The sequence below is a fragment of the Pipistrellus hanaki genome (genome assembly GCF_964339955.1).
Source record: "Pipistrellus hanaki genome assembly, chromosome: 7".
Classification (NCBI taxonomy): domain Eukaryota; kingdom Metazoa; phylum Chordata; class Mammalia; order Chiroptera; family Vespertilionidae; genus Pipistrellus; species Pipistrellus hanaki.
This window is the reverse complement of record NC_140509.1, coordinates 40933878-41005966: the sequence shown is the minus strand read 5'-3', so window position 1 is coordinate 41005966 and position 72089 is coordinate 40933878. Positions and strand designations below refer to the sequence as shown.

The 72089-nt window shown below is 38.6% G+C and overlaps 1 protein-coding gene across 1 annotated transcript; it reads right to left on the bottom strand.

Annotated features, from left to right (window-relative positions):
• Nucleotides 1-36450: 36450 nt before the first annotated feature.
• On the bottom strand, nucleotides 36451-59547 carry SPACA1 (sperm acrosome associated 1; the record flags this gene model as incomplete). Its single annotated transcript, XM_084890503.1, has 7 exons — nucleotides 36451-36794; nucleotides 37311-37431; nucleotides 42522-42657; nucleotides 43304-43410; nucleotides 44471-44572; nucleotides 50725-50781; nucleotides 59265-59547. The coding sequence occupies 7 exons, from the start codon at nucleotides 59545-59547 to the stop codon at nucleotides 36644-36646; spliced, it is 957 nt and encodes a 318-aa protein (XP_084746629.1). The 3' UTR covers nucleotides 36451-36643.
• Nucleotides 59548-72089: the final 12542 nt, after the last annotated feature.

Sequence of the window (72089 nt, the reverse complement as noted above, 5' to 3'; positions counted from 1 at the left end):
ACATGGAGGAAAAAATTGTGCCTTGTAAACAAAGATCTCAGAATGAACCCAAGATGGTGGCCTAGGTAAACACCTAAACTGCTGCCTTGCACAACAATTTCAAAAGTACAACTAAAAGACAAAACGTCTATCACCCAGAACCATGGGAAAGCTGGCTGAGTGGAAGTTCTACAACTAGAAGGAATAGAAAAGAGCACAGTGCACAAAAGCTGAAAAGCTGAGGTACAGAGGTGCACGCGATCCGAGCTGGCGGCGGGCATTGCTTTCTTCAACCCAAAGGGAGACAAACTTCCAATTTCTCTGAAATCCAGTTTCTGGGAAGACGCTGGACTGTCTGGGAAGTGAGGGTGGCTTGCTTGCAGAGCAGCATGCAAGAATAATTGTTTGCTGCGCTGGGGCATGGGGAGCTGTAGGAGGTGAGGGGACGGCTGGCTGGCAGCTATTGCTGCTTGCCATGCCCTAGCCTGGTGATGTCCTGAGACCCCACCCCGCACAATCTACAAACTCACCCAAGCTCCAAGCAGCGGCTTTCGCATATGAATGCCCTTCCCTATCGCAGCTTAACCTAGGAAACTTGCAACCCAATTCAGACAGCTCCAAAACCTCCAAATCCCAAGAAAAGAGGAGAAAACTGTGGTTCTCCCTGTAGCTCCAGCAGGGTGGCCTGAGACAGTAGCTGACCTGAACCCCATTGGAGATCCAGAAGCCAGTGTACCTAGTGGTCAGTGTGAGACACCAGATTTCAACTACTCACATCCACGTGACACATCCACAAGTGACATTAAAGAGGCAGACTCAGTGAGCCACCAAAGCCCCACTCAAATAAGACCTGCACCATAAGCGTGTATCCAGCACAGCAGTTCTTCCTTTATAAACACAGCAGGAACCCACAGCCAATTGGCCTGGATGTCAATTCCTCCCAGTGTACCAACAGCAATCAAGGCTTAACTACACCAAGACTTTGCACTCAGTCCACAAAGGGGTGCACCAAGAGCGTCCACCTCAGGTGATTGGGGAGGCTGAGCAACTGGTCCCTATAAGTCACCTACCACACAAAGCCACTCCATCAACACAAGGAAGCAGCCAAAATTCGGAGACACAGAAACATGTCACGAATGAAAGAAATGGAGGAAAGCAAAATACTGGATGACATAGAGTTCAAAACCACATTTATAAGGTTACTCAACAAACTTCTAAAAACAGATGAGAAACTTGATGAGACATTCAAGGACCTTACTGAGAATGAAAAAAAAAAATGGAAAAGGACCAGTCAGAAATTAAGCATATACTGTCCAAAATAAAGAATATACAGAAACTCAACTGTATATCAATGTATCCCAAGAATCAAACCAAAGATCTGAAATATGAGGAAACAAAAAACACCCAACCAGAAAACCAAAAGGAAAAAAGGATCCAAAATTATGAAGATAGTGTAAGGAGTCTCTGGGACAACATTAAGGGTACCAACATCCAAATTTTGGAGGTGCCAGAAGAAGAGAGAGAGCAAAATACTGAAAACCTACTAGAAGAAATAATGACAGAAAACTTTCCCCACCTGGTGAAAGAATTAGACTTACAAGTCCAGGAAGCGCATAGAACCCAAACAAGAGGAATCCAAAGAGGACCACACCAAGACACATCATAATTAAAATTCCAAGAGCAAAAGACAGAGAGAGAATATTAAAAGCAGCAAGAGAAAAACAGTTAGTTACCTACAAGGGAATACTCATACAACTGTAAGCTGATTTCTCAACAGAAACTATGCAGGCCAGAAGAGAGTGGCAAGAAATATTCAAAGTGATGAATAACGAGAACCTATAACTAAGATTACTTTACCCAGCAAAGCTATCATTCAGAATTGAAGGTCAGATAAAGAGCGTCACAGAAAAGAAAAAGCTAAAGGAGTTCATCACTACCAAACCAGGATTACATGAAATGCTGAAGGGTATTCTTTAAGAAAAGGAAGAAGAAGAAAAAGGTAAAGATAAAAATTATGAACTATAAAAAGACATCAAATACATACCTACCAATAAGTGAATCTAAAAATCAAGTGAATAAAAAATCTGAATAACAGAATGGATTGGTGAATATAATAGGATCAAGGACATAGAAAGGGAGAGGACTGATAATTCTCAGGGAGAAGGAGGTCTGAGGGGTGTGGGAAGAGATTGGACAAAAATCTACACCTATGTATGAAGACAGTGGTGGGAGGTAAAGGCATGGGGTGGGGTGGGGAATCCAGTGGAGGGAGCTATGGGGGGTGGGGGGAGAGAGAGAAACACCTGTAATAATCTGAACAATAAAGATTTATTATTTTTTTAAAAAGGTCTCAATTCTCTGAGTCAATAGAAAATAAACAACAAGGGTGAAGAGGCAGGCAAACTTGTTTGAGTTTGCCCAGTTTTTTGTTGAACTTGCACAAATTTCACTCCTTTGGGGAGAGAGTTACCACCACACACACACACACACACACACACACACACACATCCATACATATACATATATATGTCCCATAGAGACCAGCTCCCACTAAAACCTAATGTAATTCTAAAAGGGGGGTGCTTTGGCAGCTTGGTGTAGAAGATGAGCAATTAGATTTCTGGCTCCCTGGGTGTTCTTTATTTAAAGGCATTGCTGTCAACCTCCAACTGCCATCCTCTCTCCCTCTTGTCCTTCAGCTCCACCAAGTAAAGACCTTAGGAAATTAAGGAAGATGTCATCCCCTGTACAGAGAGTGCCAAGCTAATCCTGTTCTGCTGTGAAGGAGAGGATCCAGTCCCTGAGATCTGAATAGGCTAAGGGCCTTCTCTAGGAGACATTATCTGTGTAGCCACATCAAGATATACCAGAATTTTCACTAGAGGGGAGTTGATTGGTATTGCATCTGTAAAGTGGTTTTTTCCTTTATGGTACAAATATGGTTGGAACAGGCTCGATAGCCTCTGGAAGAATCTATTCTAGAGATCCAGACAAAGCAAATGGCTATATGATACAGGATGTTCTGAGAATAGGAAGCCATCTGGTGGAAAAGACAAGGCAGGAAGGGAGCTATGGAGCAGAAGATCTAGATTTAAATCCTGGCTCTTTAACTTGGTAGTTGGGTGGCCTTACGCCAATAACTTGCCTGCTTCACACTTCAGTTTTCTCATTGGTAACAAAGGGTTAATATTGTCTAACCTCCCCAATAAGTTGTTTTGAGGATTGGAAGGAGGAACACCTGGCACATAGTGAATGCCCAGTAACTATTGGGGAGGCTTGTTGGAGTGGGGGGACAGCCAATACAAAGATGATGGAACTGCAAAGGGAAAGCTTCTTCAGTGGAATTCTGCTGGTTGAAACAGGAAAGCTGGAGGAGAAAAAAAATAAATATGTTTTCTACAAAAGTGAGGGTGGGAAAACAAAAATTTGACATAAGAGATAATAGAAAAAAGCCAATGACATGCCCAGAGGAATGGAAAAATATACCCGAAGATTGTCATAGCAGCAAGTACTAAAATGTGATTGGAGGTTCTGAGAACTCTAGCTAGATTGCTTTTAAATAATTTGTAAGCTATTAAATTATTTGCAAATGGCTGAAACAACAAAAACGTTCTGGTGCTTTCGTTTATGCACAGTTGCCAAACTCTCCACAACTTCCTGCAGGACAGGATACAGGCAGGGAGGTTCTGAGAGAAAGATCACTGTTTTCCAGATGTGTAGCCCCCAAGGCACAAAAAGACAACATAACAGCACAGTGAGCATGGAGATGCAGGGAGTAGAATCACATTGATTTGAGCTAAAAAATCTATCTTGGTTATGAACCTCAAAGAACTTGGAAGACAATGAGTCATCACATCCTGTTTAATATGCACAGAAAACTGGGAACAAAATCAATTCAGCAGTGGAAACTGGCTGATGACCTGGAAAATCATGAAGTGGGGCACGCTTCAGAAAACAGCTGAGGTTATTCTCCAAAAACCAGGCACAGGCGTGGAGAAGCAATTAAAATTTTCTATGCCCTCTGGAGTGTCCTGTGAACTTTTTGGCTAACCTATGCCTGTCATTTGCTGAAACCACTGCTAATTGTTTCATTTATAATTGACCAAAGACATCATCGCTCCAACAGTGGACGTTGCTTACAATTCTCATAGGCACACAGACACATGCTACATTGCACACACATAAACATACAACCCATGCACATCATATGTATGCCAGAAATATGCTTTGGAAAGATGGGGCAGGGATTTGGAACTCACAGAGAGATTAAAGAACTCTCCTCCTTTTTTCTTATAGCATAGCCCTTTTTCCCCATTTAAGAGGATTTTTCTATCCCTACCCTAATCTAGTTTAAGGAAATGGTTTGGTGAGGTGTGGATGTGTGCAGAGGCCATTCCTCCTTGAATTATTTACTAGCCACAGGCCTGGTGACTGGCCTACTCACACCAATATAGAAATGATTCTGAAGAGAGAAAAATTCAACCAATCTCTGCCACCACTGCCTCCACTCCTAAGTGACAGTGCTGATCATTTTGTGAGACATATATTCACCCAGACTGGATCTAACATAGCCTGGATTGAGCAAACAACCGTGACTTTTATCATTGGCCAATTGTGGCAGGTGCTGGAATCTTGAAAGGAGCCATGGCCAACCACACTGGCCTCCTTGCTGGTCTTGGAACTATATCAAGCACATTTGGCCCAACTGTTTCCTCTCCCTCAGATATCCATTTGGTGAACCCCCTTGCCTCCTTCAAGCCTTTGCTCAAATTTCACTGTCTCAGTAGACCCACCCTCACCATTTCATTTGTAGTAACCTGCCCGATCTGCCTTATCTACTTTGCCTATGCCTTTTTCTATAGTTCACATTATCTTCATGACTTGTTTTTTGTTTGTGCCCTTGAATAGAATATAAATAAACTCCATTAGACCAGGGATCTTAGTTTTATTTACAGATGTATCCAAGTGCCTAAATTTCTTTGGCACATAGCAGATGCTCAATAAATAACTGAGGGTGCCTAACTTTATGCCTAACTTTTTTTTTGAAGAGCATTACATTTATTTAAATCTCTTAATAACCTCTTCTGTTATTATTCTGAGTTTACAGATGAGGAAACTGAAGCACAGGGAGGTTAATAACTAGCCCAAGGCTATCTTAGTACTAAGCAATGGGGCCAGAATTAAAATCCATGTAATGTGATTCCACAGCCCACACTGAATGGCTGCTCAAGAAACCCTAATATGAGCCCAGGAAAAAGTTCACTGTAAATGGAGGGGGTTACATTTTCCTTCTTGCTCTGTAACTGAGTTTCTGTTACTGCAATGAGATTCTGATAATGCATTCAGAATCATATAGTTATAATGAAGATTGGATATGCTAATAACTATAAATAGCAATTCCATTCACTAAGCATTTTAGTGAGTCTCCAGATTCAACAGGTATTAAATATGCTAATGAGGTTACTGAAGAAATGTTGACCCCAAAGGACTAGATCTGGAGCAGCAAACCAATTATCTCAACCAAGAGTTACCTGCAATTGCCCTGTTTGCTTTTTGATATGTTGATGACTTAAAATGTGAATCATCTATTTATTAATTTCTGCTTGTTAAACTTGAAAGACCAGTGCCATATTTTTTATTTTTATCAATTAAAATGAGAGTCACATATGTAGCAGGATGTCATTGTATGCATGTAATTAACCAGAGGCTGAGAGGCAAAAGGCCACTAAGATATTAGCATTATAATGTGCATCAATAAATAAGAGAATATTGTGGATTTTAAGCCTCATACTATAAAATAATAAATACCCTCCTATATATGATAACAATTTAGATAATTTTTAAGGAGCTAAAAATTCAAATTAACTATTACTTATTTTTTTCAAAAAGCATAGTACAAGATAATTCATTTTCAATTTATCATATAGCTTATACTCTGGGTTGTATATTATTGTCCCTAATAACAGTACAGCACTAATACTATGATATAGGAATCCAATGAATTAAACAGAAAGTATATTATGTCTGGGTTCTTAAGCCCAATATTATGTTTGCAAGATTCATCCATGTTGTCAGGTTTAGTTTAGTAACAGTCCATTCATTCACTTTGATGTGTGGTATTCCATTTGGTGAACATACTACCATCTATTTATCCATTTTATGGTTGATGATAGCTGTTTTCAGCTTGGAGTATTATGAATATATATTTATAGATATTATTGTATAAGTTAATATTTGGCATATATTTGTATGCATTTTCATTGTACTGGGTGTGGCCAAAGTAAACTGACAGTTGTGCATATGCAAAATCCAGACTTTATTCATGTATTATTAATGAACTAGAGGCCCAGTGCACAAAATTTGTGCATAGGAGGGGGGCGTCCCTCAGCCCAGCCTGCACCCTCTCCAGTCTGGGACCCTTTGGGGGGTGCTGTGAAAAGCCTTGGCCAGTGTGGCCTCAGGTTCAAAGGCTTGGAGAAGGAGCTGCTGCACAAATGAACACACAAGACAAGAAATATAAATTGGAAATCGTGGCGGAAGCCAGGGAAAGCTTAATTGTGGTAATCAAGTTCCACCAAGTCTCCGTTTCTGTCTGCTTTTATTTACTAGAATACATAATTGCCTTTTAGGACTGCAAACAGACATATCAGAGGTGATTGTTTAGTACACAGTAAGATTATCAGTTTGGGGGAGTTTGCTTTAGGCCATGGAGTCAGCAGTAGGTAATAAAATGCAGATATTATTCATCCTGTGAATGTGCAAAGAGCCCAAATTCCGCCTTGTGACAGGACTTCTTGCATTTATATTAATTAGTGTTGATTCTCAGCAGGATGTCCAACTGCTTCTCGCATTCCGGGACTGCTGGCTCCTAACAACTCACCTGCCTGCCTGCCTGCCTGATCACCTCTAACTGCTACCCTGCTGGCCTGATTGCCCCTAACCATCTCTGCCTCGCCCCACACCGGAGACCCAGGATACCGTCCTCTGGCCGGGCAGTAGGCACCAAGGACCTGGGCTGGCTTTGCTCAGGCTGGCTGCAGCCACAGGGGACTGTGGGTGGGCAACTTCACCCAGGCTGCAGCCTAAGGTGCCTGGGATCACGGGGCAGGTAGCTTGTCCCTTTCCTGGGCTGTATCCTGGCTGCTCCCCATTCCTCTCTCCCCAGTGTTGAGTGTCTGAGCTACAGTGTGATGGTGTGAGGGCAAGATGACCATTTGCATATTAGCCTTTTTTATATAGGATTATTGTATTCTTTTTCATATAGACAACCAAAAACTTACTTTTGCCCCTCCCTGTATATACTCAGAAGAGGAATGCTGGGTCACAGTTATACATATAATTAGCTTTAGTTGAGGATGCCATGCCCCAGAATCAGTAATTTAAGCAGTAATCCCAGAAATCACTGGGAGTAGAAGTGGAGGCATAGGAAATAAAATAAAACAAGTTATCACTGTGAGCAACTGGAACTTTAATGAAACATGTCTGTCTGAGTTAGCCCAACTGAGGGTGAAAAAACAAGAGTATTTATCTCCTACATCTCTTTCTGCCCACTGGCTGAGAGGTGCAATGGAGGGCATTGATTCTCTGCCATCCCTAGCTTGCCCTGCCTGCATGCTGAGTACGGTCACAGCCAATATAAAGCTCTCAGGCAGAGAGTCAGAGGTGAAACAATGGGTAGCCTGGGTAGCCTTCAGCATGTAGAGTTAATGCTAAAAAGATATGTGCCAACAGCATCTACTGTGGTAGCTGAGCTTAAAAAGAAAGTGAAATCTCTATGTGGCAAAGACAAATTGAGAAATCAAAGCCAAAAGCAGCAATCGGAAGTACAATAAATACCACTGTCTAAATGAGTTTCAGATCATGTATGGGCTCTAAAGTCTGTAGGGAGCAGCTATAGGGTTAAGCTTCGGACTGACCTGTTGGCAAAGTCACAAACAAGTCCAAGCTTGATCTTATGATGCTCCCTAGATCTTATCTGGGTAGCTAATGGGCTGTGGGAGGTGCAGCAAGTGCTGCCAAAACAAGTGAAATTCATAAGAACATTGCAACTATGGTGACCACTACCTTGTTTACCTCTGGCTATAAAATGAAGCCTCAGCTTGCTACCTGGTTCTCGTTGGCCTCTGCCAGGCACAGGAGATCTACTGAACTCCAGCCCCAGCCCCAGCCCTAGTCCCAGCCCGAGTCTGAGCCCCAGCAGGCACAGGAGTGTAGGAGCTGTGTGAAGCTGGAAACGAATAGAGGTCTTAGCCTGAAACACTACCTGGTTCAACAAGTTGGGCTCTAAAAAGCTGTATGTGCTTGCACAGAGAAACAAGAAGAAGCCTGCTGTTTGCCCAGGGCTTCAGCTGAGGAGGGGTACAAATTGCCCATGAGGAATGACAATCCCATTCCTGTACCTCAGGATATGGAGTCTGGATTAATAGTATCTCTATGGTGCAGCAATATTAAGCCAAAAGATTTGCATCAGAAACTGGTCCAGAATCAGTGAAATTCCTTGAATGCCTGGCAGAAGTGAGTTTGAAACTACCCTGGACGTATGGAGCTGATTCCCGCTGCAGACAACAGAGGCCCATGCCCACTGGGAAACTCTGGGAGGTAATGCAGGACAAACCTCGTTTTCCCAACTGAGGGCTGAAGGGCAGGGATATTTATCTATTAACTTTCATCAGTCACTTATGGAGGCTGTCTCCAGGGGATTTTAACTCGCCAGCTCTTTAGCCTGCCCCACATGCAGGCCAAACAAGCACTACCTAGCGGAAGTCCTCAGACAGAGTCTATGTTCGGCTAGGTTGCCTGGAAGTGGTGAATGCTGAGAACTCACAGGCAGGGCACCAATAGCGCATCCTGTGCTACCAAATAGTTTTATCCTCACCAGCTGGGTAAAGTGTTTCATGCCCTCCTCCCTTCATTTGAGACATTCTAGGTAGTGGTTGTTGATATACACAGAGCCTTTATTTTGTATTTCCCTGATGATGACTAATGACATAGAGAACCTTTTCATTAGACCATTGACTATCCACTACAGTGAAGTAGCAATCCAGTCAATTGCTTATTTTTCTATTGCATTGCTCTTGTTGATTTCAATAATTTTTTATTTTTAATTTTCTGGATGTAAGTCCCTTTTAGATGTATGTATCACAGATATCTTTAATGGAGGCGTTTGATGGACAGGAGTTCTTCATTTTAATTTAGTGAAACTAATAAATTATTTTCTTTATGGTAGATGCATTTTGTGTCCTCTTTTAAAGGATATTTGTGTACACAAAAGTCATGATAATGTTTCCTGTTTATATTTAGATCTGTAATCAACCTGGAAAAAATTTTTTATTTATACATGGTATGAGGCAGGGGTCAAAATTTATCTTTTTCTATTTAGGCATCCAATGGGCCCAACAGCATTTATTGAAAAGACCATTCTGTCTTCCTTTGTACTCAACTATGGATTCAGAAATTCTGGTTGACAGTTATTTTCCTTTGTCACTTTATTGATACCTTTGCATTGCTTTCTGGATGTCATTTTTTCCTATTGGAAAGTTAGTACTGTACTAAGTTTTATATTTTGCACTTTTTAAGCCAATGTGTTGTTTTTTCCTAGCCGTTTTTAGTATTATCTCTATCTTTGGTTTTTTAGCAATTTTACTGTAATGTGCTTAAGAGTAGTTTTCTTTGTATTTACCTTATATCAACACTGCAAACTGACACTGCAAACCTAGTGGCTGTTATTTACATCTGCTGAGGAAACAATTACCTCAATCCAATCAGGGACAAAGCTAATTGAGACTATTTTTTTCCCTTGATAAGGCTTGGTCTATTTCTAGTTTGGTCATATGCCTGGGTTATACTCCTTCAGAGTTGATTGAAAGCCTGAGTGTTTTCCAGGGTTTCTCTTCCCTGTCTAGTCTTGAATTCCATTTTTTTCTTCTTAGTCCTATAAACTGCTGAAAGCCCTCATGTTATCTATCCTCAAGCAGCTACTTTCTATTTATCTTTTCATTCTCTCTACTGATGCCACTTATGAGTCAGCAAATTCCCCAAGGAGAAAACAATGCAGAATGTTGAATTCACCTTGTTTCCTTTTTCTCCAGAATCTTGAACCTTAAGTCCTGGCTACCTTGGTACCTTACTGGTGACTTTCAAATAGTTTGTTGTTGTTGTTGTTGTGTGTTTTTTTGTTTTGGGAGGTGGGCACAGAGGCTATTTTATCCAGCTTTTCTACTTGTTTTTAGTGGAAAAATTAATCTCCTGGAAGCCAGTCCCTTATGGCTAGAAGCAAAAGTTTCAGTGGCATTTTATATAGCAAACTTTGTTAATAGATATTTTTAACCAGCACTCTCATGCAGTTTTAATATAATCGTTGATGTTCATAATATCAACCTCATGACATTCTGATCCCAATACGTCTCCTGAATCATCAGAGATTAAATTAAAATCAGAATAATTTTAGTGCTTAATATATTTAATAATGTTTAATTCATTTTACAGGTAATATATAAATAATATATTTATAAGAATTTGCCTTCAAAATATTCCTGTCAAAGCCTTCCCTCATTTGCTTTATGTGGCACAACTTTGAAGCAACAGTTCCGTTATGTGAGCATTTGAGGATGTGTAAAGCTGCTTCTTAAGAAATGTATTGGCCCTTTCCCTGCACTCCAGAACTTCTATGCAGAAGAGGGACATTTCCCATCTAGCTAAACTTAATTTTTTAAATATATATATATATATATATATATATATATATATATATATATATATATATATATATTATTGATTTTTTACTGAGAGGAAGAGAGAGATAGAGAGATTAGAAACATCGATGAGAGAGAATCATCGATCAGCTGCCTCTTGCACACACCCTACTGGGGATATGCCCGCAACCAAGGTACATGTTCTTGATTGGAATCGAGCCTAGGACCTTTCAGTCAGTAGGCTGACGCTCTATCCACTGAGCCAAACCGGTTTCAGCTAAACTTAATTTTTATGCAAAAATATCAGCTTAGCTATCAAGATGCTTAGAATATAAAGTGTATGACTCACCTAAGTTTGAATTGTTTGCTTTAGAACTCTTGTCCAAAAGCTATCTAACCTGACTGATATTCAGGAGAAATTATCTAGTGACATCATGCCAATCATTTATTTCCAGCTGCATGATAAAATTACATTTGGTAGGGGGGAAAAATTATATATATATATATATATATATATATATATATATATATATGTATATGTATATGTGTGTGTGTGTGTGTGTGTGTGTGTGTGTGTGTGTTATATATGTTAAACTTGGGCCCTTCTCTTAGGCTAATTGAATTAGAACATCTTGGAACTTTTCAGAAATACTTGTGATTCTAAAGATTCATACTTTTAGATGACTAGGACACTACATATCTACATTTTATTATTTTAGCTCTTAGGAGAAATATCTTCACATAACTATGATTTAATGATATGCTGTCACCTTTTATATAAAGGTGAATTTAGTAATATAAGAGTGATCGATGGTTTTATATCATCTGTGAAACCATTTTTGGCAATATTGTTCATCATGCGGTTGGTTCAATATTCCTTATACTAAGGACAGTTTGCATTCACCAAGAGTGGGCTCCTGTGGCTTCAACTACCACTTGCATATCAATGACTCTCAGATTCATGCCTTGGGCCCAGGTCTTTCTCCTGAGCCTATGACACAGCTTGACCTGATTGTGTCACAGGCACCTTAAGACCAAGATATGCAAATCAAACTAATTGTTAGTACTCCCACTCTCCCGGATCTGAAGCTCCTTTTGATTTAGTGACTGGCATCTCCAGTTACCAAAGACAGAATCATCCTCAACACCTTCCATACTCCCACCCCACAACCAATAAGGTCTCTAAGTTTTGCTTCTTTGCTGTCTCTCACATCCACCTCTTTCTCCACCTACTTCTGTCTCCGGAGGCCAGGTTCATCACTTCTCACCTGGGTTTGTTCAAAAGAATTCTGACTGGATTTTTATGGCTTCATTCTCTTTAACCTATCTATTTCCACACTATTCCCAAAACAGCTTCATAAAGCAGAAATCTGATTATTCACTTCCTGTGACCTTTCAATGGCTCTTTGAGTGTCTTTAAGGTAAGATCTAAACTCTTTTTTGGATTACATAAAAAGCGCTTTATAAACTGTTTCCTATCTACCTTCTCATCCTCATCTCATACCTTACTTCTGCCATGTTCTGGAGTAAGCCACAGTCTCATATCCAGACCTTTTCACTTGGGCTTTTCTGATTGGAATACTCTTCCTTAAAGTCTTTTCCTGGAACATTCAATTCACCATTCAAAATTCAACTTAGGGATCACACGTTCCTGAAAACTTTCCTGACACCTCCAGCATGGCCTGTGACTTCCTTTTTCATGTCCCAGAAACACCAGTACTTGCCTTCTCACACTGTGTTGATATTGTTTGTTTGCATAGCTACCTTTTCCTTAATCTATACATTCCTTCTAAGCAGGGACCTTGGTCTTATGATTTTTATTCTCATTTCTCCACAAAATAATAGGCATGGTGCAGGCTCACAGAAAATGTATTTGAATGAATGAAATTTTTAATGCACTTTGTGTGCTTTTGTCAATTAGAGAGAGATATCCCTCAAAAAATCTGATTCCTTTCTTTCTTCATTGCTAGGAAGCCTTGATTTTAGTTTTGCTTTCATTGAAATACTTGATTTCAGACCAAGGTTTTTAACAACACATTTTATTTTCACCCCCCACCATGTTCATCAAGTAACTCTTGTTCTTTAACGCCAGTATAACTCACCTGAAACCTGCTGTTTTACGTATAACCCTGAGATAGTTGGAAGCAGCATAAAATGAGTTTTGGTTTACTATTTATTAGTTGTATAATGTTAGATAATTTATTAAGTATCTCTAAGTCCCAGTTTCCTCATTTGCAAACAGGAGATAATAGTACCCTGCTGTACTGGCAGATGAGTGTTGTGGTGTTATGATTAAATAAGATAATGCATAATACCTAACTCAATGTCATAATAAAAGTTCAGCAAATTAAATAATTAGTATTATTGTCATTAACATGACTAGCAGATTATTAGCAGGAGAGAAGCTATCAATATATAGGCAGAAGGTGGCAAAATCTCTGCCACATTTGGCATTTGCTCACCAAATATTTGTTGTTATTAATTCTTAAAGATTCCAGAGAGCTGAATACCACATAGTGTTTTCTTTTCCTTGTCTCATGTTTTGCAGTTATTCTGCCTTATTATTAGATTAGAGGCCCAGTGTACAAAAATCATTCCCTGGGGGGGAAAAGGGGAGGAGGACAATGACAGACACCCCACTGGTTGATCAGGGCCAGGGAAGGATACAGGAGGTTGCCCAGCTGGGGAGGGATGATAGAAGGGCTCCAGGGTATGACTCAGTCCCGATTGGCCAGACCCCAGCAGCAAGCTAACCTACTGTCTACCCCCTGGTGGTCAGTGCATGTCAAAACGACTGGTTGACCTGTCAACTGCCTGCCCCCTGGTGGTCAGTGCATATCATAACGAGTGGTTGAGTGACCTTTGCATATCACTAGCATATTACCCTTTGATTCTTTGAATGGATGACCAGACAATTAGCATATTAGGCTTTAATTATATAGGATGACTCCCAGTTTTGTGCTGGCTTTCAGTATAATGATCATGATCATCATTAATTACTATCAAAAATCATCCTTTTGTTTATCATACCACCATCATCACCATCATTGACACCAGTCAGATACAGACTCCAATGCTTCCCTTTCTAACAGATTCTGTAGCCCTCTATGTTAAGTCCTACAGGGAGACTTGGGGATTGATGGCATGAATCTAGGTGTTCCAGGCAGGTCAGTGCAGTCGATCAAAGGTGACCTCACATGGGACCAGAAGTGGCACAGTGAAAGCCAGGAGGTTCAGTGAGGCTGGGCTTGGAACAATGGCTACACGGATATTAGAACTGAGCATAGGGTAAACGCTATAGGAAGAATGAATCAAGAAAAGAAAGAGACTGGGATCTGATTGGTCCTTTCTTCTTGGCTTCTTTAGTCCCTTTAAAATGCTCCAACTTGCTGGGTTGGTTGGCTTGAAAAGACACGTCGGTGCTTTCCCAAGAAGCAGAATTTCTTTAAGTCCATTATCGTTTATTCCACAGATAAAGGGTTTAATATGCAAAACTATGTGACCACTGGTGTGAATGAAATGGTCAAGATGTAAGTAACTTGATACCTATCCCTGTTGGAATAGAAAGAAAGTCTATATAGTAACAATACACTGAAAACCTACATTCTTAGAGGAAGAAATATGTTTAGGAGAGGTTCCAGGGAAAAAGAAAAGGGAATAGAGAGGCAGAAACTGAATATTAAACTTTTATTTATTTAATGCCTGGAGTCACAACATAGATTCTTAAGTCAACTCTAAGACTGTGCTTGGCAGGCCACAAAAACATAAGGGCCAGGATCACACTGTGTGGGAGCAGCCAGGAGAGGGTTTATTCAATTGGAGCAGAGGAAGGCCCTAGAAATGGTAATAGGGGAGCAGGAGGTAAAAGATAGTAGAAATTAAGTAGAGGCACAGAGAGAAATTGAGTCAAAATTCTTCATGGCCTCAAAAAAGTGAAGGGAAAATAACAACCTATTTATTTTTATTTTATTTTATTTTTTTGCCTTACAGCCCTCAGCTGCCATCTCTTGCTTGAAAGAGTTGCCAAACAAACCAGTAATTCCTAAAATATTGTTAATAAGGGAAAAATTATAATGTAAAAAGGAAAAGGTGGTTAGAGCTTAAGCTTTCTTTACTTTTTATATTTCTACTAACTTGACAGTTATCACTTACATCTAATAGACTTAGACCAAGTTTTATTTTACCTGACTTCAAACACAGTGCTTGTATACAATTCCACAAAACCTTGTAGCATACTCCCTATTTTTTATGTGAGGCTAATTACAAAAAAGAATAATAATAACCAGGAAAATGATCTAAGCTTGTTTTTGCCTTAACATTAACCTAACCTTACTGCAGTACATTTTAACATATTAATCATGAACCAGGATCTGATTATTTAATATTTGCCAGAAGCAGCCCAAAGCACTTATGATCCTATTTTTCAAAACCTTGTTTTATTCTATTGAGGTTTTCTATAAGATTTTGAATGAATTTAAAAATACATAGATAAATTTTTATTGATGATGCATAATTGTGATGTTCATGTATTCTTAACTATATATTTTATTTTGCAGGAGGAAAATATACCTCTTATTGGTCTATATGTTACAAGAATTAGACTAAATGATTACTAATGTTGCTTGGTGCTTTCAAAACAAAATGATTTTATATGAGATTTAAAAGAAATTCTTAGACAAATGTAATTTCTCTCTCATGAAAATATAATTTTTAATCAACATTTGATGACTTCTTTTTTGTAGCTATTTTACTATGTTCACAATTCTAGAGGACATAATGATAATAAGAATAATATAAAAATATTCAAAGGTGTAATAAATGTATGGTGCCCTTTGAAAAAGATGTTTACAAATGACAAATAGGTCATAAACAAGAATTATTGAGCTACAGAGGAGATATGTAAAGGAAAATACATAAGCCATCTTAATGACAAAATATCCAATGACACTATATTAGGCATTTGAACATAATTCAGTTTTATTATGTGCCTTGAAGGGATCTCAATGGTATGAATATTACAGGAAGTATAAGATACTGGTATGTTCTCCTTCCTCATACTACTATATATATATATATAAAAGGCTAACATATAAGAAATAATTTGAAGAAAATGTAACATTGAATTCCTTGCGCTGTTGGATCTAGTGTGCTACATAAGATTTAATGGTTTCCGGAGAGAGGTTAAAATGAAGTGAACATAAAATCATACATCTCTATTTAAAAAGTTAGGAAACCCTTAGAACTCTCAGAGTGGGATCTAAAGTCCCATGTACCATAGGCCTACTTACTACCTGCCAGGTTGGCTGTTGCTTGAGTCAATTCCACTCTATGCCCCTGTCAATGCTGAAAGGACAAACAAAATGAAAGAACAACAATGACGTTCAAAATTAAGAAATTTACTTAGAAATTGCCAACCTGGAAAGAATGTTGTCTAACAAAGAAGTTCTATCCATTAAGTTAAGTTCAGTTCTGTGTAACAGCGGCTCAAAATAACAGTGGTTTTAACAAAATAGAAGTCTGTTTCACTCTAACTTAAAAATTCAAAAGCTTGAGGGCATATTTATCGGCTCCATAAGATTTTTCAGGGATCCCAAGTAGCTCCAGTTTTGGAGTCCATCTTCATCCTGGGAAACCATATGATCCAAGCAGTCACATCTCTAGCCCCATTTCAAGGGGTTTGAGAATCCCACGTCTTGGTGAGCGTGATAAAGAATTTACAGCCATTTTTAACTAACCAGAAGTAAAACGAAGGCAAAATACTGGAATGAGTTGAGTCTTGGCAGATATCGCTCATGACAACCAAAAAGACTTTTCAATGTTGTATTTGGAGCCAGAAGATGAAGTATGACATTGTTTCATTGATTTGGATGAATGGCATGAAAAATCCTGAATGACAGAACGTAAAATGTTTCAACTCCCATTTTACTTCTGTCTTCTCTGTCAAGAAGAAATGCCAGTCATATGGAAAAGGTCAAAATTAACATTGATATGAGGGAATTGCAGCCTAAGATATGCAAACAGATATAAAGAAGCAAATTTAACTGCTCTGAATGGTATTTTCCCCTGCCTTGAAGGACTCAACTTTCAAGGTTTATAAACAAACATTTATGGAACATATACTCCCGAGTCTGGCACATTCATAGGCACTGGGGACTTACTAAAAAGAGAGAGTGAGCACACATTCTCTGATCTCAGGGATTTTACAGATTAATAGGTACTGAAATAACATGCCAATTTGCTGAGCTGTTTGGGGTATTTGAGGTCTGAGGGCTCGAAAAATAACAGAAAGCAATCTTAGTTAAATTTCTTGGAGATCAAATTGGTTTAGACAGAAATAGAAATGATAGTGTCCATTAAGAGGGAATGCCATTTAATGGAAATAAACTTCAAAAATACAAGTACAGGATACAAGAGAAATTATTAAATAACTACATGTGTGGAAAAGGATAAAGGGTTTTTGTTTATTTTAAGTGCAGTGTGATTCATGCTATGACAAGATTGGGGGTGAAAAAAGCAATGGAATCCGGAATTCCACGTTCACGTAACTAGAGTCTGGAATAGGGAAGAAGACGTCCTGCTCTGTCTGGATATGACCCGAATGGACTCTGTGTCCAATGCCAAGGCTTCACTTTAAGTTGATTGCTCATAAACTGGAGGGATACCTAGAGGAGTGCCTAGAGAAAGAGGTTGGAGAATCTGGAAAAATAGACACAGAAGAAGAGGAAAATTTTTTAGTCTGGAAGCAAGAAAGCTTTTGATAAGCCATGATAGTTAAAGGGTTTTTATGTCTCTGTTGCATAACAGGTTAAACTTTCTAATATTGATATTTATTCCTATTCGATAAACAAATGTATATATTTATTTAGAGATTTCATAGGTTTTATTAGTCTCATAGTTTAGAGTATTCTGCAGGTTTTACCAGCAAATACTGAATTGATAAAATGGGAGATTAAAAAAAAGAAAAAAGAAATGTAAGTTGTAAAGATGAAAAATACAATATCTGAAATTTAAAAAATAGTTGATAAAATACTATAGATTATATACTTCTAAAGACAAGATCAGTGAAGTTAAAAGCATAACAATAGAAATTACCCAACATAAAACACACAGAGGAAAAAATAAATTTAAAGAAGACCTATAAGGCAGTATCAAGTAATCAAATATATATATGTAATTAGAATCAAAAGTGAAGGGGAGAGATACAGATGAGACGAGAGAGAGAGAGAGAGAGAGAGAGAGAGAGAGAGAGAGAGAGAGAGAGAGAGAGGGAGGGAGGGGAGGATAAGGGTAAAAAATTATTTTTAGCAATAATGACTGAAAAATTTCCAAATATTGAAAACAGTAAACCCTATGGTCAAAAAGACAATAAACCTGAGGCAGAAGAAATATACAGAAAACCACTCTTAAGTCACATCATAATCAAATTGCTAAACATTAGTGCTAAAGAGTCTTAAATTCACACAGAGAAGGACACATTACGTACAGAAGAACAAAGTTAAGAAAGATAACAGATGTCAGGAGCTAATTAAACTAGGCTATAATGGAGTAACATCTTTGAAGTATTGAAGAAAAAACTGGCAAATGAGAATTTTATAACAAAATATCTTTCAAAAGTGAAGGCAAAATATAGACTTTTTTAAGACAAAATCTGAGATAATTTATTAGAACCAAATATGAATTGTAATAAATGATAAACGAAGTTCTTTGGGCAGAAGGAAAGTGATAAAAGATTGGCCTACACAGGAGAATGGTAAATATATAGGTAAATATAAGAGAACTTTTCTATGTACTATCTCTTTAATAGGTAACTGGTTGTTTAAAGTAAAAAGAATAACATTGTTATTTTCAACTTTATAACACATATAGAAGTGAACTATATGACCACAGAAACATAAAGGATGAGAGGAGGATGTGAAAGTATACAACTGTTGTAAGGTACTTGCACTACATGTGAACTGCTGTAACATTATTTGAATAGCTTATGATAAGGTAAAGATGTATATTGTAAACCCTAAAGTAACAATTGAAAAATTAAATTTTTACAAGAAATCATCTGAAAGACAGAATGAGTCTCACAGGATAGGAAAGACATACAATGAGAACACTAATCAAAAGAAAGTAGAAATTGCTATATTGATATAATATAAATTTAGATTTCAAAAAAGGGAATATAACAGTTAAAGACATTTTCTGATGGTGGAGGTGTCAATTTATCAAGAGAACATAATAGTCCTAACTATGCATGCGCTGAAAAACGGGGCTTCAAAATACATGAGCCAATACTTACAGAACAGAAAAAAAAATAGAAAAATCTACAAATGAAACTGAACATTTCAACACTCTTCCCTTAGTAATTGATAGAACAGATAGAAAATCACTTGAAAATAGAGATTTGACCAATACTATCAACCAATATCACCTATTAATTGAATTTTAAATGTTAAGCAAACTTGGCATTTTTTGAACCAACCCTTTTCTCATGACATAGTATCCTTTTTATATACTTCTGGATTTGATTTGTCATTGTTTTCATAAGGATTTTTACTCATTGTAACACAGAAGGATCCATATTCTTTTCAAGTGTATATGGAACATAACAAGTGTATATGTTACCAACATAGAACATTTCGAGGGATAAAGCAAGTCTCAATAAACTTAAAAGTATTGCAGTTATAGTGGATCAATAGGTATGTGTTGTTTTTTTTATCATAATGTCATTAAACTATAAATCAATACTAGAAAATACCTTAAAAACACCCCAAATATATGGAAACACTTCTACATAAACCTTATGTCAAAAAAAGGGAAATTAAGAAAATTAAAAATGTGTGGAATGTGGCTTAGAAAAATATTTATAGCTTTAAATGTTTATATTAGAAAAGTAGAAAGACCAAAATGAATGAAATAAATTTTCACATAAACTAGAATAAAAAGAGCAAATTAACCCAGAGTAAACAGAAGAAAGGATACAATAAAAATATCAGTGAAACTGAAAGCTGAAAAGTAATATAGAAAAAAATCAGTGAAACCAAAAGATGAGAAGAGAAAAATTGCTAACCTTCAAGAAACCATTCACTGAAGATTATGCAAACATTAAAAGAACAATAAGGAAATGTTATAAAAATGTCTTGTTTTTATAAATTCAAAATATTAGATATAATGAACAAATTCCTTAAAAAACACAAACTAGGAAAATCAAGATGGCGGCATAGGGTAGACACCCGAATGCACCTACCACAACAAATTTGAATTTAGAACTGAAAAACAGGAAACATCACTCTGAAGCGCCGGACTGCTGGCTGAGAGGAGGCTCTACCACCTGGGAAGGAGAAAGAAGGCGCGCTGAACCTCAGGAACTGTGAAGGTACGGAGAACTGTGTGCGCGAAAAGGTGGCCGCAGAGTTGGCTGCTGGCTTGCTTGCGGAGCATAGAGAGGGCAGGAGGAGTTCACTACCTGCTTACTCCCTGCGCGCAGAGAGGGCGGACAGCTAATGCTCAGCTGGCTTTCTAGTTCGGGAGGAAAACAGAACCACCCTATTGCGCTGATAGATGCCCCCAGACAGGGAAAGGCCAGATGTCAGGCAGTAGGCAGAGATCTCTCAGAGGTGTGTGAAGCCAGCAGCCATTACTGCGGGACTCAGAAACCAGGGAGGGGCTGAATAAAGCTTGTCTGCACCACCCGAGACTATGCCCTATCCAAGCGGAGCACAGAAGCCCTTCCAGTGGCTAGCTTCCTCATTCACTGCCAATAGGACTCTCCTAGGAAGGGGCAGACAGAAATCTAAAGCTTGTCTGCAACCATTTGTGCGAGATTCAACAAAGCTTGTCTGTGCCACCCCGAGACTCTGCCCCATTCAAGCGGAATACAGAAACCCTCTTAGCTGAGACACTTCTGATCCTCATAGCCAATTGGCTTGGAGAACAACGCTTCCCAGTTATACCAACAACAAGCAAAGTTTAACAACAAGACTGCACACACAGCCCACAAAGGGCTACACCAAGACTATCCACCTCAGATAACTGGGAGGCTGACTCACTGAACCATATAGGACACTTTGCACACAAAGCCACCCTACCAACTCAGGGAAGCTGTGAAAATGCCGAGACAAGGAAATAGATCACAAATGAAAGAAATGGAGGACAAAAAGCGACTGGAAAGAGTTCAAAACCACACTTATAAGGTTTTTCAAGAATTTCCTAGAAAAGGTCGATAAGACCTAGGAGATGAAAAGGGATCAACAAGAACTAATAAGGGATCAACAAGAAATAAAGAATACATTGTCTGAAATAAAAAATATTATACAGAGTCCTAAAAACAGAATGGAAGATTGCAAGAATCCAGTCAAAGATTTGAAACATAAAGAGCCAGAAGACACTCCTCTGCAGAAGCAAGAAGACAAGAGAATCCAGAAAGTTGAGGATAATGTAAGAAACCTCTGGACACCTTCAAGCGAACCAACATCAGAATTATGGGGGTCCCAGAAGATGAGAGAAAGCAAGATATCGAAAACATACTGAAAAAAATACTGACAAAAAACTTCCCCCACCTGGTGAAAGAATTAGACTTACAAGTCCAGGAAGTGCACAGAACTCCAAACAAAAGGAATCCAAAGAAGACCACACCAAGACACATCATCATTAAAATTCCAAGAGCAAAAGACAAAGAGAATATTAAAAGCAGCAAGAGAAAAGCAGGTAGTTACCTATAAAGAATCACCCATACAATTGTCAGCTGATTTCTCAACAGAAACCATGAAGGCCAGATGGGAATGGCAAGAAATATTCAAGGTGATGAATAGCAAGAATCTACAGCCAAAAATAATCTACCCAGCAAAGCTATCACTCAGAATCAAAGGCCAGATAAAGAGCTTCACTAATAAAAAAAAAAAGCTAAAGGAGTTCATCACCGCCATACAAGAATTATATGAATTGCTGAAGGGGGTTCTTTCGGAAGAGAAAGTAAATAAAAATAAAAACTATGAACAACAAATACATAACTATCAACAAGTGAATCTAAAAACCAAGGGAATTAAAAAAAAATCTGATGAACAATATTAACTGGTGAATATAATAGAATCAGAGGTATGGAAGGGGAGTGAACTGAGGATTCTCGGGGAAAAGGGGAGAGGGGGGTGCGGGAAGAGACTGAACATAAACTCTGCACCTATGGATGAGGACAATGGGGGGTGGGGAAAGGGCAGAGGGTGGGGTGGGAACCTGGTGGAGGGGAGCAATGGGGGGGGGAGAATGAGGAACATTTGTAATAATACGAAAAATAAAGATTTATTTAAAAAAAAAAAAACTAAGTTCATTGAAGAAGATCTGTTGAACGTGAATAGCTCCATAGCTATTTAAATGCAACTTGAATTTCAAGTTAAAAACCTTCCTACAAAGTCAACTTCTGGCTATTGTAGTTTCACAGGTCAATTCTATGGAAAGTAGAGCAGTGGTTCTAGGATCCAAGGGAGATTGTAAGGGGCTCATTGCAAAGGAGCACTAGAGAAATTTTGGAGATTATAAAAATAGCCTGTATCATGATTTTGGTGATGGATACATAACTGCATTCATTTGTCAAATATTACCAAACTGCTTAAAATGGTAATGTTTATTATATACAAATAGCACACACAAAATACCACAACAAGAGGATGGAAGATTATTTATCATATATGCTGTAACAGGAATTCATGCACAGGAAGGACTATTGAGCTAGACCACTGATTCTCTATCCTGGCTACGTTTTAGAATCATCTAGGCAGTTCTCTACAAATACCAAAGCCCAGACTGCACCTCCAGAGGTTCTGACAGCTCCTCTGCTGCTATTAGACCAAACTAGAATTCAAGTGTCTTCCAACATTAAACACTAAAATTTCACTGCCTTTGTTTCTTATTTTTATTTTTTCAGTTTAAATGGAGATAATTTGGCACCATTATTGTTCCCAACCTCACTCAGCCACCTGGTTGCCTGGCCAAGTGTATTTTTAAAACCATTAGGCAATATGCTGAATAGTTTAGCAATTATAACTTTAAAATGTAGGTTATAGGGAAACAGAAGTACTTTAGACTACAGCTGAGATACAGTATCCCAAGAACATACACACTTTTCCCAGATGGCCTAATCCCAAGGCAACATATGTAGAGATATACTTATCATAAACCATCAAAAAGTCCTGAAAATTAATCAGTTTTCACAAGGAGATGTGTGTGTGTGTGTGTGTGTGTGTGCGCGCGTGTGTGTGTGTGTGTGTGTGTGTGTGTGTGTGTGTGTGAGAGAGAGAGAGAGAGAGAGAGAGAGAGAAGGAGTTTTTATTATTCAACATATTCCCTTTAAATATTATTTTGGAGATCAGAATTATTTCACAAGGTGTCTTATTAGATTTGCCACGTGACTTTGAAGAACTAAGTCTTTCTCCCATATAAATGGGACATTAAGGGAAATGTTTTCTCTAAAATTATGTCAAAGGGGCTCCAAATTTGAAAGTCAGAAATATGTAGACAGATAAAGACACATCAGTGGGTCTGTTTTCCTTAATTTACCTTTTCAAATTTAAATACCTTCTTTAATCTCTTGTTTCTCTAATCACTCCTCGATATTTTTTTTTTCATTTTCTTCATTAATCACACAGTTTCAATTATATAACTGTATAATTGATTTTTTGGAATAACAGCCAGAGGAATCAATATTTTTCTAATTGATTCATTGTTTATGTCTTATCTACTCAAATAGATTTTATGTTTCCTTTATCTCCATATCATGTAGCACAATGCCAAGCATGGAATTGGTAATATATTTTCTGGATCCTAAAAAAAACTTTTTTTCCCACATTTTAAAACAAGAATAGATTTTATAATCCATACATTTATTTAATATTTTTAACATTTCCTGAGAAAATGTCCTAGAATTGAAGAAAGTACTTTTTGCTTATTATTTGTATTTTCTGCAGAATATGTAGATTCCATAATTATATCAAGTCATTGATTTTATATGCACGTTCTTCACTAATAAGACATTTGTAGGAGTGATGTATAGAACTAGTAGTAGTGAATGTGGACATCCCCAATATAGTAGGCAAGTTTTCTTCTCCCTTTTCACCCATCCAACTCCTTCTTCCCATTCCAACTCAACGTCAAATATGCACATGACCATACTACTCCTGATTTCTGCATGGGATTGCACAACCCCAGAGGCACTGGCAGTTCAATGACCAGCCCCAGTTGATTATAAAAGGGAGAACTGAGAAGTTATTTTTTTTAACAACAGAAATATACATATTTCAAACCTGCCCTAAGTAATAAGTGAAAACAGATAGATAGCCTATGTTTCCTAAATTCTTGATAGTCTTCTATCTGCCATTGTGTGCCATGACTGTATCTTATCAGTTGCATGGTGTGGGCTGAGTATTGCTTTAGAACCAGAAGGATCTTAGTCAAAACTGAATATACAGTAACTGACTCTCATGTTTATGAAACTAGAGTGTTTGAAAAAATGATCATTATGCTCATTTGTTGCAACAAGTTGAGAACAGCAGATTTTGAGTCTATCAAAATGTACTGTGTATTTAATGATAGTTGTATTTAACTATATAATTAATTATACACTTTAACGTTGGAAAACTTTATACAAGAAAATCATACTAGTGGTAGGAAATGTTTTCAATATTAGAAAACAAATCAAGCTTGCCTAATCATCTGTCATATTGTTAGACACACACCGCAAACATATAGTTAAGGGTTAGATGTTTGTTTATTTCCTTCCTCTCAGGTCTTTTACATTCCAGTTATCTTTAATATCCAAAGTAAATCCCATTGAAATCAATATGTTTTAAATTAGAATAACACCCCATCATTAAAATCTATTATAATACATTCTAGATAGTCTCAGGGAAAAACAAATAGACCAGCAAAGGATAACTCTGAAACTCATTAAAGGTTCACTGAAATGCACCATGGTTCAAAGAACTATAAATTTAGTTTTACTTTCTCCCATATTTTTATTTTGCTTTTCAGACCAATTCACAGTAATCAATTTTTTTTTTTTTAGCTTTACGTTGTACATGCCTCATTACCACTATTTGCATTCATATTGGCCGAAAATGTCAAGATGCAATCCAGAAAAAAACACCAGGATGGACAGCAAAATGTTGGTAATAAATAATAAACTTGAAGGTTATCTTCAATCTCTCTATTATGTAATTAAGACCTGCTGTTTCTAGCCTCTCACCTTAAGTTGCTTGCTTTGGCTGAATTTAATAGAGAAGAAGACAAAAGATTGTCTTCTGGGTATTCAATTAAGTTGATGGTATATTTTAAAGATAATACTGTTTTATTTTATCCAAAAATAAAGGTAAAAGCTAAATTAAATAAACAGATGTAAATTTTAACTTGGAACTATTTCTAATTTCAGATATTGAAGAATACTAAAAAAATCAAACAAACCATGGTGAGGTTAATGACAAAAGTTGACCTGTGAACTATGCATCACTATCAAGATAACAAATGCTTTATAGAGGTTTTGGAAATAGTTCGTTTAAATATTCATGGGTATTGAGGAAAAGAAAGGGTAAGAAAAGGCCAGAAGGGATTCCCAGGTACCTCTGTGGCAGAGGAAAATCTCTTGCTTGTTCTCTAATGAGAGACCCAGCAGCTGTCAGGGAGGGGGTCGCTTACAGAGACACTGAGAGAAGACAGCCGGTGGCTGAGATAGACTGCCACACAAGCAGAGGGCAGGTAGGCAAGTCAGAAATGGAATCCTTCAGGGAACAATCGTCGCCATCTCCATCAGAAGCTGGGGTTGAGACAATCATCTTCTCTGGCAGTATCTCCAGTGGGAGCACCACTCCTGTATTAGAAATGAGCAGACGGCAAGTGCTGGAGTCCTCTTTAGAGACAAGAACTTGAAACAGAAATTGAGGGGTGAGAAAAACTGGCAGTTCCTGACAGTGGTGATGGCAGGGGAATGAGTCCTACAGAGAAAGTGATATTTCTGGCAGGAAGTCCCCTGCTTTAAGGCTGCATCTTTTGACATTGTCTTGGCAGGGACAGAATAGCCCTGGCTGGGTAGCTCAGTTGGTTAGAGTGTTGTCCCATTAAGCCAAAGTTTTGGGTTTGATCCCTAGTCAGGGCACATACAAGAATCAACCAATCCTATCTAATAAAGAGGGAATATGCTAATAGACCCTCACACCATTGCAAAGATGGCAGCACCCTCAGCCACAAGATGGAGGCACCCATTCCGCTGGGTGGCAGGTACATTGCTCCACATGCCTGCCTCGAGTCCCCCAGTTCCCTCAGACCCCCAGCCGCCCACAGCCAGCCAGAGGCACAGGCAAGCCTCAGATGGCGGCTGCCTAACTGCCCAGAGCTGGCCCGAGGTGCCCAGGGCCACCCGAGGCTCATGTAACTAGGGCCGGCTGAGGCTTGAATTATAGTAGTAATAATAACAGCTGCCTTTTGTTGGTTCTGATACGGGTGCTCTAAAGACATACTTTCAGGGATCTTTTCTATAATTTGCTCTATACTTGGATCTCTTTTACCACTCCAAAACCCAGGGAGGTAGGTATAATTATCCTATCTAATAAATATGGAATATGCAAGTTGACCATCACTCCATAACAAGGATGGCAACGCCCATAGCCAAAATAGGGAATATGCAAATTGACACGACAAAGATGGTGGCATCCAGGCCAGGGTGTTTGCATCATCACCATGGCGACGACGCAGGCGTTCCGCCCCACTCCAGCCACTCTGGGCCTCTGGGCAGCATGTGCACGCAGGTGCAGAGTAGCTGGAGCAGGGCAGGATGCCTGCTATGAGAGGGAAGGCAGGGGGTGGAGGGAGCTACAGGAGGGTGGCAGGGCTGGAGCAAAGGCTCCGGTCCTGGGTGCCAGAGGGAAACCAGTGCAGGCAGCCAGGGGATGAAAGGCCTATTCTTGCATGAATCAGGCCTCTACATGAGATCATTCCGGGGATGGAGCCTACAACAGGGGCATGTGTCCTGATTGGGAATCAAACAGTGATCCCCGGAATGGGAAGTGGGGGAGGGAGAAAAGGGGGCATGCAGGAGGCAGCCAATAAATGATTCTCTCTCCTCATTGATGCTTCTATCTCTTTTCCTCTTCCTTCCTCTCTGAAATTAATAAAATTATATATTTAAAAAATCTCTTATTTGACACACATAATATTGGGTAAGTTCTTCAACCTCTTCTAAGCTTTAGTTTCCTCATCTTTAAAAGGAAGCAGACAGTGATCTCACACAGATGTTACAAGGACTCAATGAGATCATGAACCTGGACACAAACTCCTGAGATCTGTTAATTATACTTGAGGGCATTCACATGAGATTAGGAAGATTAGCCACATGATGTTGAAGCACTTTCAAGTAAAAGCTTTAATATATGCACTAAATATATGCCATACAACCAGCTCATTCTCTCCCCCTGCTATCCTCCCATCCACTGCATCTGGGAAGACTCTAATACCTTACTTATCTGGTCATAATAGCTCTAGAGTTTCTGAAAAAGCAGGAATTGGGGGCAGCATTCTAGTAGTAGGGGGAGGGGTTAAGGATTGCTACATTTGCATAGCACTGGGGAATCTTCCATTATTTGTATCAAAGAATTGGTGAAGCTGGTGAAATTTATGAGAGTCTAACCCTAACCCTAACCCTAACTCTAACCCTAACCCCAGTCTTCCCCTCAGTGCTGCTACTGGATGAAGTCAGTCATTGAACAGACCATCCATGGCAGTCCTTGTTGTTCATGGCAGCCAGAAGAGAGCATTATGCTTGCACTTACTGTCTAGGAAAAACCTTCCATCTTAGCTCAGGGAAATTGAGAAACACATACAGCATATTGAGTCCCATCATTTCCCATTTTAAGCCTCATTATATGTGTGCATTCACCTCTAGAGAGAGCAGCACATCCACTCTTCAGCCTGTTCAGATATTTTTAACACTCTTTCCACCACAAAGTGATAATATACTGTTCAGAACAGATTCTTCTCTCTCAGTTTGTGCCACATTTTAATCACATTCAGATCCAAAAGGCAGCATCATCACCATAATTTGCAAGAATGATCATTTTTTATGTACCAGGTACTATGCTAGGTACGTAAGACACAAAGATTGTGTCATTGAGTTGGAATTCTCAAAGAGTTTCTATTTTAGGTAAAGAGGTAAGAAAAATGTAAAAGAAGAAATAAAGTAGTATAAATTCACTGCAAGTAGAGAAGTATAGAATCTAAGATGCTGCAGAAGATCCACATGGGGTCTGGTGGTTGTAGCTCAGGGTGCTAATTCTTACTCCTTCCCCCAACACTCTTTGCACCTCCCATCTTCCAGAATTTCCCCTTCTTCTTTTAAGTAACAGGATTCTGAATTTTAGCTGGGATGGGACTCCCAGACAGAAACTATATTTCCCAGCCTCCTTTGCAGTTGAGTGAGGTCATACTGCCCAAAGAGGTGAGTGATAGATGACATGTGTAACCTCCAACTCATATCCTTCAAAGGAAACTGCTTTATCCTTTACCTTGCTTGAATATTCACATGTGCTTTTTGCCATTCCTGAAGCTCTCACCATGTGAGTGAATAGAGCAACAAGATAGAAGAGCTTTGAATTATCTCATAGACAAGAGCGGCCTAGCTATCCCAGATGGCCTGCCTACCTCTACGAATGTTTCCCACAGTGTGGTACGCGTACCCCCAGGAGTACGGGAAGAGTTTGGTGAGGATACGCGTTGCACCGGAGTTTAGTGGGGATATGCACTGCACCGTGCTTAGCTGCACCTAATTCTACGTTCTCATGAGTACAAGGAGTACTCAGCGTTATGAAAATTATAGAAGGGGTACACTTATGTCAAAAGTTTGGGGACTATTACATATAAAAAAAACAAATCTCTTATTTGAGAAATTAAATATTTTGTCTCTTTATTATCATGGCTTAACCTATAGAGTGGTAAAAGGGAAGTTTTATGATGAAATGGCTTGAAGGGTGGCTAATATTTACATTAACAGGAAGTATAAATGAGGGATGGAAGGAGGAAAAAATGAGATATCCACTGGAAGAAAAATAAGAGCCAAGATATGGATGTAGTACATAATATGCCTGAGGGGGAGCTGATAAGTTGATTCTGTTGAAACTAAAAATATACATCCGCCAGCTGGCGTGGCTCAGTGCTTGAGCATTGATCTAAGAACCATTGATCTATGATCAATTCCCGGTCAGGGCACATGCCTGGGTTGTAGGCTTGCTCCACAGTGGGGGTGTGCCGAAGGCAGCTGATCAATGATTCTCTCTCATAGTTGACGTTTCTATCCTCTCTGAAATCAATAAAAATATATTTAAAAATACACACACACACACACACACACGTTCAAGAGGGATAACAAAGTTCAAGTTGAGTTTGGGCCAAATTTGGAAGCACTTTTAATAGAAAATCTGTCTGAAGGGCATTTAATGGCCAGAGGCAGCTCACAGAGATGCCCTTAGGAGGGCAAAAGAAAGGGGAGTCTGAGCTGGGACTGAAGGGAAGAACAGATTCTGGGAGACATTTGCTGGCCTTGGTGACTATTAAAGTGAGGATTTGAGCCTGGGTGACTGGAAGATATTGATACCACAGAGGAGGTGCTTTTTAAAACTATGCATGTAATGAAAACGTCAGTTTTGTACTCAGATGACAGCAGTGCATCTATGAGGAAATATAAAATTAAAGCTCTGAGGATCTGCTCATATTGAAGATACATACTTAGAGGCATCTGAGAGACTAACATCATAAGAAAAGGGATGATAGAGAGGAGATGGAAAAGAGAAAAACTGTCACTGAAGATCAAGGGAAAATTTTTGACAAAAAAAATTTTTTTTTGGTCAAGAAAAAGAAAAAGAAAAGGGACTAATTGACATGGGAATAGGTGAGAGAGAAGGCAACTACAAAAAGAGATTAAACTTGGCTCCTAGGTTTATGTTCTCTTTTTATCTGTATATCCTCATATCTTAGCTTTACTTAAAATCTTTTCCTCCTAAAATATGTTCTTTTTATTTCTCTGCTGCCAAAACACTTATCACATCCTGCCTTGATTTACACAAACTCCTTCTCACGGGCCTGTTTCTCATCAGTTCCCTGTTTCTCATCTTTGCCAAATGTTACTGCCAAGTCCATTTTCCTTTCCTGCTGTTCAGACTGTTTCTCCCAATCTGCTTTGGCTTCTCTTCACCTTCCAGCCTCCCTAGGACTCTGCACCTGCTTACAATTCCTCCTCCTCATCCTTTCTACAACCCCCAGGCCACACCGCACCCCACTCCTTCCTTTGGCTCTGTCTGTCATCTCTCCTGGCATCTGTAACTCTCAGATGCAGGCCCTCATCACTTCAGGCCAACACCCTATGTTGCCGTCATCCTCCCCCATAGACCTCCCAACTCATGCACATTAGCACACCTCCTCTTCCTGCTGCAAAGAATCCCAGCAAATCCTCTTCCTAGAGGAGCCTGCTAACTCTAATAACTGCTTTCCCCCAGAGTATACACAAGAGTATTGCTTGTACTCTACTCCTGTCTGCCCCTACTACCTCTAGGGCCTTATATTGTTTTTTTCTAGAAGAACATGATTTCATTACTGTCAGATGATTTCTGTTCCTTGTAAAGTCCTCATTGGTATTGCCTTGGGGTATTGCATAAATAATACAAATCTGACAATGGCTCTTTGATGAGAGGGCTTAAACCCAAACAGTTTGTCCCAAAGCACCTTGAGTTTTGTTTCAGTAATATCTGGAAGACTATCATATCTGTCTAAAATATGAGATAAGATTAATGGATAGAAAGGGAAGCTGTGATGTTTCTATTCTCCTCAATAAATAATGCACACACACAAAAAAATGTATCTGAGTGAAAGAGAAATTCAGTGGGCATCACAGGTAGCTCAGCATACTTCTACATCTATGGAGACTTTTCTCAAGGACATACCCTACTGGGGACACATAAAGCAGCAATTTGCATACCTTTGAATCTTTGATCAAGCAAGTTTCACTTAGCAGAGATACTAAAGTACTTCATTTTCTATTAATTTCTATATTTATAAATACATAGATATGAAAAAATAATAAACCAGCATATATGTCTCTAAGGTCATGATGTAAATGATTGCTGCTTATTCTTAAGTTTTCTTCTTAACAAAAATAAAAAAGACTTGAATACAAATAATTTATTTAAATGCACTTGATATTTTCAGAAAATGTATACATGAAATATTAAAGAAAGATATGTTCCTTTTTTTGCATTTAATTTCCTTTATATGGTGAAGGAAAAAAAACCTTGATATTCAATATCCAAGCTTCATTTTCAACAAGAATCATAAAATTGTCAAAGACAAACTGTTTTTCATGATACAAATGACTTGATCACAGATAATAAAGTTGCACAAACCTCAAAGCCTAAATAACCATGTAAATGGTTCTATGTTTTTTGAGACAGATGGTGGATCACAACAGTGATGGGTTATGAATTCCAAAAAGATTGTCCTCTGGAATATAACATAAAATGACTGAAGAAGTGGATTTAAAATATAAAGTGGAACCAAAAATAGAAAAAAAAATCACATCAGTTTTTAAGAAATCAAGAAGACAGAAACAGAGAACACACAAAAAAAATTGTATTAAAAGTAATCTGGGAAGGAAACCATTTTGAGTTGAAATATTATGCAAATGAAAGAAATTGGAATGTGTTTCAACAGGATGAGTAGCGCTGTTTTATTCCATGTCATGTCTAAGAGTTTAGAAAACTGCAGCCTGCTATGTCCATCAACCACCTTATTTGCCCCTGGTCCAGAGGTATGCCCACCAACACCAGTCATTGTTGTGAACTCTTCAGTGCCTGTATCTAGCTCTTAGCTAGAAGTATTATGAAAAAGGATTAAGGTGTAATTAATCCAATCTTGCATTTCAGTAAAACTCAAAGGAACCCAAATTAAAGTATAAACTACTCTATCTAGGTAAGAGTGAGCAGTCATTATTTATCAAAAGGCCAATAACAAACTCTGGGAAGGTATGGGCAAATATGAGATAGCAAAGAAATCTCTTGATATGTATTCTCAGGTCATTTAGCTACATATTTCACACACACACACACACACACACACAACCACCTGCTTCTCCATACATACCAAGCCTCATTTACCACCATTCTTTTTCCCTTTCTCTACACTCCAGTTCAGCCAGTCTTCCCCCAGGATGTGTCATGCTCCTTCCCTACTCAGAGATTTCACTCCTGCTCTTCCTTGGCCTAGACCCTCCTCCCATTAGCCAACGCAACTCCTATTAGGCTTCAAGTATCCTTTGTCATTTCTTCTGCTACAGCTTCACAGAAACTTGTGGGTTTCCTTCAATATAGTCATCCTAGTTGTGATTAATTGTAATGTCTGTGTCTTGGGTAAACGACCACCTCTTAGAGAAGAGGAATCCTCTCTTTTATTATTATTATTATTATTATTATTATTATTATTATTATTTGCACTAACTGTATTCCTAGTGCCTAGTACGGGAATAGCTTAATGAATGTTATCATAGTTGAATGAAAGGAGACATGAAAGATTCTCCTGGTAAGGTATTATTTGAACACTTCACCAACTCCTGCTGCTGCATATGCAGAGACCAATGTCTTGGGGTTCAAACAGAACACCTCCTCTTGATATGTAATTGCATGGTTTCCTTTACTTTGGAGATACGGAGGCAAACCTCAAGGCTTTCCCTATGGATATTTTGGTGACCAGGATAAGTAACAGAAGCCTGGAGTTTAGGATTAGATGGGAACTAGAAAATGCCTCCAGCCATGTTTGCTTGGAGAGGGAAGTGACTAGCCCCATTAATCTTAATTGGTGTGTAATGGAGACCCCATGGGCTGTGGCAGGGAGAGATCTCCCCAACACACAGAGGGACTTCATAAGACCTGGAGTTATTTCATGAGAACCTGGGTCATACTATGACCTACTTCAATATAAGGTCTGTCGATTATTTTAACATCATACAGTGTGGCCGTAGTCCTTACGAGAGAGGAGCCTCTGGTCTTGGGAGTAGAATGATTTTTAACAAAGGCCATCAAGGTGAGTTCGGACCAGGACAAGATCTAAGTAACACCCAGAGATCAAAGAGGAAAAGTGCTACGATTGTCGTCAAGGCACGTTGCTGATTTGCTGTGTGTTATATATAATATTACGAAGACTAGCTCACTGAGTACCTGACCCCCTGTAGACAGATATCAGACAGTCCTGCTCAAAATTGTATTTCTGGGTTAGTATAGTATTTACATTCATGCAAGCTTTCATTTTGTCCCATAGACCACCAGTAAGTTTGGGAAATATTTCACCTCTAACCCCTTCTTAAAGAGTCACATTGATGGGCAGTCCTGCAATAAAGAAGTCTTTGACTGATTTGATTATGAAAACTTGTATTTTGAAAACCATTATGTGTCAATCAGGATAGTTTTAAGAAAGCTGCTGTATTGGGAGTGGGGTGGAGGGACAATGGGGAGATATGGACACATGTAATATCTTAATCAATAAAAAAAAGAAAAAGCCGAAACAGGTTTGGCTCAATGGATAGAGCGATGGCTTGGGGACTGAAGGGATCCGGGTTCGATTCCGGTCAAGGGCATGTACCTTGGTTGCAGGCATATCCCCAGCAGGGGGTGTGCAAGAGGCAGCTGATCGATGACTCTCTCTCATCGATGTTTCTAACTCTCTATCTCTCTCCCTTCCTCTCTGTACAAAATCAATAAAATATATTTTAAAAAAGTAAAAAGAAAAAAAAAAAGAAAAGAAAGCTTCTGTATTGAACAACTTCTAAGCCTCAGTGGCTTAAAGTTTCTCTCTCCTGCTACGTGTTCATTGTTGGTTGACTGGAGATCCTGTGTCATGCGGTCCTCACTCTGGGATCTAAGCATTTTTGGGTGCCCTACCAGGGAAGATAAACGTGGACGAGAGACTGTTCCATTATGTGACCGCTGTTTGTCCCATTTCCTGGACTCGGGCCAGAATGGAGATTGCTTCCCACAAATCCCCCTTCAGATATAATTTGATGTTCATTCTGACATAAATTAGCACCCTTCACCTGCCTCCTGCTCTGTGCTGGTTCCTGGAACAGGCTGTAGTTCTTACCTGGCCAAGCATGTAAAGTAATTTTTGTTCCTGGTAGCATTCACGTACTAATATCTATAACTATCCTCCTCTCTTCTCCTCTCCCCGCTCCTACACACATTATATAATTCTTTGGTGAGTGGCCCAAGGGTCCATTTTTGTCTTGCAGCCCCCAAGATAGACCTCCTATGTAAGTTTCCTATATTAAACTCCAGACTGGAGTGGCCTGCCTCTTTCTTTGGTCTTTTCCTGCTCTCTGTTCACAAAGGTTGATGTTCAGTCTTGGTGCTGTTCCCTGGGTCTGTGCCTGCTAACTGAGTTTTGAGGTTTTCACAGTGAAGTGTTCTAGTCTGAAAGTCACACGTGGCTCGTAACTCATTGGCTAGAACTAGTCACATTGCCCCACCCAACCATGAGGGGCCGAGGAGGTACTGTCCTACCACGTGCCAGGAAAGTAGACAGCTGGAAATGCTCAGTGAACAGCACTGACAACTAAACCTGTTAACCTGACTGAACACCTAGGGTCATTGAAATCACTGCTCTTCATGGTTTTAAAAATTAAGAATTTATAATAGTTACTATTCAGAAATGTTAAAGTTGCATGACCATACTTAGTCAGAAATAAGAAATGGAAAGCTGATTTTTTCTCTCTCTTCACATTTACCTGGGGGGAGAAGTGATGTCAAATAAACAATTATTTGGAAATATTCCATGAAAACAATTTCTTCTCACCTGAAGTCTCTAGTAAATTCCCACAACAAATAACAAAATCTCTTCACAGCCAATTTTTCATTGCTTCTCCCCAATACAATCCTATATAATAAAAAACTTAGATGCAAATTGTCCCCTTAAGACACATGTGTCAAACACAAGGCCCGCGGGCCAAATCCAGCCCGCCAGGCCTTGCAATGTGGCCCGCACCGCGCTGTCATCACTGCACTTCGCTGTCAGTTTATGACATTGTCAGTTTATGACTGTTCAGTAAACCATTCGGCCCGCGATTTAGGCTGGATTTTAGATTTTGGCCCCTTCTCTGATTGAGTTCGACACCCCTACCTTAAGAGGTTAACCACTTGCTATGATGTGCACCGACCACCTAGGGGTGGTGCCAAATGAAGGAAGAAAGGCCCCAGCGGGCAGCCAGCAGCCGGCAGAAGGATGGCCCGATCGGCCCTGATCACCAGCCAGGTCTAGGGACCCTACCTGTGCACAAATTTCATGCACTGGGCCTCTAGTTGCTATATAATAGAAAGCATGGATAATTCCACAGCACAGCCTATTTCTAGGCTACTAGAGGGAGGTGTAAATGCCCATGTACAATGTCTTCTATACAAATGTACAGAGTTAATGCTACCATCAGATACATGTCATAATGTCAATGAAGTTGGCATAGAATTCATCTAAATAAAAAATTAAGTGTATCTTTGTACTATTTTCATTACCTTAGAAAATTAATTTCTGATGAAGTCTACCTAATCAAATTATCTAATGCCGTGGTACCTTGTCTGATAATTGGCCATGTAATTGTATCACATGATGACACAGGACAAAAAGGTACATGATGATGTACAGACATAGTACCTTGGTTTTAAGATGTTATCTCCTGCATACCAACACAATGAAAATGCTTTGTAGTTATTTAAAAGTCCTTAATTCACCATTTCTGTGAGAATACAAAGCATATTAAATCCACATCACTTAGCCCTGGCCTGTGTGGCTGTTCAGTGATTAGAGCATTGGCCTGCAGATCTAAGGGTTACAGGTTTGATTCCTGGTCAAGGGCATGTACCTGGGTTGCAGATTTGATTCTTGGTCAGGGCGAGTGTGGGAGGCAACCCATAGATTGTCTCTCTCAGATGGGTTTCTCTTTCTCTCTCTCTCCCCCCCCCCTCCCTCCCTTCCACTACTCTCTCTAAAAATCAATGGAAAAAAATATCCTCCCCTCCAAAAAAAAGTTCACATCATTTACTCAGCCACCTTCAGTTCCTTCCTACTTCTTCTTTACATATTTCCTATATAGAATAATAATTAAATTACCCAATGTATGTAAAGTGCTTTGAGAAAAGCTAGGCACATAGAGTCACTACACATGGTTTGTTATCATTGTTACTAGTAGCCCTGCGCACAATTCTGTGCACCAGTAGCTTCCAGTAGCTTGCTGCCACCCTCCAGTGACTCTCTGCCCACTGCCCCACCCACCTGTAGCTCCCCCCCACCCCTCCTCCCTCCTGACCCCCTTCATAGCTTACTGCCCTGTCTCCTCCTGTAGCTTTCCACTGCTCCACTTATAGCTTGCTGTCCCACCCTCCTGCTGATCCATGACCTAGTCTTTACATGGTCGGTCGTTACACTTCACAGTGTAATAACCATTTGCATATTACACCTTTATTATATAGGATTATTTTATGTGTTATAAGTGATGCTCTATATGTCTCATGCCCTGCAGAGGTTCTAAAATAGTATGGTTGGCTTTAGCAAGTTCAATGCAGTGCTACCGGAGAAGGAAAGTCTAATATGCAAGGCATCTTCTATAGTTTTATTTTTGGGGACAGAACAGGCAAATCACCTTGGAAGTGATCAAAGTGATAAAATATGTGTTTGGAAGATTGTGTGTGCTTGTATCTCTAGATAAATGTTACCAAACGATAACCTGAAGTGGTAAATGTTGAGAACGAATTAAAAAGAGTTTATTATAAGTCTACCACAAAAGAGGACTGATTAAAATAGCCCCTTCTCACATTGTATTGCTTTCAGATCATGGTAAATCACTTGCAATATTATTAAAGTATTTTCACTATATATTTTATTCTTATAATAATGAATCTGGTATGCTCTACTCTCCTTTGGCTTGTTATACATTAATCATTCCACTCGCTCAGTGCATCCTCTTCACGTCCATGTGCTGGTGGTCGTTCCATAGAAACTGATCTTTTGCGTTTCAGTGAAGTCTGCTCAGAACGTACCTCAGTCCCCGAGGCTTTTCCCTCCCAGAAAGTCTTTACTGACGCCCTGGGAGATAAAACAGAAACAAAAAAATCTTTTATGTGAAATGAAAACTAAAAATAGATTTTTGTTTCATTTTGTCTATATAGAAGTGTCTCCTTAATCACAATTTATTTTTAGTTTGTGGTATATCAGTTGCCTTGCGACGACAGTAGAGCCCTCAGATGTCACAGGGTATAATACTCATGTGGGTATTGGAAATATTCTCCTATAACTGCATTGGTAGATTACAATAACCAATTTTTGGGGTTGTCATAACTACACCTGGACAGCACAGATATTCATTCAATAGACTTTTTTAAGCAGCTACTAGGTAAAACTGTAAAAAACTGCATTTAAAAGCTCTCGCATGGCTGGGAAACAAGTCATGAGATTAGGCAGACTGTACTGGGACAGTCACAGGAGTTGGGCAGTTTGAAGAGACAGGTGAGAGACATCATGGGCAGAGCTTTGGATTCATGGGGGTAAGGGAGGGGCAGGACTTGAATCAAGGGGGAGACTCACTTTCAGTCCTTCACTTACCAGTTTATAATTATGAAGACCAGTACAAAGATCACAAATATACACATCACAACTCCTATGGTCAGCACAAAAACCAGCACTGCGTCAGTGTCCGGTCGTCTTGATCTTTTCATCTGCAATTCTAGAAGGAAAAAATGTATATCTGATGACTATTCCTACTGAGAGAAAAGGGAAATGGAGACTTTATATCTGAAAAATAATCTTAGAAATATACATAAAGAATTAGTGGACAGAAAGTTACTAACTTGCTCTGCATGTTTGAAATGCTCTTTTCTTTTCTTTTTTCTTTTTCTTTCTGAAATGTTCTTTTCAAACATGCAGAAAGTTGAAAGACTTCGACCATGAACATTATGTATTCCTACCACCTGGATACTACCAACGACATTTTACTATCCATCTATCCAGCCTTCTGTCCCATCCTATATTTTTAATACATTTCAACATAATTTGCTGATGTCTGCACATTTCCCAGCAAAATTCTTCAACTGGCATATCATTTACTACAGTTAAGTATTTGTTTATATATTTTTTTCTTTCGAGGTAAAATTTCAACAATAAATTGCACCAAGACCTTAAATGTACATTTGTTTACTTTTGACATATACAAACATACACATGCAATTTAAACCCTTACTAATACACCAAACATTGCTATACCCTAGAGAGTGCCCTTGAGCCCCTCCCAGTTAATCCCTGCCCTATCTTCCAGAGGCAGCAACCGTCCTGATTTTCTTTTCCACCACCCATCAGTCCTGCCTGTTCCAGAATTCCTAGGCATGGAAACATATACTATATATTCTTTTGTGTAGGACTTTTTAAATCAATAAAATGTTTTAGAGATTCACCCATATTTGCACATGTACCAACAGGTTTTTTTTTCTTTTTTATTTAATGAGTTTTTTCTTTTTTATCGATGAATAATATCTCTTAATTTGTTTCCTGATAGATATCTAAGCTGTTCCAGTTTGGGGCAATCCTATATAATAAAAGGCTAATATGCAAATTGTCCCCATGGGCAGCTGTTCGACCAACCAGGAGTTAGACATGTGCTGACCATCAGGGACGGTGCAGAACACGGTGGCCATCTGCGACACAGAACTAGCAGTGGACGACAGCAGAGCTGCCGACTCCGATGGGCCTTGATGAGAGCGGGACAGTGGTGGGATGGTGAACAGGTGAGCAGATGGCACCAGGCCAAGGCAGGTGTGAAAGGGGTCCTTGATCACCCGGCCAGTCACCCCACAGATAGGCCCTGATCACTGGCCAAGCCTAGGGACCATACTTGTGCACGGATTTCATGCACCAGACCTCTAGTTATAAATAAACCGCTGCTATGTACATTTTTGAAAAAGTCATTCTGTGAATTCACATTTTCATTTCTCTTGGATAAATATGTGAGAGTAGAACTGCTGGGTCATAGAATGGAGATGTGCTTAGTTTTCTAAGACACTGCAAGACCTTTTCTTAAACTGATCATATTAATTATACATTTTATAAATTTTTTTCTCTCAGATGTTTGGCTCGCCTATTCATTTTTATAATCCTTCCTGCTAATGAACTGCAGTTTTTAGTTTTGGTGAAGCATAATTTATCAATATTTCCTTTTATGGTGTTGGTTTTCTGAGTCATGTCCAAGAAACCCTTGCCTACTCATGAATTATGCAGATGTTCTGTCTCCCTTTTTAAAGCTTTCTGGATTTAACTTTTACATTTAAAACTATGATACATCTCTGATTTTAATACATGTTGTAAGGCAGTAGTTGAAGCTCATTTTTTTTTAATCTAAATAACCACACACTACTTTTAAATCAGGCATTCTCTCCCATATCTTTATGTTCTTACAAATAAGGCTATTATAGGGACAAACCCAATCTAGGCATTATAAATTGGTGAAAAGCCAATTTACATAAAGTATTTGTGAATTATATAGCTTTCTTGTGGCTCTTTCTGGTCACTAAATCATGGGATCATAAAAGATTTATGTGGTAAAGACCAGATGCAACTGTTGAATCATACTAATAAAGAAACCAATGTCTAAGGGGTTTAATGATTTCTGCAAGCTGTGTTTTACATATTTTAGAATTTAATTTTGGTAAGTATCACTCTATCAAAAGTAGGCTCCTTTATGAACAACCTGAACAGCTTATTTGTCTGAATTTTTCTTTCTATTCTTTAAACACCCTGGAGTATAGTTGTCCTTAGTAATTATAGAGTTATCCAATCAATTTAGTGATCTCACTAAATAGTTCCAAATATGATAGAGAAATTACATATTTATACTCCAACATTCTTGAATTTTAAAAATAATTTGTTTTGATAATTTTAGGTTTATAAAAGCTGTGGGATTTTTAAAAAAATATTTTATTGATTTTTTTACAGAGAGGAAGAGAGAGGGATAGAGAGTTGGAAACATCAATGAGAGAGAATCATCTATCAGCTGCCTCCTGCACACCCCGCACTGGGGACGCACCCACAACCAAGGTACATGCCCTTGACTGGAATCAAACGTGGGACCCTTCAATCCGCAGGCCAACGCTCTATCCACTGAGCCAAACCGGTTTCGGCAGCTGTGGGATTTTTTAAGCTCAAGTAAAAGAACCCTTTAAGATTAAAACCTGAAAAGAAATGCAAAATTCCCTTCCATTTGTCTACTACCCTGCAATACTAGCCAAGAGGGTGGAGAACGAGGGTTTAAAAATTTAACTCACTTCAATAGTGGTCTTCCTGCAAAGATCACTTAAATTGCTTTTATACCGAATAACTAAGAGGGCTGCATTTCCTCTTGAAATTTCCTAATGAAGAAATAGGCTGAATTTTTTTTTTTTTTAAACTAACCTTTTTAGTAAAACTAAGCTTATGTTTGTATTGGTTTCCCAGGGTCACCATCACAAAGTACCACAAACTGGTTAACTTAAAAACAAAGGAAATTTATTATCTCATAGTTCTGGAGGCTAAAATTCTGAATACAAGGTATTGGCATGGCCATGACCCCATCAGAGATTCTGAGAGAGGTGGTTACCTCTTTCTTCTTCTGGTCTTTGGTACCCCCTGCGTTCCTAGGCTGGGGCAGCACACTTCCAATCTCTGACTGTTTTCTCATGGCTGTCCTTTCCCGTGTGTCTTTGTGTCTTCGCCTGGCATTCTCCTCTGTCTTGCTCTCTCTGTCTGTCTGGGTCCAAGTTTTCCTCTTCTTATAAAGACACCAGCCATATTGGGTTAAAGTCCCACTCCGGTATGTGTGACCATAGCTTAACTGCACTAACTACATCAGCAGTGACCCTATTTCCAAATACCGTCACATTCTGAGGTTCTGGGAGTTAGAACTTGAAAGTATCTTTTTAGTGGGACACAATTCAACCCAAGACAAAGCCTGATTATGGAGGACAACTACTGTAGTAGTGAAGAATCTGATATATAAGGGAATGGATGGGAAATTTTCATCAACTAAACAATATTTACCCTAAAATATTTCAATTACGTATTTGTTTCAAGTCAGTACCATATTGTGGACATTTATAGCCAATACATTCATTTGATGACTAAACAACGCAAATGGTCTGTCACAGTGGTGACCCAATTGCCATTTTAAAAGAAACCAATAGATCCAAAGTGTTCTGGAAACATTTTATCAATTAACCAGCGGGTGTGCTGATAGAGCAGAGCTACCTCACCAGCCCTGAACTGAGATGGTGTGAGTAGCTCTGCTATCTCAGTTAAGTACTGACATTTTGGGGTCTGTGTTCCAGGCCTTAGCTTATGTACTGTCAAATGCACGTCACCTTCTAGTCATGGGAAGAGCTAACCACTGGGCTGTCCTAACATCCTAAAAAAGGAGACAAAAAACAAGTATGTCCCCTGATAGCTGTAATATCCTGAACAAAACTCATTGAGATATTTTTTAGTTTGATGATGTTTGGTCTCTTTTAGACTTTTTTAGGACTTTATTAAAATTACCCCTTTCACCCGGGTGGTGTGGCTCAGTAGTTGAGTGTCAACCCATGAATCAAGAGGTCACTGGTTCGATTCTCAGTCAGGGTATGTGCCTAAATTTCGGGCTTGATCCCCAGTAGGGGGTGGGGTGGTGCATGAGGCAACCAATTGATGATTCTCTTTCATCATTGATTTTCCTCTCTCTCTCTCCCTTTCTGTCTCTGAAATAAAAAAATATTTTTTTTAAATTATCCTTTCAATAACAACTGGAGTAAAATTATTAGCTTTCACCAGAAAGATGTTTTTTAAAGACATTATACAACATATCAAAAAAAGTTATAATTTATTTTTTTAAAAATTCCCAAAATAGTTTAGCTTGTTTTCATTTGAATAAAGGATGCTATGTTGTATGGTATCTCTGACAACAGCATAAATTCTTTACTTGGGATTAAGAAATACTTTCAAGAAATCCATGAACTTCCTTTAAAATTACAGGTAACTTTTGGCATGATTGTATATATGGGCATTTTTCTGGTAAAAGCCTCCTGAGCCTTAATTGTATTCTAAAAAAATCCTGTGACCAAACCCTACTTCCCCCATAACAATAAAAATGGTTAAGAGCACGTGAATTAATTGTAAAGGAAATAATTATTTGGATATCACAGTTTAAATTAAAAGGACATGCACATGAATCCATTTCACAAAGAAAGCAGTTTTTTACTTGTGAAATAATGTTCAGGACAATATTTGCCTTTTGTTACATATATTGATGACTATTACTGTTTCATCAAAAAATGTTTTCTTCAAATGAGTAATTTTTTCAAAGACATGCCTTGATATAATGCTTCTCCCATTTTCATTTTATTGTACAAAATTTTTATAAGCATTCGTAAGAAATGTATACATTTTCACTTTTGTGGCAGAAGTAAAAGTAAAAATATAATCCAAGTTAGACGATTGTTCTTTGGAGAAATTTCAGGAATACACTAGTTTTCCAAAGTGAGGCAAATCTGACTGTACTTTGTGAAAAAGAAATGAAGCACTTGACCTTATAGAAAAGTCTAATTTATCTAAATCAGTGGTTCTCAGACTATGGCGTCTGCCAGCAGCACTTGGGAACTTGTTAGAACTGTGAATTCTTTTGTCTGCCCCACCCAACATCAACTGAATTGGAAACTCTGTGGGTAAGGCTAGCTGTCTGTGTGTCAAGAAGCCCTCCAAGTGATTTTTATGCTCTCTAAAATTTGAGATAAGCAAACCAAACTATTTCTGGGCACTTACCATTTGATGTATAGACTGTGAATCTAAGAGATGCTACTATTTCATTATTCTCGAAGGTATCGCACTCGTAATCCACGGGGTGAACTGGCCTGCTTATGTCCAGGATTGCTGAATCATTAGCAAGAACAACGGGTTGCTTTTTAAAAGAAAAGAAGTATCAAAATTTTTCATGTAAACTTAAGATCAGGAAATAATTTTATTTCCTGTAACAAAACAAAAAAAGGGCCATTATCTCTCAGTCTAGGGAAGTAATTAATTATGCGCATGAATTTTATAGTCAGACAATCTAGACATCAAGTTCCAATCCTACCATTTCCTGCCTGTGTGACCCAGAGCAAGTTACTCTCAGCATTTCAGTTTCTTATCTGTAAAATGGGTATAATGTTAGGAATTACCTTATAGGATGGTTACGTGGGTTAAAAGAAATACTAACATTTGGTGTATGTCTGACTCTTAGCTCTCAGTTAATGTTAGCTGCCGTTATCATTAATACAATTCCTATATATTTACTTTGGAAACCTTGTTTCCAAAATAAAATAATTTGAATAAAATCAATGTTTTTAACTTCTGATAATAGCTGATCCTAAAACATATATTTGCAAATTATGAAAAAATTTAAATCCTAATAATAATAAGTTGTATGGTTTTAACTTCATTTTTGCTTTTAAAGAGAGTTTTCTCTTTTAAGTAGTTTTTTAAAGAGGGTTTTCTGGCAGTCATCAAGCACTGGGAAACAAATTTTATCACTCACTACAAAGCACCAGATTACATTCATTACTCACTTGCTCTGGCCTTAGAATTTTCCAGACATATTTGAAACGATTTTCAGGAGCTGTATGAACACATGCCAGTCTCACACTGTCAAGACTTTCTGATATTGGTTTACCCCCTGAAAAAAAGAAAAATTAAATACAAAAATACCATTGAGCATTGTAGATTGCTTTATAAACAATATTACTTTTAAAAGCCACCTCCAATTTTTAAATAAATTGTATGCTGGAAGTTATCAGAATTATTACTGAGAGCTTGAGTGTAGAAGAGCAGAGAGGAGTGATGGATGCAAAGATAAAGTCAGCAACAGAAGCAGGTAGGAGACTCCATGGCTACCTGCTCCTTCCATATAATAAACTGTGGAGAAGAGTATAGTAAGAACAACCAACTCCATGAGCTAATATAGTTTGAAGTCTACTCCTGGCTTCCATTTTACTCGTTAAGGACCCCCTTAGAGATAATGAAACCTCAGCTTTGAGTGATTTGATATAGAATATCACTAAAAATTTTGGGTGTACCAATCTATTGATAAAATGTCATGAACAAAGTGACAAAAGCAGTTTGCTATAGGACAGCCTTGACCACAGAGCCTGAGTACAATAATGTTACAGTGCATTGCAGAAAATATATGATAAATTTTAGGCATTGCAAAATGTAAAGTAAAAGCAGAAAGTTGTTCAGAGCTATAACTGTCCTAAGAAGTGGAATTTTAAGTTTTCATTTTTTTCTTCATTTTTGATTAAGGTATTATATGTGTACATATCTTACCATTGCCCCCCACCCCCGCCCTACTCCCATATATGCCCTCACCCCCAGAGTTTTGCGTCCATTGGTTATTCTCATATGCATGCACATAAGTCTTTCGGTTGATCTCTTATCTCTCCCACCTCTCCCTAACCTTCCCGCTGTAATTTGACATTCTGTTTGATACTTGACTGTCTCTGTATCTATCTTTTTGTTAAACAGTTTGTAATTTTCTTTTATTATCTATAAATGAGTGAGATCATGTGGTATTTTTCTTTCATTGACTGGCTTATTTCACTTAGCATGGAATTGGAATTGGAATTTTAAGTTTTGATTTCTTTCAGTACATCAATTCCACTCATGACAAGCTGAAGTTAGACATTTCCCAGAGTAAACTCTTCCCCCCCTCAGTCTCCCTCCATTGTCCGACTCACAGCCACAGTCTATTGGTCCTCGACATTCTTCCACCCGTACAATGCACTTAGATTCACCTCCAGGGCATCCCTTTGTCAACATAACTTCTCTAATACCAACACCTTTGGTAAAAGAAATTGGCAAATGTCAGGAAAAACAAATTCCACAGGGTTTTTTCTTTACCATCTAAGTTTTTATTGAGACTTTTTCTCTTAATTTCAGAAATTAAATTCCCAAAATTAGGTTTATAGCATTTAGAATTTTTATACCCTTTATTTTTTAATTATTTCATAAAACAGCCTTTCCTAAAGTGAGTTACATGTAACATTAGTCCTTCTGATTGTTACCATTAGAAAAAGAATTCCATGATTATATTTGAAAATAATGCATTAAATAAAAGTAATGGGATCTCTTTTTTAAAATATATTTTATTGATTTTTTTTACAGAGAGAAAGGAGAGAGAGAGTTAGAAACATCGATCAGCTGCCTCCTGCACATACTAGGGATGTGCCCGCAACCAAGGTATATGCCCTTAGACCAGAATCGAACCTGGGACCCTTCAGTCCGTAGGCCAACGCTCTATCCACTGAGCCAAACTTGTCAGGGCAATGGGATCTCTTTACTATAGAATTTGGGGGGAACTTTTAAAATGCTAATAAATTAATATGCTTTGTGTGTAAACTTCCATTGATTTAACGAGTAAAATTTTTACATCTTAACATATTTGAAATTTGAATGCATCTTAAAATTGATGGCATATTACAAATTGGCAGCATTTTCCTTTTTTTAGAGGTGCATAAATTGTGCTTCTTACAACCAATAAACTGTTAGATTTAATGAAATACATAATACATAGGTTCTCCCAAATTTATTTGACCATGGAACTTTTAGGAACATGTAGGGAGACTTGGAGCTTCTAGAGGAAATTCCAAAATCACATTTTAACATAAACGAAGCTTTTTAATATTTAGATTGGTAATAAATATAGCAAGACAAACTACTAATTATCAAATCTCCATTTTCAACAACATACTCTCTTTAGAATTGCCACACATTTTTATAACAGGAAACCAAGCCTTTAACTATCTCAAATTTTCCAAGTTTGCCTTTCATCACCAGAATTGGGAGGGGGGGGGGGGGGGGGGTAATGCTGGATCAGCAACATGCTGAACTGTCCTGTGATAAACTGACTGTGAATGAAAACGGCCACATACCAAGCCTGACACGCTCAGGGGGGTCTGCAGGGTGGGCCTTGGAAACTCAAATAACCACATAGGATGGTCTGATCATAAGATCATAAACATTTCTAACTCAAGCAAGTCATGGTGGGTAATCACATTCTAGGCCTGTAGCTTCGCTGACAAAGGTTAATCTTTACCTCAAGTAAGCCTATCTGTTATCTTTTTGCATCTAAGATAACACGTCAGAGCAATCTTCTCCAGATCCCTCAAGTCATAAGCCAGGCTTGAGAGCACAGGATCACAGAACCTTCCTTGCTAGCTTATTCCTAGAATACCAGCTCTATGGTTAATTACTAACTATCCTGTGCTCACCAGTATAAAGGAAGTATGTGTTCCTCTATTTTGCCTTTGTATCCAGTCACAGAGACTTCCCTGGTTTGCTTTCTCCTGCCCCCTTAATCTGACATCAATGGATTTCATATTCTCTCCTAGAGTCTCCTCCTTTCATTCTAATGTATACAATAAACTGCAAAACTGGCCTTCTTCAGAGCATTTTCTCTCTCTCTCTTTTTTAAAAATATATTTTATTGATTTTTTGTTGTTGTTGTTTTTTGTTTTTTTTTACAGAGAGGAAGGGAGAGGGATAGAAAGTTAGAAAGAAACATCGATGAGAGAGAATATCGATCAACTGCCTCGTGCATACCCCCTACTAGGGATGTGCCCACAACCAAGGTACATGCCCTTGACCGAAATCGAAACTGGGACCTTTCAGTCTGCAGGCCAATGCTCTAATCTATCCACTGAGCCAAACTGGTTTCGGCCAGAGCATTTTCTCAACCTGTTGAGATTTTGCATCCTGGCAACTGTTGTCAGTCTGGCTCAAATGCATAAAAATTCTCTGCAGGTTTGGATGTTTCTTAAGTTGACGTGACCTATGAAAAGGCTGTTTAGTCACAGGTTAAGGAACTGTCCACCTTGATTTCCTTGCTTCCCAGGTTTCCTCTTTCACCTCCTATACGGTGTTAATAAAAAAAATCCATCCTCAAAGGCAAGGGGAAGTTGAAATCAGAAATGGCTTACCAGAGTTTTTCTCAAAGTTCAGCAAGCATGCAGGTCACCTGGAGATCTTACATGAAATTCTCAGTCAGCAGGGTCTGAGAGTCTGACTTTCTAACAAGCTCCACGCCTATGTGGCTGATCTCTGGACCAAACATTGGGTAGCAAGGGAGCAGGCTCCATATGAGATAAGGAAATGGAAGGGTTGGAAGAGGAAAGGTCTCCTTTGATGAAGAGATGACTAAAAATGGCTACACTATGGTTCCACATGAATTTATGGAAGGTCCCTATCTAGAAGCACACCCTTATTCTGAAATGTATAAAAAATGTTCCATTTATTTATACAGTTCACATACATCGCAAAATAGTTTATTGAGATGTGTATAGCTAAGATTTTCTGTAAATCCAAGGAACACTTAAAAATCTGCCTGTGTATTCCAGAAAAAGAAAAAATTTTGACTGCTGCATTATTATTTTGGCACTAGAACTTTCACTAAAGCATTCTTCCCTTTACATGGTTGTTATAAACCGAAAACATTTTTTAAATATTTAAAAAATATTTTAGATGTGAAATGTTGTCTTTTCTGGTTTTCCTCCTTAGAACTTAACACCATCTGACATATTCCATATTTTATGTTTATTTATCTCTTTGTCCCAACTAAAATATATACTCCTTGAAGTATTCTTCACTGCTGCATTCCCAGCCTGGCACATTGTAGACAGAAAACATTTCTAAAAGTCCCCAAGCAGAAAATCATTTGTTGAATGAATATATAATTTCTGAAACACATCTATACTAATAATAGAGAAATATGCAAATTATCCGTTACAGCATCATGACACAACCTGATCAGCAGACTGCGTCCCTGCCCTCTGCTCAGGCAGCTGCAAGGCCCAGGGTAGAATAGATACAAGAGGAGGAGATAAGAAAGGAGAGGGAGAGGAAGAGAGGGAAGAACTTTATAAAGGAGTCAATAGAGAGCAGAGTTAAAGAAGGAAAGAGGATATATGAGTGAATTGTAGGAGCTATAATGAAAATTAAGTATAGTTGTGTACTGGGGACAGATTTTAAAAGTAGGAGTCAGAAAGGAAGAAAGATAAATGAGAGTGAGTAATTAGGCAGGTAGATAGATATTAAAACAGTGGAAGTAAATAGAGAAGTATGTGGATGAGAGAGAAAGAGGGAGGGAAGAAATGTTTTAAAGGGGAGCTGGTAGAACTTAAAAGGAGAACTGGAAGAAGGAAGAAATGGGGAAGGGAGCAAAGCAGGTCCGAGGGAGGAAGTGAAGAAAAAAAATTAAGGTGGGAAGGAAGGAAAAGGGGAGGGAGGAGAGGGTAAAGATAAAGAAAAGAAGGAATATGGGGAGGGAAGGAGGGTAGGAGAAAGATGGGAAGAAGGATGATGGAACAGAAATAGGAAATAAGGAGGAAAGAAAAGTTTAAAAATGATGAGTCAGTAGGAAAAAGTGTTACATAAAGGAGAGAGAAAAATTGTGTGAGAGGGAGAAGCCAATAAAGAAGTCAAATACAATTATATGTGAAGGGGATAAGATTAAAAAAAAAAAAAAAAGTTAATAGGGGCAATCAGGCCAGCAGGGGAGGGCAGTTAGGGGTGACCAGGCTGGCAGGGGAGGGCAGTTAGGGGGATCAGGCAGGCAGGGGAGGGCAGTTAGGGGGATCAGGCAGGCAGGGGAGGGCAGTTAGGGGGATCAGGCAGGCAGGCAAAGTGGTTAAGGCAGGCCAGCAGGTGAGCCATTAGGAACCAGAGGTCCTGGATTGCTAGAGGGATCTCCAACTGCCCGTTTAGGCCCACAGGGATCGGGCCTAAACGGGCAGTTGGACATTACCTGGGGGCTTTCAGATTGGAGAGGGTGCAGATAGGGCTGAGGGACACTTCCCCCTCCCCCCCTCCATAAATTTTATGCACTGGGCCTCTAGACTTCATTTTTTTTATTTTTAAATATATTTTATTGATTTTTTTACAGAGAGGAAGGGAGAGGGATAGAGAGCTAGAAACATCGATGAGAGAGAAACATCGACCAGCTGCTTCCTGCACACCCCCTACTGGGGATGTGCCCACAACCAAGGTATATGCCCTAGGACCTTTCAGTCCGCAGGCCGACACTCAATCCACTGAGCCAAACCGGCTAGGGCTGGGCCTCTAATCTTTAAACAATAGAATAAAGACAATGTATAATTACTAGAATTGTCATAAATATAATTCCCTTATGAAAATGTTTCAATTAAGCAACAGAAGAAAAATATTAATTGTAAATGAATAATCACAGGTTTATTACATGGATTCTTCTCATTTTCTGATTTTCATTCATGAAGAAATTAGGGTTAAAAAAAAAAATTAGGGTTAAGCTGAAACCGGTTTGGCTCAATGGATAGAACATCAGCCTGCGGACTCAAGGGTCCCAGGTTTGATTCCGGTCAAGGGCATGTACCTTGGTTGTGGGCACATCCCCAGTGAGGGGTGTGCAAGAGGAGGCTGATGGATGTTTCTCTCTCATAGATGTTTCTGACTTTCTATCCCTCTCCCTTCCTCTCTGTAAAAATTCAATAAAATATATATATTTTTTAAAAAGGCTAAAAACTTATCTCAAGAGACAGAAAATGGAACAATGGTTGCCAAAGGCTTGGGGAAAAGGGAAGTAGGGAGTTGGTATTTAATGCATGCGGAGGTTTCGGTTCATGATGATGAAAAAATTTGGGAGATGGATGGTGCTAATGTTTGCACAATAATGTAAATGTGCTTTAGGTCACTGAATTGTTCATTTTAAATGGTTAAAACTGTAAATTTTATTTTAGGTATATTTTACCACACATTCGCAAACAAAAGCTACCTCAAATAAAAGTAATTCAGGTGTAATGTTAGACAATAATAATAATAATAATAATAATAATAATGTTCTGATGGAGATCTGCATGGATTTTCTGTCGTCTTACCCTCTGATTTTTTTTAATATATGTTTCAATGATTTTTTACAGAGAGGAAGAGAAAGGGACAGAGAGCTAGAAACATCGATGAGAGAGAACCATCGATCAGCTGCCTCCTGCACATCCCCCAAACCCCCACTGGGGATGTGCCCACAACCAAGATACATGCCCTTGACTGGAATCGAACTCAGGACCTTTCAGTCCACAGGCCGCCGCTCTATCCACTGAGTCAAACCGGTTTCAGCACCCTCTGATTTTTGTCTGTCCCTTCTATCACAGTCTTTTTATTACAAGGCAGAGTCTATTTAAAATAAACTTAATTTCACTGTGAATTATCTAGTATCTTCTCAACAAACTACTCTATAGTGGTTCTGAAAAGATGGGCTTTTGACCAGCAGCATCAGCTTTGTTGGTGAGCTTGTTTAGAAATATAATTTATTAGGCCCCTCTGAAGGCCTACTGAGTTCGAATCTCTGGGGTAGATCCTGCAACCTGTGTTTTAACAAATCCTTCATTTGTTAAAGGTGAACTCTTAAGTTTGGGAAACACCAGTCAATTGTAGATCATGTGTTGCCTTAATCCCACCACCATGTAAAAGATTTTATATCCAAATTCTATTTATGGGATGATCAAAATAAATCATGATCCTGGAACATTATCTTCCCCACAAAGCCAGTACCTCTTTTTCTCCAAGATATGACATATAAATTGGAGAAATGTAGAATTTAGAATAGACCATTACAAAGAAGCACATTTCTTGATAGATTTGCCAACACAGTATGTAGAAAGACATCTGTGAGATGCATGTCAAGATTTTTCATCTTCTGAACATCTGTGAGATAGAGGAAATTTTACTTTGGTGAAGACAGTGCATGTGCCAAAAAATATAGAGAGCTGGCTTAAAATAAGACTTGGAGGTTATAAACTGATATATCCAACCTTTTAAAGAAATCAGTTTATGTTTTCTGTGTGAATAATAGTCATTGGAAATAGAAATCAATGAGAGTACACAATTACAAATAAAAATTGCCACACTATTTTTACCTTTCCTCCCACTAACCTACAATATTGTTTATGTGCTCTGTGCTACTTACCACATGTAACAGTACACATTCCAAATTCTACTTCTTTGACTATTTTCATATCTGAACCTAAACACAAAATACAAAAACACATTATTTAATCACTTGAAAACTTTTCTAAGTGAAAAGCTCTTACTTGGGGATGGAGATACAAGTACTTGTCATATGGGAAGCAGACATTTTATTTTATTTTATTAAATATATTTCTATTTATTTCAGAGAGGATGGGAGAGGGAGAGGGAGACAGATTGATTCTCATCTGTAAATGAGAATCATTGATTGGCTGCCTCCTGCACACCTCCCACTGGGGATCAAGCCCACAACCCCGGCATGTGCCCTTGGCCGGGATTGAACTTGGGACCCTTCAGTACGCAGGCCTATGCTCTATCCACTGAGCCAAACCAGCTAGGGCTGGGAAAGCAGACATATTAAAAAGTTTTATTAAATCAGAACAGCAATACTATTCCTAGTACATCTATTATTGTTTACATCAAAAGAAGCCTAAGCCTTTAATAATCAAGAAATAACTTGCAAGGAAAGTTTATATAACTTGGAAATAATTTTTCATTACTTTAATACATGATGAGTTTAAAGTCCTATAGAATGTCAGAAACAAACAAACAAACAAAAACAACCCAGCCAATTGTAAGGTCCATTTTTATTCTAATTCTATATTTTCTGAAAAATTTGAGTGTATCATTTTCATCCAAAATAGAAGTCTCTATACCAAGTGTTCATTAAAATCATGTATTATAGATTGGGTCTACTATTCCTAACACTTTATTAGTAGGATGATCTAGGAATACACAAGTATTTGATTAGTTAAATATCACTGGGTTCAAATCACATAATACAGTGCTTCTTTTTTCCCATCATTCTGAAGTTTGGCATAAATTCCACTTGCTGTAGTGTATAAGCCATTCTTCATAGCTCACATTAAGACTAAACTCTCAAAGGATAAAAATATTAAATGAGGTATTAGAAGATAATTTTCAAAAGGTATATCCTGAGGCAACAATGTTACATGGGAAAATGCATTCGAGTTAAAGCCAAATTGCTGCTTCTACCACTAATTAGCTGCTTTGAGTTTGAGTAAATTACTTAAACTCTTTTAAGCCTAGTGAACCTTTCTGTAAGATTTGAAAAGGGGAACCAATTTCACTTAATTATTGTGAGAATTAAATGAGAGAATGGATGTGAAAACATTCTGTAACTTGTTTAGTGCTATAAAAATGCTTAAGAGATAACCTCACTCACACTCATTTTGCATTTATTGAATTCATATAATTCAAAGATTTTTTTTTCTATTTTTATTACAGCAAGACAATATTTTTATAGTTTTATATGCTTACTAGAGGCCTGGTGCACGAAATTCATGGATAGGGAGTGGGGGTCCCTCAGTCTGGCCTGCACCCTCTTGTGCAATCCAGGACCCCTCGGGGGATGTCTGCCTGCTGGCAGTTGGACATCCCTCTTGCAGTCCGGACCCCTCGCTCCTTACCGCCCACTTGCTCACTGCTCCTTACCACTCAGCTCACTGTGACTGGGGGGCAAGGGGACTGGGGGACTCCAGAGGCAGGCATGTGTGCTGTGCACCTGCCACCCCGATGGGGCTGAGGGGACTGGGTGCCACCATCTCTGAGGGCAGGACAGTCAATTAGCATATTCTCTCCTTATTGACTGTGGATGCTGGCATCTTTGCAACAGGGTGAGGGTCCTATTTATTAGATAGGATATGTACCAAATACAGTGTTTTGAATACATAGTAAGCACTAGATGTAAATATGTTAATCAATATTGACTTTGTTAAATAAATTATTTGGACTGTCATGATCATACTTTCAGCTGGCACATTATGGGATATAAATTAAAAGCCAAATCTTGAACACAGGAAACACAGGTAGGAGAATGAGTACTAGACTACTTTTAAATATAACCTTTTTGCCTGGCTGCTGTTGGTCAGTGGTTGAGCATTGACCTATGAACCAGGAGGTCATGGTTTGATTCTAGATCAAGGCACATGCCCAGGTTGCTGGCTAGATCCCTGGTAGGGGCTGTGCAGGAGGCAGCTAATCAATGATTCTCTCTCATCATTGATGCTCCTATCTCTTCCTTTTCCTTCCTCTCTGAAATCAATTTAAAAAAAAATTTTTTTTAAAAATATAAAACCTCTTTTCAAAAGCCGTTCAATAAACCAAATACTTAGTCAGCTCTATTATTCAGTACCTCTGCTACATTGGGAAAATTACTTAAGTTCTCTTAACTTAAAAAAAGTTGAGCCTGGCCAGCGCTGCTCAGGGGTTGAGCATCCAACTATGAACTAGGAGGTTGCAGTTTAATTCCCAGTCCGGGCACATGCTGCCAAACTGCAGCTCGATCCCCAGTGCAGGACCTGCGGAGGCAGTCAATCAATAATTCCCTCTCATCACTGATGTTTCCCTTTCTCTCTCCCTCTCCTTACCTCTCTGAAATTTAAAAAAAAAAAATTCGAAAAAAGTCAAGGTTTAATCATGTTATATCCAAAGGTATCCAAAGGTCCTTTCAGCTTTGATTATTAAGTGCCCATTATGTCATTTACTGACTTTTTTTTTGATGGGGGTTCTATAATGATGAGTTGAGGCAGTTATATGTATCTGGACTTTAGTGCAGTATTTGTCAAATTTTCCCATTATATATGAGAAAAAAGGAAGAATATGGTCTGCATGTCAGTAAAGTTTTATGTGTAACTTCACCAGTAAGATCTACTGATGCTAATTAATTGGTTGGTGTCAATGTGGTGAGAGTCATGTGTCACAGGACTCTGTACTGTTCAACATTTTCATTAATGTCTTGGATAATGCTGATTTCATGCTGTGCGTAAGCTGAAAGTCCTGTATGTAAGCTGAAAAGTCAGCTGTCCTCAAAATACTTTATTGGCTGTCTCTAAAAGAACAGATGAAAAGGAGAGTTCAATAGTGAGTTAAAAATTTAAGAAAATAGAAATACTTTATCTTTTAATAGGAAGTATTATAAGCAGGCTTTTATTACACACACAAATTAAAATGACAATAAAAAGTAGTGAATTTAATAGGAGTCAAAAGTGTAATGAAGCTTCCCTAAATATCTACTGAGTCCTAGACTGTGCTGATAAAAGCTTGGCATCCACAATGATGCAGATAATAATTCTTCTGTTTTTTTCTCTTCTGGCCAGATCCTGGAATGTTCTGTTTAATTTTGGATAGTATACTTTAACTGTTGGCATATTACACCACAGTACAATTTTTATTTTTGTTTCTTTTTTTGAAAATTGATTCGTATGGTAGATAGTTCATTTTTTTTTTCTTTCTTTTTTACAGGTCTTCCAAAGAAAAAGAGAAAATACTGTATAGTTATATTTATATAGAATAAACTTTATTTTATAGAATAAAACTTTTTTCTCTTGAAATTATTAAGTAGGCCTATTGTTGGTCCCTTTTATAAATCTAAATGTAAATAGGTTAAGAATAAATTTATGAATCTTAGATTAATATAGGGTATAAAGGTATATAAAAGGTATAAAAGGCATAGGGATATGGGGTACAAAAGGATTAAGAGTACATAAAACATAGTATCTTAGTGATTTTTCCTATTTTGAAATATTTTGTTATTTCATCATCCATAATGATGGATTTTAGTATTACTAATCAATTACTCCTATTTTTAAATAAGACTATAATAATAAAATGGAAGAATAGTTAGAATGGCCTAGAAAGATGACATAATTGTGAAATAAATTATAGGTATTACATCATACTATGTTTTATTATTGCTTTGCCCAAAGTATCACATCACCTTTCAGGAAGATATAAAAGAAGTTTAGATACATCTTTTTCTATACATCCTCTATTTTCAGCTTTCATTGAACAAAATTGAGATTTTAGAGTTTATTTCTTTTTTGGTCCATAATGGCAAGGAAAAGAAAGTTTACAGTGAAAAACATTTCACAGTTATTGGATGAATCAGAAGAAGAACATAGAGAAACCGATAGCAGCATTTGGGATGCTAATGATGATGTTAAAATTCATTGTATAAGCAAAATATCTACAGCTTACATACAGGAGAGGTGATACCTTAGATGAATATCCTAGATGAATTATCTCTAGCTCAAGACTCAATGAATGAATATTATCTTTCTAAGAATGAAAAGGATATATGGCATTCTCTTCTAATTGGTCCTTCAAAAGGAAGGACTTGATCCTGAAATAGTTTATGAAAATGAAGTCAGACTATACTATTTTGATAAAAGAATACAAACAGACAGTATTATTTCCTTTTTAAAGCAGATTATAGGAGAGAGAACCAAGATGGCGGCCTAGGTAAGCACCTAAGCTGCCACTTTGCACAACAATTTCAAAACAACAACTAAAATCAGAACGACACCATCCAAAAACACAGGAAAGCTGGTAGAATGGGAAATCTACAACTAGAAAGAAGGAGAGAGGCTCACGGATCAGATTGGGAGCCGCAAAGCACTGAAGTAGGGTGACGCGTGCACAGAGAAGAAGTGCAACTGAATGCCTGGTTAGCGGGAGGGGAAAGGAAGTCCCCGATTGCACTGAACCCTTTCTGACTGTACTGAACCCCAACCCAAGCCAAAACCCCATGCACCCAGGCTCATAGGGTGGAGTCTGGACTGTAGAGAAAGGTTCCCAGAGACTCAGAGACTGGGAGACTGGAGGAGCTGGGAGCCACAGCGGGCAGGGTCTACAGTCGCGCACGAGTGAGTACCGTAGGTGCAGAGATCTGACCACAGAGTTTTCCGCAGCCTCTCTATAGCAGAAGGAGTCAGAAGCTCCAGACTACAGAGACCCAACCCAATTATGGGCGAGCCCCTGGGTCACCCACGCTCTTGCATGGGGAATCTGGTATGGTCAGGCAGAAACTCAGGAAGCCACAGAAGGCAGAGGTCAGGCGGAAACTCAGGTGAGCGCACAAGGGCAGGGCTGACAGGAAGCCAAGACTGTCAGCTCAGCCCTGAGACTCCGCCCCATCCAAGCCGAGCACAGAGGATTTTGCAATTTTGCAAGTCTGATCCTATAAGACTGTCTCCATTACAGAAGGTATCCCAGAGTAGACACAGCTGATACTCACATCCAATTGGCCTGAAGATCAATCCTCCCAGGGATACCAACAACAATAAAGACTTAACTACAACAAGACTTTATACACAGTCCACAAAGGGGAGCACCAAGAGTGTCCTCCTCAGGTAACTGAGGAGGCTGACCCACTAGGCTATATAGGACACCAAACACACAAAGCCATCCTACCAACTCTGGGAAGCAGTGAAAATGCCGAGACAAGGAAATAGATCTCAAATGAAAGAGATAGAGGATATAGAGTTCAAATCCACGGTTATAAAGTTTTTCAAGAATTTCCTAGAAAAGGCCGATAAATTTAATGATACCCAACTAAAAATTAAACATAAACTGACTGAAATGGAAAATATTATGCAGAAATACAACAGCAGAATGAAGGAACACAAGAATCAGGTCAAAGATTTGGAATTCAAAGAGCCAAAATACACTCCTCTGTAGAAGCAAGAAGAAAAGAGAATCCAAAAGTTAAAAATAGTGTAAGGAGCCTCTGGGACAACTTCAAGCATACCAACATCAGAATTATGGGGATGCCAGAAGAAGAGAGAGTGCAAGATACTGAAAACATATTTGAAGAAATAATATCAGAAAACTTCCCCCACCTGGTGAAAGAAATAGACTTATAAGTACAGGAAGCATACAGAACCCCAAACAAGAGGAATCCAAAGAGGACTACACCAAGACATATCATAATTAAAATGCCAAGGGCAAAAGACAAAGAGAGAATCTTACAAGCAGCAAAAGAAAAAGAGTTGGTTACCTATAAGGGAGCACCCAAAGGATTATAGCTGATTTCTCAACAGAACTTATGCAGGCCAGAAGGGAGTGGCAAGAAATATTCCAAGTGATGAATAACGAGAACCTACAACCGAGATTACTGTATCCAGCAAAGTTATCATTCAGAATTGAAGGGCAGATAAAGAGCTTCACAAATAAAAAAAAGCTAAAGGAGTTCATCACCACCAAACCAGTATTATATGAAATGCTGAAAGGTATTATTTAAGAAGAGGAAGAAGAAGAAAAAAGATGAAAATTATGATCAACAAATACATATATATCAAGAGAATCTAAAAATCAAGTGAATTAAAAATCTGAGGAACAGAATAAACTGGTGAATATAATAGAATCAGGGGCAAAGAAAGGAAGTGGATTGATAATTAACTGGGGGAAAGGGGTGTGGGGGTGCAGGAAGAGACTGGATTAAAATCGTACACCTATGGATGAGGACAATGGTGGGGGGGGAGGTAAGGGCAGAGGGTGGGGTGGGAACCAGGTGGAAGGGAGCTATGGGGAGAAAAGGAGAAACAACTGTAATAATCTGAGCAATAAAGATTTATTTAAAAAAAGAAATAAACCTATATTTCTATGAAAAAATAAATAAAGCAGTTTATACACAAAAATATACTTGATAAGGCTAGTAAACAGACAAATGCCAGGTGTGAATACAAAGGTGATTGAAAGAAAATAGATGTAGAAATGAATAAATTCACTAGACCAATAATTGTAATTGTTTATAAATAAAAGATGAAAATGGTTTTGGAGAAAAAATATGGCAGTCTTCTCTTCAACAAAGTATGTGCCTTCCTAGTTTTCAAAAGTATTGTGTTATGATAAAGCAAGTGCAAAAAGAATAAGAAGAATGATAACTAAAATCTATTACAAGATATACTTAAAATCTGGACTTAGTATTTATAAGATGAATATATTTCAGACTCATGAATAACAAACAATGAGCTTTTAATTACACTAAAAGTACTTTTTCCACTCATCTTCAAAACCAGGAAAAATGAAATAAAATTTTGGGGAAAATTTAAAATAAAATTTAATTCTTATTAAAATTTCAAATAAGCTGTTTTCACTGCCTCTTTGTTCTTACATTTGAAATTATCTGTAAAATGCCTTAAAAGTAAAAATAAAATATCCAGTGGATCACAAATGGTGTTGAATATTTTTACACTGGTCCACTGAGGGTTGAGAGGGACTTCGCCAAATTTCAGAAATATCCAGATCTCAGACACCTCAGATTGTTTAAAGTTCTGGGTTCTTGCTTTCCCCAGGAAAAAGCAGCTGTGCATGAAATTGTATATATAAAATTCCAGAAGGACTCCCTGAAGTTCACAGATAAGGAAATGGAGACATCGAGAGAATAAATAACTATCCTGCATTTGAATTTGCATCTAAGGCATTATAATTCTGTCACCCAGGTTTACTCTAAACTCCATTAAGCTTTTTACACCTGGAACCATTCCATGACCAATTTAATACTAAAATTGTTAATTCGGTTACTTTTAAAACTAGAGTGAAACAATGGCTACTATGCATTAGAACCCGTTTTTCTCTTTCCTTCTTCATATTTCCAAAGTCAAGGAGATGAAGTCGAGTCAATCTCAGGGTGAGTGTGTGAGCTCTCTGTAATGTAATGTCATCAAGGCAATAACAAATCTCATCCCACTATTAACCTCAGGTAGTCAATTTCTTTCTGTCACTGAGGGCCCACTATCTGTCATCAGGAAATACGAGAAAAGCTGATAAATAGAGCATCTATTCTATATGTATAGGAGACAGGAGACTGCCAAGGATATTAAAAAAATCTCAGCTGGGTCATTTACGAGGTAAGGAAATCATTTTCCTTCAGATGGCTGCAAACCTGCCACTGACCTTTTACCTACCAGCATGTGAGTTACTAATCAACAGGACAAGTAAAATAGCGTGTCAAGCTTTACTGCTTAATGAGCTAGCAGAATAAGGTAAATTTACTAGTATGTACCAAGCTCATTTCTCCCTTGGATAAAACGTTATCATCTAACAAAGCCACTAGTTGGATCCCTTGGTAGGTGTTTACTGAGGCCACACTGTTCCTCTGTGGTGCAAAGTGGAAGGTGCAAATAACACACTTCCACGCTGCAGAGGCGGTCAAGGTTGAGGCTGCAGGAAGCTGGCATGGGGCTTCCGGGCACTTTAGTCCGCCTATCGATCTCTCTAGATGTGTCACAATGAGGGGGGATTCTGAGTTCCCTTTTGTTGTTCCAACTGGAAGTGCAAATTTACAAAGGCCTCAAGCAATTTGCATCTAAAAACAAACAAAACAAAACAAAACACAAAAAACTACAATGGGAAAGAAAACCATAACTGCAAAGGGAGTCAAAATAATTCCACTTGGTGGTAGGCTATTTCTGACTCCTAGCACTTAAAAAAAAAAAAAAAAAAAAAAAAAAAAAAGCATCTTTTTAGCAGTATTTCTGCAGCAACTCCTATGTATGGGCTTGTTCAGCTTGTTGTGGCCTTGGAAAACTCACATATATTTCTTCAAGGCCATTACACCAGTGAGAAATGTATCAATTGGTGGCTGATGGCCAAGGAGCTCTTCAAATGCTCCCAGGGGTCCGTCTCCACGTCCTCGGACCAACAGTGGGGTACCCCCCAGGGGGGGGGCCAGCTCACCTTCCTCCTCCTCTTCGCCCTCCCGCGGGGTCAGGTGCTCGGACGACTCGCCTACCGCGTAGTTCTCGCCCTCGGCCTCGCCCTGGTCATCGCCGCCCTCCTCCTCCTCCTCCACCTCCTCCTCGTCCAGGGAGCGGGTCCGGCCGGGGATGGGGTCATGGAGGGCGGTGGCGTTGAGCCCATGGGCGGCCTGCAGGCCCGCCAGGAGCACCCAGCCCGCCGCCAGGAGCGCCCAGCCCCCCGCCAGGAGCAGCCTCGCGGGGCAGCCGCCCCCGGGCCTCATGGCTCTCGGCCCCTCGGCCGCCCAAGGCTCAGTCCCTGCCGATCGCTCTGCTAGACGGGCGGGCGGGCGTCGAAGAAAGGAGCGGATGGTGTCCGAACCTCCACGCCGCCGCGCCCGGCAACCAGTATGCGTCACAGCCGGTCCCCGCGCGGCGCTGGGGACACGCGCTCCCGCGGGCGCAGCGCCTCGGGCCCCTCCGACTGCTCCAGGTCCCCGGCGCCCCGCCCTGCCTGCAGCCCCTCCGCTAGGAAGCCAGGCCCACACACCCCAGGAGCCCTTCTCGCTCACCCTTTCTTCAAATGGCACCCTTCCTCTTGGCCCTGGCTGCTGTAGGAGCCAGAGCCCCTCTTCCCCGACACCCCTCTCTCTACATTGACTTAACCTCGGATTCCTTGATGCAGACTATTGAACTCCATGTATATCAGGATGCACTGTCACAGCCTTCCTAAGCATGGAGCCTTACACTGAATCCATTTCTGCAGGTGAGGCTGATTGATAGAATAGATTTGAGTGCACTTTCTTTCTTTGACTTGAACACGGTCTGTTAACGTAGCTCACGTATGTATGTATGTATGTATGTATGTATGTATGTATGTCTCCAGATGTGCAGCGCTTCAGCTCTGAGTGGGCCTCCCTGATATTAGGAGAGAGGAAGGAACAGGGAAGGAGGATGCAACTGTTGTCAAGATAGTACTCCATTCTGTATTTGGGGGGCTGATGCTTTGGGAACCAAACTTAAGAGCAGAGCCTCTCCCCTCTCTTTTTGTTTGGCACCCTTACTCTTGTTTTGATCCTACATGTGCTTCCCTTTTTTTACTTTTGAGTCCATGGTAAGAACAAGTACTCTAATAGTCCTTGGCTGCTGTAGAACAAGGTTCTCCCACAATCCCATGACATAACTGTCCTAACCACACCCAAGTTAACTGCTTTCCGGTTTTGTTCATCTAGTTCCTCCAAGATAGATGTGTTCCTCCTCTTGCATTCTGAACACAGACTCCCAGGTGACAATCCTAAACTGTCCTAATTTCTGAACTCAAAGATCCTCCCCAAATCTATCTAGAATATGTTAACACACCTATCAAAACAGCCAAGATAGTTTTAATGACAATACCAAATGACGAAGTTTTAAAGACAATGTTTGAGGATGTGGAGGCAGTAGATCATTTACATATTGCAGGTGTGAATATAAAATGGTACATTCACATTGTGCCTTCATTCTCTGGCCTGTTGTGCCTTCATTCTCTAGCCATCATTTAAAACTATATTGTTACACAATGGAGTAATTTTGTGGTAGAAACTATAGGAAGCCCTGTGAAATTTTGTATATAGGCATAGTGATTTCAAATAGTCACACTATATCCTCTCAATCAATCAATCACATGTTTAGTAGCTTCTGGTCTTGTTCCAGCCTCAGTCTCTCCCACCCGTTTATTTTTTTCATCTAATGGAGCTGCCCACAAAGGCCCTTCTTACAACAATAAGAAGAAGGCAAGGATGTCTTATCACAACTCTTCTTCAACATTGTATCAAAAGATACAGCTACTGCAATAAGACAGGAAACATAAATAAAAAGTATACATATTGGTAAAGAAGACGAACAAAAATCCTGGAACTGATAAGCAATTATAGCAAGGTTGTAGGATACAAGGTTAATATACAAAAGTTAATTGCTTTCTCATATACTAGAATTTAAAATTTTTAAAAATCATTTACATTAGCGCCAAAAATACTTACATATATACCTAACAAGATATTATAATAACTATGTGAGATAAACTACAAAATTCTGATGAAAGAAATCAAGGAACATTTTTAAATATACGTATGGAGAGACATTCCATATACATGGATAAGAAGACTCGATATTTTCAAGTTGTCAGTTCTTTCCAACTTAATCCATAAATTCAACATAATCCCAATCAAATCCCATGTGTAAATATCAACAAACTAAGTATAAAGTTTAGATGTAAAGGGTAAGAGAACCAGAATAGTCAACGCAATATTTGAAGGAGAAGAACTACACATGTGCAGCCCATTTACGCTTAGGCCAGAGAACACCTGTTGGCAAATTTTGCTCTAAGAAAACAAGAGAGAAAAGGTGAATTTTAATGATAGTTGAAAGTATCTTCATTGTGAAAAATCATGAGTTGTATACTGATTAATTAGAAAATTTGGAAATAATTATTTCTATTGCTGACATGATGTGGTGAAATCTGGAATATTTTGCCAATGCAGGTTTCACCATAAATTGTTATAGTCCTTTCCTAAAACAATTTATACAGTCCAACTGGCTCAATGGTTGAGCAATGGCCTATGAATCAGGAGGTTTAGGTTAGATTCCCAGTCAGGTTACATGCCCAGGTTGCGGGCTTGATCTCCAGTGGGGAGCATGTAGGAGGCAGCTGATCAATGATCCTCTCTCATCATTGATATTTCTATCTCCCTTTCTCTCTCTCTTATTCTCTGAAATCAATAAAAAATATTTTTTAAAAAGCCAACCAAACAAAAAACAACTTATCCATATGTTTTCAAAACCCTAAATATTATATATACTTGGTAATCCAATTATTAGTAAATTATGTTATGGAAATGAATTTAAAGTTACTGCATAAAAATGTTCATTACTAGTTTATTTATAAAAGCAAAATGTGGAAAGGATCTGAATATCCATGTAATAAGAGAATGATTAAATAACCTTTAATCAATTCAAAGAGATGTGATGTAGCCTTTAGGAAGTTTGATTATAATTGGAATTGTTGTTAGTAATCATTATTACAGTTATTTCAACATAGTACTATGTGAAAAATAATGATTTCTGCACATCAAAAGAAACCAGCATCATAATGAAAAGGGAGCCCACTGCATGGGAGAACATATTTGCCAATGCTACATCTGATAAGGGGTTAATTTCCAAAATATATAAAATACTCATAAAACTCAACAAAAGGAAGACAAACAACCCAATTTAAAAAATGGGCAGAAGACCTGAATAGACACTTCTCCAAAGAGGTCATACAAATGGCCAAGAGACATGAAAAAATGCTCAATGTCACTAATCAGCAGAGAGATGTAAATTAAAATGACAATGAGATACCATCTCACACCTGCCAGAAGGATCTCTTACCCTTTGAAACAGCATGGAGGGACCTCGAGAGTATTATGATAAGCAAAATAAGCTAGTCAGACAAGTATCCTCACATGATCTCACTTATATGTGGAATCTAATTAACAAAATAAACTGATGAATAAAAAAAGATCCAGAGACACTGAAGCATGCAACAGACTGATGTATTTCGGAGGGAAGAGTGGGACTGGAAGAGGTTAACCAATCATCTCATGCATGTATGCATAGGCCATGGACAGACACTAGTGTAGGGAAGACCTGGGAGGGGAAAGGATTAGGGTAGAGGTGCCAATGGGTGGAAAAAAAGAGTTATCTGTAATAATTTCAATAATATACTTTTAAAAAAATGAACACAAAAGCTTCAAACATCACATTCTTTCCATTTAACCTTCACAAGTTTGTCCATACTCACCCCTTAGCGTGGAGTAAATGAATTCGTGTACAAATAGAGCTATGTAAGCATCATATGTGAATATGCAGATACTGGCAAGGCATTAAAATTGGAAAGCCACATGGTGAGATTTAGGATTTTCTTTTTAATTTTTCAATTCCTACCAGTGTTTGTGCAATAAACAATTCGTCTTTGAATGTGAATAGTGCAATGCATGTCTCAATTTATTAGGATTTTAAGAGACTTGAATAATTACCCTTGAACAGTCATTATAGTACCTACACTGGCAGAAAAAAAATTTGAGAACCGATGTGCTTATCTAGATAATTCAACATCCTGCACCTCCCCCCAAATAATCAGTTCTTTAATATATATATATATTATTATTATTAATTGTTTTTTTTACAGAGAGGAAGGGAAAGGGATAGAGAGTTAGAAATATCCATGAGAGAGAAACAACGATCAGCTGCCTTCTGTACATCCCCCACTGGGGATGTGCCCGCAACCAAGGTATATGCCCTTGACCGGAATCGAACCTGTGACCCCTTTAGTCAGCAGGCTGAAGCTCTATCCACTGAACCAAACTGGTTAGGGCAATAATCATTTCTTAAAAATTATATAGATAATTGAAACACTTTTCCCCCCTTATGTTAAACTCAACTCACTTTGCTGGTTAAAGTCTGTTACAGCCATGCTTTTCAATGTTTATGGCCATATGAATCACCTGCAGATCTCCTTAAAAGAGGGGCTTTGACTTGGTAGATTTAGGGTGAGGCCTGAGACTCTATTTCTAACAAGCTCTGGGCAATGCCTGTGCTGCCTGTCCAAAGACCTTGCGTGAATAACAAATCCTACAGCATTTGAGTAATTTACTTAATTGAATCCAGATAATGCATGTAGTTATATATGTTTGTATGCATATGCAAACATATCCACACACACACACACACACACACACACACACACACACACACACATATTTTAAATGGTCTGTCAATCTTGGCTATCAACATCAAGCAAATTTGGGAAATTTCCCATTTTATACTGTAATTTATGCTGTATAAACAGCCTAGTTTCCTAATTTTTGAAACAGAGATAAACAGTAGGTTAATGTTCCTAAATTATGTGGGGGGGAAAGAACAATGTTGAGTAAGATCATTCTTGGCAGAGGTTTGACTTGTTCAATGATAAAAGCAAAATCTGGTTATAAATGTTCAAAAAGCATCAATAAACTGGTAACTTGCTGATGGAATTGACATCTAGCACTTCCCTCTCACAGACAATGCTCATTAAAGACTGGTTCAGCGAATGCCACATGAACCCCTATAGCCATGTGTCTTAGGAATGCATCCTATGCAGCAATTTCTAGCTACTGGCTGAAAATATTAGCTCTTTGTCTTGATGCCTTCAAATGACAACTTTATCAACTTCAAGTATGATGAAGGTATTCATTTTATAGAAAATCTTAAATCAGTGAGATGCTATTTTCTATGACATAGTACTTGAATTGATAATATCTCCCAGAGTCAGTGAGTAACTCTCAACAAATTTTATTTTCCTAACACTGTCCTCAGCAAAACTAATGCTGAGAGGTCAGGGCACATCTGCAGAGTGTGGAAAGGCAGCATCTGAAATACTCTTTATGCATTCCTTTCTCCCACTGAATAGGGATTGTTGCCATAGTAATGTTTTAAAAACACTCCTAGATCAATATTAGAACTGCAGAAAGTATCTCACATATGCTAAGCTAGTTGTGACTCTAAACCTATACCCTTATTTTTATTTATTTGCTCAACTGTGGAATAAATATTTGAGGAACTCCTCATGACTGGTCAGTTCTATAATGTGAAGAATTAATCAACCATCAAGTGTCCTGTGACTATTTCTCAAGTAGAGGTCTATGCCAGGTGCTAGAAAACAACGTCAAATGCAGAAGCTGTGGCTCTGTCAGTCTGGGGGGAGGGGGTGTATGCCAGGGGGCCAGGGATCCCAGCTGTGTCTTAAAATGCACACTCTGAGTTTTTTGTCGTATTATATTTCAGAGTTCACCTGAGAAAATTAAATATTTTTTCTTTTTTCACTGTCCTACTCATCTTTAGCTTCCTATCATCATTTCAACCTGACCACATAAATATACATAAGCATCACACACACACACACACACACTGCACAAAATATGAGAAATGAGTTGTAATTTTTTCTACTACAGAATGTTGAGAAACATTCAGATGGTTTAGTATCAAGAGCTAAAAGAAAAAAAATACCAATTGTGTGCTTCCTTCTGTAACAAAGCTACGCAGACATAGGCTGTGCTTATTATGCCAAGATGTAGACATTTATTCCAAATGAGCCCGTTATCTTTAAGTACTGTTACACAGAGCTCCTCAAATTACCCCCGTGACGAATGGCTCCCGGGGAGCCCGGTAAGAAGGGGCCTGGGTTCCAGCTGCAGCTTCTAGCCACATGACCCTGAACAAGTCATTTCATCTTTCCTGAGTCAGGTTTCACGTGAAAAAATGACCAAGCTGTACTTTGCAATCTCTGAGTCCCCATCTAACTAGAAATCCCTCTGGCTCCATGGAGCGGAGTAAAATATGGGATTCCTTCATCGTGCTTTGTTGTTTTTGCTCTGCTTTTATATTCCTTGCTGACAATGTGCAGTACTAAGTATCTGTTCTCCTGGAGATTTGGCAGTAAACACAACCTGCCTGTCAAGGAGATTTAATTCAGTCATGTATATTATAGGAATAAATTCAAGCATTCACTTTGGGAGCTATAACTTCGGAAAGGATATTTGTTATTTTTCAAGTTTTTAATATATGTACATATGCAATATACATATATATGAAAAGTGAGCATTCTGAAGTGATCGATCAGGTTGCCTTAATTTTCTATAGATTCAAACTTAGAAATAAAATAATGTCCTGTTACATATGGCTTCTAACCATCTAAGCATCTAAGCATCTCAGTCCCGTTATTCCCCATGCATGGACTTGATTGAAATGACATGAGGTTAGTTCATTTACCTGTAAAATAAGATCTGGCCTTTATAAATGCAAGGTGTTTTCAATATAAATAATCCTTTGCTTGACTTGTAACAGTCACATTAGTTATATAAAAAGTATTCAAAGTGCGGGCTCAGAATACTAAGTTAATAATTTAAGCATAATTTGGCATTGAGTTGACTGTGCCAGTAAGTGAATTCCTGGTTTATCTGCATTGTGGCAAAGTGCCATCTGCCTAGGTAATTGAAAATTGACTATATTTTCATTAGTCTGAAATTTCCCTTGGCCTAACTCTTTTCTCCCAATCATCCCTGGCAACTTAATCTTTCCTTATCAGGATCTATTTGTTTAGTTGGAAATTTTCAGAAACAATATTGTGTGGGACCCCTATAAATCTAGATGTTAGAGAAGTAGTGATATCACATAAGAAAGCATATGTAAGGTCTTTCTATTCACTCACATTAAATGGAATGAATAATTGTGACAACTTCCATAATTAAATATCACTTTATACTATTCTATGACCATAAGGCTATAAAACAGAATGAGCTGATGTAAGCAGGGTACCTCTCTGCATTATCAGTCTTACACACAGCTTCCAAAACATAGAAATGCTGGATAAAATAGGACAACTCCACTATACAAGCCCAGCACAAAAGAAGGATAAAAATATGGGAAGCAAACAAAGAAACCAGGGTCAGGGCAGTGTGCAATTGCAGTGTGATGCAGCAGTAGCCTAAAGGGATTGTATGCGGAGGGAGCCCCTAGGGACTGCAAGTCAAGGACAGGAAGTTCAGCCTGGGCCCAGTGAGACTCTCCAGGGCTGGGCATAAAGGTCTGAGCTGTGAAACATGGCCTGCTGCAGGGAAAATAGTCCAGGAAAAATTCCCACTAGGTTAGACAAGCCTTGAGGGAGTTTATCAGCCTTCAGGGGCATTGGGTTGGAAAACAGATATCAAAACCTGAGTTCTGTACCACATTTGTTTGTGCAACTTGAATTTATGCTGTTCGCATGGTGGGAAAGCCCCAGGCCAAGAAACAAGGCTAAAAAAATGACCCAGGCCTGTTGGGACCTCAGGGCTCAGAGGAAGGGATTCCTACTGGGGGGATCTGGAAGGTTTCTTAGTGAAGTTGATATTTGAGTTGGAGCTTGAAGGATAAATAGAATTTTAATAGACAGGATTAGGGGAAGGGTATTCCAGGTGGAGACCTACCTGGGCAAAGGCACAGGAGGGAGTATGTGGCATAAGATAAGGAGTTTGTGAAGTGAGTAGAGTGAGAAAATAGGTTGAATTGCAGGTACATTAGAGAAACAATATGGTCAAAGTGTTTCCATTGTAAAAATAACCAGTATTCTGTCCAAGTTGATTGCAAATGTCATAACGTAGAAGGCAAGAAACCAAGGCTTGTTTCTTTCTGCTATATGAATAATGAATGTTATGAATGAGTTAAAGGGTTATTTAATACCAGCCAAACTCCCCCTGAGTTTTCTGGGGTGAATTGTTGCTCATCATCAGATAAATAAATCCTTGATGCTGCTACTCAGTATGCGGCTTGCTATAGAGAAGGCTAAATAAGAGGCAGCTCTGTCTTCATTTAATTTGGAGCATTGGTTCTTGTTATTTTCAATTTGGGACTCATTTGCAACCATTGTTTGGTATGTCTCAATCATAAATAATCGCAATGAATCTCTGTTTCAGCTGCCTTGGGAGATTACTACCTATCTGCTGATATCTCCCTGGGATCTCCCTAAAGTATTATTTAATAGTCTGCATAGATTATAGTCAAACCATACCAAAAAGAGCATTGAAAACATGTATAGTTTGCTGTTTTGCATTTTGGGGTGGGTTTCACATAAAAAGTTAATCTTATTGATATAGGTCAGATATAGACACACTTTTTCAATAAAGAGCCAAAATAATAAATATTTTAGGCTCTATGGGCTACACACAGTCTCTAATGCACATTCTTCTTTGATTTCTTATTAAAAAAAAAAATACTTTAAAAATGTAAAAACCTGTCTTAGCTCATAGGCCATACAAAAACAAGCTAAGACCAGATTTGGCCCGCCAGCTGTTGTTTGCTAAGCCCTGATATAGATTAATCCAAGGAATACAACAGTTTTGGCATTTAATTACAAAGAAGTCCAGAGCTAGCATGAGTGAATGCCTGAGACCCCGAGGGATGACTGTTGGAGTGCTGAGACCAGCTCACAGAGACCGTTAAGAACACAAGACCGTGCTTGCCTGAACAACCAGAGCATCCATCAAAAGGAAATCATTTTCAAAGTGAAATCATGCTTGCATGACGAACAGCAGAATATCAATCCAAACAGATGTGTAGGAGGCAATGGAAAATCAGAAGCATGGAAGAGAAGATTATTAAAAGCAAATGAAGTGCCAGAGAAGTAGAAAATAGCTTGGAATGGCAGTTTAAGGAAGACCCTACATCAAAATGATAGTGTCCCCTGCTGCATTCCCTTTCACCTATTTTCAAATCACTTAAGAGCAGGTGGCCTACCTATCACCTCTACTCTAATTACCCATTATAATTATAAATGTATACATAAAATATAAAGCTCTAATTTATGAGAAAGGGGAAGAGAGATGAGAAAGAATAGGAGGTAGAAAAGAGGGGAAGGGAAAAGTAGGAAAGGAAAGAAAAGGAGTGGAAAGAAAGGGAAAAGGAGAACAATAATATCACATCTAATAAATCTTTAAATAAGTATAAAATGACCGTTGGAATTTGCCTTAAGCCTAAAGACAATTACTACAAAGAAAAACACACACATTTTTCTTTCTCTTCATTTATTTCCCACAAACGTATTCTTCAGGATTAATTACTTGGCCATACCCAGCTTCAAGGAGGTTGGAAAATGTACTTTAGCTAAACACACCGCCTTCTCTGATAAAATCAGGAAGAAAGGGACACTAATGTTGGGGTAGGATATGACCATCCTTGTCACATTCAGCTAAGATGACTTTCATCTCATAATGATGATTAGAATGTTTTTCAGCCAAGCCAAGGATCTGAAACCACCAGAAATGCAAGAAGCATCAGAGCCACTGGTATGTAAGTGGACAAAGTACTGTGATGGCTGAACATTAATAAATACTAATTTGTTAAATAGAAATGAATGTACATAAAATGTAGTACTTTTTTTGTTTCTCTGTATGTGTTTTGTTAATCCTCACCCAAGGATATTTTTCCTTTGATTTTTTTAGAGAATGTGGAAGGGATGAGGAGAGACAAAGAGAGAAACATTGATGTGAGAGAGAGACATTGAATGGTTGCCTCCTACACATGCCCCTACCACGGCTGGGGACTGAGCCTGCAACTGAGGTATTGTGTTCTTGACCAGAATCAAACCTGAGACCCTGGTCGAAGCTCTATCCACTGAATCAAACTGGTTAGGGCTGCACTTCTTTTTTTATGCTATTCAAAAGAATGTGACAATAACCTTGAAAGAACAGCAATAGTCTTGAACTAAACAAAACATAGTGTATTAGAGCTGAGCTTTTTTGAAATGAAAGCAATTTAAAAAGTGCTGTTGGGCTGACAGAAAATATTCACAGTACCCACACCTGACAAAGAACTTGTATGCAGATTATCTAAAGAACTGTTAGAACCTCAGTAATAAAAAGGCAAACAACGCAATTTAAAAATGGGTAAAAGATTTGAACAGACATTGAAAGAGAAATATACAGATGAGCAATATATACATACATAAAAAAATATTCAACATCTTCAAGGAAATGCAAAGTAAAATTACAATGAGATACCTGTGCACACCCCTAGAATGGCTATCAGTAAAACAGCTGACAAAACCAAGTGTTGGCAAATAGTAGACAAATATCACTGATCAGAATATAAAATAGTTCAGCCACTTTGGAGAACAATTTTTTAAAATATATTTTATTGATTTTTTTTTTTTTACAGAGAAGAAGGGAGAGGGATAGAGAGTTAGAAACACTGATCAGCTGCCTCCTGCACACCCCCTCCTGGGGATGTGCCCACAACCAAGGTACATGCCCTTGACCGGGATTGAACCTGGGACCCTTCAGTCCACAGGCTGGAGAACAATTTGCCAGTTTCTTCATGAAGTTAACATGCAGCCTAGTGACTCCATTGTTAAGTAATTATTGAAGAGAAAGAAAAATTTAGGTTCAGAAAAAGACATTAGCTTCCGTAACGGTTTTTTTTTTCATAATCTCAAAACATCTGCAAGCAATCTGAATGTACATGTGAATGAATAATCAAATTACAGCATATCTCTACAGTGGAATTCTACTCATCCAGAGAAAGGACAAACTACAGCACTCAGCATCCCAGATGAATCTCAGAAACATTTTACTCTCTCAAGGAAGCCAAGCACATAAAAGTACGTAATGGTTATTCCATGTATATAATTCTATAACAGATGGAGCTAATCTGTAATGACAAAACACAGGTATATTGTTGTCTAGGCCAGCGGTGATGGTGGAGAGATAGACTGCAAAGGAGGCCACAAGAACTGCTGGAGATGTTGGGAAAGGTCTGTATCTTGATTGAGGTAATAGTTACAGCAGTGTGTAAATTTGATAAAACGTGTCAAAACATATATGTAAAACTAAATCATTTCGTTGTATGCAAATTATATCCCACTAAATTAGAAAAAAAAAAGTGCTGTTGGATTGCAAGCTCAAAATAAGAGCAGTTTATGTGATAAACAAAATAAATGAAATGATGGAGTCCTTTCATATTCCTTGACCTAGCCTATGAGGTCCTCCTCTATTTTTTGCCAGAAAGCCATTCTCCATCAGTATCTTATACTTTCATCAAATACTAGATTCATGCACCGGTGGGGTCCCTCAGCCTGGTCTCACAGTCCAGGACCTCTCAGAGGATGTTGGAGAGCCAGTTTCAGGGTTTCAGCCCAACCCCCACAGGCCAGGCTGAGACACCCCACTGGTGCATGAATCTGTGCACCAGACCTCTAGTATGTATATAAGATCTTTGTTTAATCTCTTCTTGCCGTCACTCCCTACCCTCTTCCCTCTGAGATTCATCAGTCTGTTTCATGTTTCCATGCCTGTGCATTGAGTATCTGCCCCTGATCATGGCTTTTATATATATAGATTGCCAGAATTATGAAGGGTCTGACATTTTACCCTGGTTGAAAATTGATAAATTTCATGGATGCTTGCAAAAGAAATGAGATTCCTGGTGCTGTAGACTGACTGTTTTTTCCATAATGATGGTATTTGAAGGTAGGGCCTTTGGGAAGTGATTAGGTCATGGGGTGGAGCCTTCATGAAGGGATTAGTGCCTTTATAAAAGAGGCCCTATAGATCTCCCTAGTCCCTTCTGTCATAATAACTGCAAGACCATCTTTGAACCAGGAAAAGAGTCCTAACCAGAAACCAAATCTATTGGTGCCTTGGTCTTTGACTTTCTATCCTCCCAAACTGGGACATAAATTTCTAATAAATTTGTTTGTAAGCCACCTAGCCTGTTACAGAAGCTCAAATAGACTAAGACACCTGGTTCAGAAACACAGTGGTTTATTACTAACAACACGGAAAACAGCATGAGCTTCATGTTTGTGTTACTTCTCCTTGCCCCTGAAATCCAGTTGGAGAAATGTGGAGGGGCCCACATGAATGCTGCACACACACTGGGTTGTGGTAGAACCCAGGCCTTGGGGAACTCAAATCTTTTCTACTTGACAGTAAGCATATCTACCCCCATTCTGCTTCACAGGAGGACACCCTGTTTTCCCAGGCTCTTTGTTATACAATTATCCATAAAAAGACAGTTCGTAACAAGAGGAAAGTAAGTGCCTTTGCTCATATATATGCAGAAATGCAAGACTTTCATGGAGAAGCGTCTATAAACATCCACTACTTTTCTCTTCTTGGTACTCTATTTGTTTACTTTTTTTTTTTTTTTTTTTTTTTTGCTTCCTTCAGAGCATAGTTCCATGAGAGCAAGGACCTTCCTCTGTCTTGTTCTCTGCTCTTCTCTACAATCTAAAGCAGCA